Here is a 72,089-nt window from a genome sequence, read left to right as displayed (position 1 = left end):
ACACAGAATTCACCCCAACCCAGAATCAAACTGCAGAACTTCTTGCTGTGAGGCGGCAATGCTAACTGCTGCACCATCACAGCCACCAAGCCAGCAACGTACTATAATAACCGAAAACCAAGATGGTTTTCTGATATGTACTTTAACTGGAAGGTTGTGTCCATTTAATGTTTCGTTAAAGCAATTGCACTTGTAATAAAGATTTGTTTCCATAATTACAATAGTTTTGCGTATAATTTTTTTTTTTAAATTATGGCTTTGTGGGAGTTGCATATTTATTAATTAGAATGTTCTGCAAGGTTAGATTTTAGTTGTGTTCTACTGTATTGTAATGAAGGACATTATGAAATGGTGTTAATTTAAGATACAATTTGAAAGTTTTTCCTCATAGTGTGAGTCGTGTTCCAGTTGTTGGCCATCAAAAACTTTTCGATAAATTCTCTTTCAATGATTAAACACTTCGGTAAATAGTAACTCCGACAAATATGGTTCGATGAATAGTTCTTCGATTAAGAAAGCATTCAGTGAAGTGATACAGACCCTAACAATGTATACTATGTGTATACCACTACTACAATCACGTTAATTGAATGCAATCTCTTTGAAGTGTACTTGTCATGTTTGCAAGAGCCTTACAATCAATTACATTTTTTGTTGTACTTATCATAACAAAATTGAAAGTGATTTTGCAAAAATAAAAATTATAGAGTGCTGTTTGATGCTTTAGTTTACTAATTTTTTCCTCTATAATCGCACCCACAAAATCATGTCAAGATAGGTATTGACTAACAATTTACATACAATTGCAAAGCATTATAAGTAATTCAAAATAGCTTACCTCTATAAATGGAAAAGCACTTAGGTAACACTGCAGGTAAAATCACTGAACCTTTATTATCCAAATATAAGGAACCAGAAAAAAGACATCAATGACTAAGTGCTTTCACCCTCCTGGGCATCTTCAGTCAGTTAACTTCATTAAAGTCAAGCTTTAAATACACTTGTCAATTAATACATAATTAAACAAAAACAGAAAAAATCAGATAATTAATTAGTTAACCCTTTAAGTATTTGTTAAACAAGTACAAGTCTTTATCTTTTGAAAAATCAGTGTTTCTTAATACAGTATACTAAATTCACAGTGTAATTAATCAACCTGCCAAAATGGCTAAATGTGGCAACTGCAAAGCGTGTAAATTTATCAACGATGGTCCCTATGTTTGTGTAGGCAATTTTAAGAGAACTTTGAGGAGTCCGAGCCAGCAACACAAATATGGTTATTTATGTTGCCACTTGTTTATCCTGCCCAGCATTCTATATAGGCATGACCACTAGAAAGCTAAGACAAAGAATTTTAGAACATTACAGAAATATATCATTATATATCCACACGAATAATTGTCTAAATTTCAAAAAGTTTATATTATTTGTTATAGATAGGCTTTACACAAAAGAGTTTGGGGGTGATTACAAAACTATTCTGGAGGTAAGGGAATGCCTATGGCAGATAAGATTGGATGCTAGTAATGCTCTGGGTATTAATGATACTCTTTCCCTAGCGTGCATTTTAAGACATAAGGCAGCATGCATTTGATATACAATAATTCAAATATACATCTATGAAAATAGACACCTGTTTTTGCTTTGTTTCGATTTCAAATAATATATGTTGTTGTTTTCTGGTTTTACCTGCAGTGTTACCTAAGTGCTTTTCTATTTATTAGTATCTTACAACCAAAGGCGCTTCCTCTATAAATGACCTGGTTCATATTCACATTTTGGTTTCACTACTATATCATTATGTGTTAATTTTCAGAGATGTTCTAACTGCAAGTTAGTTGACAGATTGCCTTTCCTAAAAGTAAGAAAATATTGGAGCATTTAACATGAAAACACAGTAGTCTACACATTAATTTAGGTAGTGATGCATTGTGCGTTCACTCTTAAATGATGTCATGGCAGGGATTTTCAGCTCTGAGACAAATATTCAGCTGGCCATCCTTTACAACAACATAAAATGCACAAACAACTTAATTTTTGTATAAAAAACTGTATCATTTTGTATTATATATGGTAAGAAGATTAAATCCAGTTTTAAAGAGGCGTTACTTACACTCATTTAGAACAAGACCAATACATATTAAGTACACTTGGATTAAAGCCTTTGTTGTAATTTACATAGTTTTTTTTAAATATAGGAAATAGAAAAGTATATATTGTTTGTTACTGCTATATATAACTTAGAGCTGATGATATGTGCATATAGACCTGTGTAAATATAGGTCGATCAACATCTCCGGACATATATGCAAAGCATGTAACAAATCATAACAGAACTCATTTATCCAGACATAGGCAACTTAACTGATCAAGACCCCAGTCAGTTTGGTCCTGTGACGAGCAGGTCCTATCTCATGAGCCTTTTCAACTTCTTTGAAAAGGGTACAAAGGCTATGGGCACATGGTCTGTCATGGTAAACTGCTTACCTTAACTTGGCCTATGATGGTATTATTGAAAACAATGAAATAGACAATGTAAACCACTATATTATCTGCTGGACTGCAAACTGGCCAACAGATCTCAAGTTGAGAAAGATGCTAGCATTCTCTTCGAATGTAAAGTTGTACCTAATGCGATACCACAGGGATCAATGCTTGGATCCCCTCCTAACAGGCATTTATCATCCAAACCAGTATTCCAGAAGTATAACAGATGACTGCAAGATGGACAGTGTTATCCATTCATTCACTGATGCTAAACAGCTCCAGCAAGGGCTGAATATACACATACTTGGTGTACTGGGAACTGTCTCAAGCTAAAAATAAAAAAAAATCTGTAGTAGCATTCATCAAAAAAGCTGTTCCCATCTCAAATGTTATAAATGTTACTCCAGTTCAGATATATATGGTCATAAAACATGGGTTTTTAAGTGGACAATTCTTTCTCTCATTTGATCATCATGTTTCCACCATAGTTACAAAATCCTTCTCACAGGCCTTTCAAAAGGAATGTCTTCAAGACTAAAAGAATCATTCTGTCTCTGTATTCTTCCCTTACTAAATGCATGACCAAATACAATGCCCCCTTTGGCTTTCTATAAATCCAAATATAACACTCAACTAAAAAGTCCCTATAGATAGCTAACCAAGAAAGCTAAAGGCCTTAAATCCTTCAGCTATACTGATGGTTTATCATAAATCTATTAACAGCCTACAAGCTGCTCCACATGATCCTGTTACTCACATTATGAGCCATGAAAAACCCTTTCCTATATGACCTCATCTTTCTTTAATAAACCAGTAGATATAGAAATACCCTTAATAGAGAATTAAATCTAGATCAACAAGTAAACAAGGCTCAGTTGGCATACAGGCTTCTGACTCAAAGTTTTCCCAACCTACGGAATAAGTTATCACTAGAGGTTTGACTTCCTTTAGTGCTAGTCTTGATGACTGGATGCACAGACACACATTTACATCAGGGTTCTGATGTACAGCTCTGCTCAATTTGGGAAGAGATCTATTAAGTCTGCTTAAAGGTATATATGGCTAGGCTTCTAGTGGTCCTCATATTCCTGTACCTACTATTGTTTTTATGTTCCATGTACTGGACAAGTCATAGCCTATCCCCCCCACACACACATACAGTGAAATAATTTCCTTGGACATCAAACAGATGTCTCGCTTTATTAAGAAGAAGATACATTTGTGAACAAAGTGGGACAGCCATAAATACTAAGTAAAACATCCACATACACACCCACACACATCCCAGATAAGCAACCACATACCTACACACACACACACACACACACACACACACACACACACACACACACACACACACACACACACACACACACAAACACACACACACACTCAAAAAGGACTCTATGATTGTGGAGCAATCCAAATGAATCTTTTACAAAGATCAAAACTGAATTAAACAAATTAAAGTGAGTTGCTACAAAATATTTATTACTTACAATTATCTGCTGCAATATTCCATACTTATATTTCTAAGAGATGTTGCTGTACATATAAAGGACTGTTTAAATGATTGCCTTCATGGAAGTAACTATACCCATGCTTACTGGACTAATGTCCCTGCAGTGATATGGCAGAATATTATACTAAGCTTGATGAGTACCTCTCACAAGTCATGCGTCTCTTTACTACTGCTTGTGATAGGTTTAAGATTAAGGAAAGAGAGTTCTGATTCTAAAATACCTTTCTGACTTTTGCATTTATGGACTTCAGCAGCTGATTCATCAAGGGTTTGTAAAGTCGCCATGAGTATGTTATGACCTGCCACCCTATGATCCCTCAAGCTTAGTGCACATCCAAATACTCAACAATTTTCTTGCACAAACTTAACACCCCATTTCTCATTAGTATGACATTGATTAAGGCTCATCCTTGCAAATTTGTAGATACAACAACTAGGGTCTTCCTTAAATGAGCTTGGTATACCCCAGTTGCCAGTGCTCAGGACCTGGTACCAGATGACGTAGTAGCAATCTGTATTTTTGGTGTTCCCAGAGTGTGCATCTCCACCAGCCTGGTAACTTGTAAAGCTTCCCCACTAATGAACAGACTCCTTATATGCTACCTACCCCATCAGTGATCAATGCTACGTGATAAACCCATCAAATCTCTTTTCAATAACTAGAGTCCCTGTCTATCAAAGTGCAGTACAACAATGATAAACACCCCTCTCCTTATCTCTCTGTTGTCCCTACTTACAGTGTCACTTATTCTACCAATGGCTGTTGCCCTCTTCTCCTGTCACATTTATTGTGGCAGTGATCTGTGCCTTTGCCACATCACTAAGTCATCTGTTTAATTATCAGATTAGGCAACTTTTCCCCAATGTCAGCAAAGCAATTGTCTTCTCTCTCCACCTCTATCAGATGATTTTATGACTAGTGCCTACTGATTTTATATATGTGATAAGAAATTTTACCATTGTATCTACTGAAATGATAACATGTTTAAACAATATTATTTTTAAAATATGCACTTTGTATATTTTATTCTGTATTTTTCTGTGCCATCAGTAATAGTTTCAAAAGACCAGTTGTTATCAGTCATTCACCTAGATTGTTAGTTGACTAAATAATTATATAAATAAAATCCTTTGACCCCCCCCCCGAAATAGCTTATCTTTCAGATTTGTTAAGACCCTCACAATAACACTCAAGCCTTTTAATCCCCTTGGTCTTGGCATACAACAGCAACCACTAAGCTACATGCAATCAATATGTTAATCAAAGGCAAACTGATTATGCAGGTGAACTAAACAGCAGGATCCCAGTAGTCAACAAAACATACAAGTGCACCAAACAAGTTAGCGAAAACCACCAAGAGTCAGGAAACTATGCTGGAACAGCGTGAATTTATTGGTAAAAACAACAAAGGTTAAGCGCTTTCCACAGTGTAAAACTGTCTTCATCAGAACAACACATACTGAAACTCATCCTCTTATATACAAACCTCCCACAAAGAAAACCCGCCCTTTACATCAATTAATCAATTATATCTTTGCATTCAAGCTCTGTGTGACACAAACTTGAACTACAGCTACCCTTCTGTAAAACATAAAACCTTACATATTACGAAGTTCATGAATCAAAATAATACTAAATGAATAAATAATTATATCTAATGTTATTTACAGCATCTACGAAAAAGTGCATAACATTCATATATAACACAATAAATATAATATAATAAAATATTGTATAAATGTAATATTATAACTAACAAATATTCCTACACTAAAAATATTGTACATAGGTAAAATGAAAAATACGGACATGTGGTGTACTAAAATTGAATATGAATATAAATATATCCTTGATGCAAATACTACATATATTTTAAATATTTTGAATATTTAAATATTTAAACCTTGACAAGGGGTTTAGTAGGGATTACCTCATTGAGGCCCGGGGGAGTGGCTGCATCCAACTTGATCTGCCACCTGATCTCCCTTTCTCCCACTACTGCCTTCACATTACCCCCTCGTGGGTTGGGGGTGATCACATCCAAAATGGCAAATTTAAACACCTTACATTGTGGGTTATTGATAAGATGCCTCGACAAAGCATTGTTGACATCACACTTTCTCATACAATATGTGTGGTCATAAATTCTATTCTTTAAACAACGGTCGGTCTTACCCACATAATAGCTCATACAAGTTTGGCAAACACCCAAATAGACTATATGTTTAGTCAGACAGTTACCATTAGAAAACCAGACCTTACTTCTCAAACAGTTCTTTAGTGTAATATTAGGTACATCCAAAATATATCTGCAAAAATTGCATTGACCACATTTTTTTGTACCTGTTTTCTGTACTTTCATAGTTTGTTGATATTTGGATTTGATTTCAATAATCCTTTTCAAATTATTAACAGTTTTGTAGACGTAATATGTAAGGTTTTATGTTTTACAGAAGGGTAGCTGTAGTTCAAGTTTGTGTCACACAGAGCTTGAATGCAAAGATATAATTGATTAATTGATGTAAAGGGCGGGTTTTCTTTGTGGGAGGTTTGTATATAAGAGGATGAGTTTCAGTATGTGTTGTTCTGATGAAGACAGTTTTACACTGTGGAAAGCGTTTAACCTTTGTTGTTTTTAAGATTATGCAGGTGAGTTATACTTTGGTAGCACTACACTGTCTGCTTGCTTAGTCACCCACCAATGTGCAGCCTTCAGCCTAAACATTATGGCTACCCTTCAAGTAGCCAGTCAGGACACTGCCTCTAGGGTATTTGATCTGTGAAGCTTTGTTCTGCAGAGCTCCAGCTAACTCTTTGAATTTAAACCCTGAAAAAACACCTTGGAGATTTTATTCAAATACGCAAGATGCACAGTCATGTGACACTGATAAATCAGTTATAAAATTAAAATCACTATTGTGTAGGAACTTATGAAATTATTTTCAAAATCTTAGAATGAATATCTGTAGTATAGAACTATAATATAGTTACTACTACTCTATTTTTCCTGTGAGTTCTGGCACAGACTAAAAGCACAGCGACTTAAAATCTGAGATCAGTGCAATACTGTTTTACAGTGGTTATTGTACTTAATTTAGTGCCCATGTCATCTTACACTGTGTTGTTGACATTTATTTTACACTTTTATTTAAGTTAATATTTCTTCCTGTACTTTTCTTAATTAATCTAATTGATAATGATATGCTAGACATTTGATATGCTTACTCTTTTGGCATACTGGGCACAGATATTCCAGGGAATTCAATAAACTCTGTGCAGGCTTCATGTAAAGCCTACACAGAGTTTACATGTTAGTGACATGATCAGCATTCATGCTGCTCATTGAGCTTACATGTATACAAGGATGGTTTTGTGGCCATCAACAATACTGCTGCTAGGAAACCATGCAGAGCAGCATGGGCACAGAAACAGGAAGCAATCAAGTTTGCTGATGAGCAAATCTGCTTGGCGAGATTGCACTGACAGCCACAATGACTGCCAGAGGTGAAAATACTGCAATAACAGCAGTATAGACATAGTAAAGAAAAATGTACTGAGTGCAGTGTACACTGCAGCAATATTTTCAGAATGAGATAATAGAGGGGGGACAACAAAGGCAAACACAATGCAATAATAAATAAAATACACTAGGCAGGGTTAGTGTGCTGAGGAAAATGGGCACAGACTTGAATGACGGGAGTGAAAGAGGAAGAGGGCATGTACAATATGGCAATGTGCCCAAGATAGTATATGCCAATGTATGTACACTTCCAAGACAAGTCAGTAGCATAACACAAAGCAAATATGTAGATAGCACAGTAAGTGCTGCTGTTTATACCTCCTGTATATTACATCATCACACATGATAATATGTATGTGATGGCCAAACGTCACACAAGGCTACATGTCAACAAAGATGCATGGTTGTGATATAAATATCACTGACATGCGTACTGGAGAGGACATTTAGTAAGGATAGTATATCCAACAGGGGTATGTGCATAGTGTGAAGATCTGCAAAACGACTTGCTTCAATATGACTGACATGTCAGTATACCTCACAACTAATTGTGGACACATAGCAACAGACTGCTGAGCAAATATAGAAAAAAACAAGCACAATCAGGGACACTTTTAAAATATTATGACCATTAATCTGCAGCGTTGACAGAATATGTAAGTGTAGCTGATTATACATGTTCTGCAGGAGCAGATGTGTACAACTGTTATGATTGTCAGTATTCTATAAGGGGAATTCACCACTCCTTCCCAAAAATGACCACATTTTGGAGGGGTTAAGATGGAAAGTGTTAAACCTGGAGTTGAAATCAGGGGCAATCCTGGCCATTTGAGAGATTTGCATGACACATAAGCCACAATCTACATTTGCAAGAATCAAACCCATGACATCAATATTGTCAGTGAGCTATGTATTTACTGGGCACAGCACAGAAAAGTGTATCACATAAGCATCTAGCAGAACATTTTGAAGGGAAGCCTGCACTGTCAAATCCTAATGGGTATGCATCCCAAAGAATAGTTCTGTATGACTGACAATATGTGTGAGAGCTCACTGTACCAAAAGTGATACACTTGACTAAAGCAACCCTGGCTGACATAGGTATTGGCCATATGGATAATAATTCTTACAAACAATATGCTATTATGAGTGGATTCTCTACATATGGTTGTGTATTGCATGCATCTGCCACATGTAATCACAATGGATATGTCTGAAGCATCTGCAATTGATGTGTGAATTAAGAAGTGATCTGAGATAATGAATGGCACAGCAGTATGTGAGACTGATGGCAATACATCATTTGTATCCATGTGCACAGAAACTACAGCAGTACAAAGTCAAGTGTCAATGAGTGTGGAAGCTGTCACTGCAATATTATACACATTACAAACAATAAATGGAGCACCCTTTATAAGCACATGTTAAACCTAAACATGTGCCACATGATCACTGTCCCCCTGACATTGTCAGTGAAAATGTTATACTGCCATGAAATCCTGATATGCATCCATATATGTTCATGCAAATTATCAAGTGCTAATACTAATGTGATCTAGTGGTACGCCCATGATGTCGTACAGTCACACTATAGCTGTATGTGCGGTGCAATTAAACATCAAACTGTACATCACCTCCAAATAAAATGTTTTGTCTGAATCACATGCAACACAGTGGAACTATTAACGTAGTCATACAGATCTTCCTATTTCACATCATTACATACATTGTACATCATATATCTATATGTGTCAGTGGTAATGTGTGTGTGATGGCCCTGACACCATATGTGGACACATTACAACTGAGGTGGATGCAGTTCTTGCAAAAGAGTTAATGACACAAATTCTGACAGTCACACAATGCTGCTGGGGAACACCTGTATAATCCTTGCGAACAGCATTACAATAATGCATACAATGAATTCACCAAGGCTGCAAGTGAATCCCAAAGTGTTATATGTTTATCTATATAATGGCATTGCAACATGAAGATGACCCCATTTGTGTGTGCCCATGTAATCAGAATGGTGTAATATTGCTGTATGTCAGACATCTCGTGATGCCAGGTATACACATGCATACCTGTGCCATACTGCATCTGTCACTGTGATGGTTGCATGAAAATGGTGTAGAATGTTGATGTACTGCAGTACAGGAACAGATGCCTTAGTAAGGTAACAATATACATAGCATCATCTGAAGTTAACAGCCCTCAGGAGGCACATTACTACAGCTGTTATGGAAGGAACATGTAATCAAATGTCAGCAGCAGCCATCAATATGGTAGCTCAAATCACAGATTGGAATACAGTGCTGTAGGGACACAGTACATCCACACCTCAACACAACACATGTGGATGAAAACTCCATTGACATGTGCAATGTATAGAGGGTGATAGGACATTACTAGGCTATCAGCCAGGAGCACATGAAATCCTAGCCATTATTATACCATTTAAACACAAATCACTATAGCTATGTGATGGAAAATAGTGGGAATATTTGCATATGTGAATATGTGTTTGATTTAATACAAATTGTCTCCATTTGTGACTTGTGCATGACTCCATGACAGAATTAGCAATCACAAATCCAATGGTATGGAGATGGCTTGCAAAGGGTCATGGAGGGGCTCTGCTTCATGATGTGCGTATGCAGCTTTGAGATGATGACATCCTCAGTGTTCTGTGGAATGAATGTTATGTGGACAAAGGGGAAAAGGGGATATTGGATTTAGGGGGCTATGTAAAAGGCTCTTCTGAGTGGGAGTCAAATGAAAAGAGATTCAGAACATCATACAATGACCATAATATACCACCAACTACACACACACACACACACACACACACACACACACACACACACACACACACACACACACACACACTTGACGGAGGTCATATTTAAACACCATGCATGTGTAGGTATATGAGTAGCATTCCATACAACATAAAACTAGCACCACCACAAATGTCTGACTTTAACAGTGTCAGAGTGTGTTTTATAGGGGATGACATCATCAATGTAAGCTGAGAAGAAGATGTTGGGAGGGCTGTATGATATTGCTGTGGATTTATATAGCAGTATAAAAGCATTTTTTGAATGCTACTTGAGTGAGAGCAGCATGACCTGGACTCACACTCTTCTGATGACACACAGGTTAATTGCTATGAGATTAGACCTCCTTACCTGTCTAATTATACAAGCTAGAAAACACATTACTTAATACACATGCCACTGCACAAGTCTATCTTTAACACTGCATTTCATAGAGGACGACATCATCAGTGCATGCTGAGAAGAAGATGCTGGGAGGGCTATATGATATTACTATGGATTTACATAGCAGTGTAAAAGCATTTTTTGAATGCTACTTGAATGAGAGCAGCAGGACCTGGACTCACACTCTTCTGATGACACGCAAGTTAATTGCTATGAGATTAGACCTTGAACCTATCTAATTACAAGCTAGAAAACACATTACTTAATGCACATGCCACATCACAAGTCTATCTTTAACATTGCATTTTATAGAGGACAACATCATCAGTGCATGCTGAGAAGAGGATTTTGGGATGGCTGTATGAAACTGCAATGGAGTTGTGTAGCAGTGGAAAAGTATTGCTTGAATGGTACTGGAGTGAGGGCAACAGGATCTGGACTCATGTTCTTCTTACTTCTCACACACACAAACACACACACACTTACACACACACACACACACACACACACAAACACACAAGTTGATCCATTGCTGTGGATTTATATAGCAGTGTAAAATCATTTTTGAATGCTACTTGAGTGAGAGCAGCAGGACCTGAACTCATGCTCTTCTGACTACACATAAGTTAATTGCTATGAGATTAGAACCCCTATCAATCCAATATCAAAGATTAGAGAACATATTTAATATACATGCCACTACCAAAGGTTGAGTTTAGTAATGGCAGAGTACGCTTTACAGAGGATGACATCATAAAAGTGTCACAGGTAATATGTATTGTTATGAGACTTGTTTGCAAGGCCTGGGCTTGTGATATGATTGTGTGAGCACAATTTGGAAAGGAAATATAAATACATCCTGGCAAATTAAGTGAAATAAGCTGTCATGAATGCATATTGCGTAAGTGAGACAGACATGTATCTGTTTCTCAGGATATTTTATAGTTCACACACACACACACACACACACACACACACACACACACACACACACACACACACACACACACACACACACACACACACAGACTTTGAAAACAGCAGTAGTGCAATGATGGATTTTTGTGTCTTTGTATTCAGATGAAGGTATGTCCATATCAATACAAGTTACTGACAATATCAATGGAATATAATCATGGCAGTCCAACATCCAGTGTCACTATAAACCCATACCAAATGTAATTATGCAGTTATGCTCTGTAATGCTGCAGTTTGTTTGACAATGATCCAAGTCCTGATATATCATTTGGAAGTGCATTGCTGTAGGGCACACATGAATATTAGAAGGTATGTGTTCAGTGAAGTACACGTTACTGCCCATATCTTGTGTTTATAAATGCATTTCCTTGTATTGGAGGTTTACAGCCAATAAGCAGAGTTAAGCATGCTATACACCTCTTCACAAAGTGCATCCCCAAGAAACTGATTTGGTCAGATGATGGAAAAGTATTAGCATATGCTTGATTTGAATTTCAGGAATTCAACTTGGACTTTTGAAGTAGCAGTGCCCACTGATGTTCATTGACAAAATCTGCACAAATAGGGACATACATTAACTGACCTGATTGGGGTTCACTCCATAACACATTGCAAGATATGTCATCTGAGAAATTGCTGGCAGTTAGTATGATGTGCATGCTGTAGTCTATATTTGAAATGTTGGGGCCAACGTTTATTGCATCAGTAAATGTCAGCCTTGCCTTCCCCATTTGCATAGTGATAAGTGCCAGGCCAATACAGTTCCCTACTTTAAGAAAACAGGGAAGGATTTAATGTAGTACACTTTTCTTCACAAAAACAGGCTCAGCGGCTATGGACAGTACTGAGTGTGAAGAATACATCTGCTGCCTAGGTTTCTCTGTGGCACAGAGTATAAAAGCAATGACCTCTTTGTTAGACTGTAGATGAGCCAGAGTTCAAATCCAGATGTCATTAGCTAGGTAAATGTAATCAGGACTGCAAATCTGACAATCAATGAGTACAGAAAAGTGTGCGTCTTCCCCAGATAGGATCAGGAATGCCTATCTCATTACACTTATAAAACTAGTAGCTGTTTTGCAGATCTCACTGCAAATCGCAAGTTAATTATGTGTACAACTTTCTTCAAATGACAAGGGGTGGTACATTTTTTTGAAATTATTATTATGACTGAGCAGATATGCTAACTATTTGTATAGAGCCAGATATCCCAAAAAGTGTGTGCAGTATGCTTCTTCACAGTAAGGGCAGTTTCCATGTCATATTAGATGAACATTTCACCCATCTTCACTTGAACATGACACAAAGGGAATCCTACAGCAGATTTTGAAACCTTGCACACTACACAAGCAATGATCACATAGTGAATTAAGGTAACATGTTTGTATTATCCATCAGCAGGGTCATGCCAGTATGCAAAAACCCTGAGATGACCTGTACATTCATCAGCCTAATGGTTTCACACCTGTAGGTAGGGGTGGGAGCGGAGGTGCTTACAAGGAAAGATGGACATGCACACACTTATGTGGATTTTAAACTAAAGAAATATATTATTATAGAGGAGCAAATATGTAAAGACTCTTGAGGGTTTTTGCAAGCGGTTAACAATTTGGAGTTTAACCAAGACTACAACTTCTTGACAATTGACGTCAAAGACCTCTATACAGTAATAACACAAATCACAGGACTGGATTGGACAAGGGAATTCCTATTAAGCAAGGGAGCACCAGGAGAAGAGATTGACTTGACATTAAGTCTATTACATCTAATTTTGAGTAATAATTATTTTCTTTTCGATGACGAGCTGTTTCTTCAAATAACAGGGGTAGCGATGGGGTCTCCTTGTGGGGGCACTTTTGCAAATTGTGTTATGGCCCACTGGGAGAATCAAATCCTATTTAAACAAGAATTTTTCAGCTCAAGAGTCCATTGGTTTACAAGGTGCCTGGACAATATGATCTTACTTTTTAAAGGTAATTTATCAGAGGTTGAAATTTTCATGGGCATACTAACTAACTTGACCCCTTTTTTGGATTTTACATACCAATTTGAAACAAAAACTATTGCCTACTTAGACGTTTTGCTGGATAAAGATATTGTGAATAATAGATATATTGCCAAGAGTTTCCATAAGCCAACATATTCTAATGACTTCCTTCATTTCAGTAGTAATCACCCTCTTCACTGGTAGCGAGCTGTTGTGAAAGGACAGGTAGTCAGGGTGGCAAAAATGATTACATTAGATTCAGGTTTTGAGGGGGACTCTATAAATGTGAAAGAAATGTTCTCAAATAGGGAGTACCCAACCCCTCTAGTGGATGAGATCATTATAGAAGTAGGGAGAAAAAGGCAAACAGGTAATTTCCAACCAATTTTACATAAAGGAGTAGAAAGGCCTGAACAATTTTTGGATTTAAATAGAAGCCTTACAGTAAATAAGGCTAAGTCAAATTTTAGTACTAGCTTTATTACAGTATTTTCAAATGATGCTAAATAATTAAGGGCTATTTTGATAAAAAACTGGACCTTTATTAATGAAGATGTGAATCTGAGAGACAAGTTGGGTTTGGAGCCTAAAATTACTTTCAGAAGAGGCCCTAATTTAAAGGATTTACTGAACAGGAACATAAAATCTTATGTTCCAAATAAGGGCATTAGAAAGTGTGGCAGATGCCCTTATTGTAAACACATGGTTCTTCTTTCTCTTTAGGGAAAATAAATTATATTCTGACAGGGAAATATGATTGCAATACCAAGGGAGTTGTCTATTTAGCTAGATGTAAAACATGCCCCATATTCTATATAGGAAAGATGGAAAGGCCATTAAAACAAATAATTTATTAATTCATTCATTCATTATAGCATGATGAGACAATATAAAAATAATGCACTGGCAAAACATACCCTGGAATGTGTAGATCATTTATTCCATTTTATAATTATTGAAAAGTTGGAAGTTGGCACTAGAGGGGGCCATTAGGCTTTAAAACTTGAAGAGAGAGACAGTCACTATGGCAACTGAAAACAAATGCATCTGCCTATCCAGGACTTAATGAATGTTGCTCACTGAAATGTGTCCTGAAATTGAAAGCTTTGCTGCGATGAAAAACATTTTATTCTTACATTTATTTTTATCTTTGTTACATATTATATAAACATGTTGCATATATGTATAGGTTTGCATTTATACATACAGAAAGTTTTATACTTTATATTTTATATTTTATAAATGCAAGTGGGAGGGTTATGATGTCATTGCTTATTCATGACTATTTAAACTGCATAGTGTTTTTACAATGTGTTTGATGAAATTTCTTCATTGCAAGTGGATGAATGTGCTCACATTAAAAAAACTTCAGTAATTTTTCTTTGAAAAGGAGTGGTGTTTCATCTTCTGAATACTTTTGCTTTTTAAGTCTTCAGTTTTTAACAGTTCGATGGCAAAAACTTACCAGATTTTGCCCCAGGACATGAACAGCCATTTACAACATCTTGGCATTGGCGAGCAATGCCAAACTCCACACAAATACAAAGGACAAAAATTTCTTGCCATGATTATGGTGTGTGATTCTATTTTTTGACCAGATTAAAGGTGAAAATGAGGTAGATAGGAAAGTGGTGAAATTGAGGTGGGGCAAGTAGGGAGAAGAACAAAGGGAAAACAATAAAGAAATTTGCAGAACAGAATTAGGAAAGAACCATATAGCTCCACTTCTTCAATGCAGTGATTTGCATGTGTAGAGAAAATGTAATAAACTTGGACTGTCACCACACCACAGACGGGTAATAACAAGGCAATGATGGTGTATAGCCAATTGGAACAAATCAAGTATGCAGAGAAGACACATATGTGAAGTGGAGAGCTATGTATACAACATTTTTTTTTTTTGTGGACACGTGCCCATATTTTTCTTTTGGATTTCAAAATGAGAGGAATGTTGGGGAAGGTGCAATGGATTGTGAAAGTCTGGTAGGTAAGATAGTTAAGGAAGCAGGTGCAGACAAAGAGGGATGATGATGGACACAAAAGGTTGGGGAACATCATGACTGGGGATAGATAGAGGACATCAGAGGCACATCCCCGTTAAGTGTGGGAAAAGTGAGAATCTATTCCTCACCCTCAGAACTGTCATCTCTGTCCCCTTCCTCAGTTTCCTGGGAGACAGCTTAATGTGAGGATCTCTTTTCTGTTTTAATGATCAGCCTCTCCAAGTGACTGATGTGGTCACCAAGGCCACTATCTCTTACCTCACACACCATCTGTGGCAGCTGCTGGTGGGTGACATAATCAAACGCTCCAGCAATATTCCTAGAGGATACCAATGCACCAGCAGCCTAGGCAATGCTACCTGATGTGGATGGGCCAGGTAGCCCAGGGAATGTGTAGGCAGTACTGCCAGGTTGCATCCCAGAGGTGCTGGATGTTGTTGTGGCAGCCGGTGGAGGGTTGGCAGGTCAAGCCAAAGTGGCTGGCCCAGCTCCCTGTGCTGAAAAGCATTTGGTTTGTTGTCAGAAAGGTATGATATCAGAATGGTTTGATTCTAGGTAACCTACAAAAAAAAAACAAAAAAAAAACAAAAGGGGTGGGGTGAGACAAAAAAAAAAAGAGAGAAAATAAAGACCCATGGTATGTCACATTCATGCTTTATTACAATAACTATCCTTTTATTATTATGGTAGCTATATATCTTTCACAATCCAAAAAATGACTGTGAATTGTTACAAGCAGTCCTTGGAATATGTATGTATTCCACATACTGTATACTTTAAAGGATACTGCAGACTAATTTAACAACATGGCATTAAAACCAATATTGCTGCATTTCAAATATAGAAATTACACTTATTGTATGTCGATCTATAGATTACTTGTGGGAAATCACCCCACATAATCTGACTACATTATTACACTTCCTTTATACAGTTACCAAGAGCTAAAGAAGAGGGCATGCATGCTTGCTGCTACAGCAAAGATATGCATGCTGAACTTGATACTGACCTAGGGAATCAGAATATATTTATTCCAGTCAGGGTTTGGTGTGCTGCATTCATAATCCTTGCCTCCCTGAGTCACTCCATCCTCTCAGCATATGCTTCCTTGTTAATCAAAATTTCATCTGCGGCTGTAAAGTAGAAAATGAAAGAAGAGACATGAAAGCATATGCATACCATTCTGGCTATCTACAGCATTCCATAATATTTAAAGTTGCTTGATCTGTATACTTACACGAATGTAGAGTGTCAGCAGTTCTACAATTCAACCAGCCATTGGTTAAGTTGTGCCTGCCTGCCCCTCTTTAGACCACTGTAGTGGTGCCTACACTACTCCCCAGTGCATGGTACGCCAGTTGTACTAGAGACAGCCTTGGCTATGCCTTATACTGAGACATGGTATAGTCCCCCTACAGTAGCAGCCTATGGCTGTAGCACTTTACGAGGAGTGCAACAAATATTTTTGACTCCTCCACACACCCAACTTTGTCCCCTGTGTTTGGCACCATCCTTCCCATCTCCTGCTATGTCAGCAAAGGCCCTCCAACAATAGTTGCAATGTTTTCCCACCAATTTGTGATATCACATTTTATGACTAGTGCACAAACATGCTCATCCACGCCAACCACATTTGTGCAATGATAAGCTAAGAGAAATTTGTCAAGCAGAGAAGAAGGGCATTTATGAAACAGCAATGTTGATCTCAGACTTGGCATTGATTTATGGCATGTGTGCTGCTATACCTGGTCACATTTTGTCCAATGGTCAACACTGAAATTCAATGGAATGACTTGGCACATATTTTGTAGGGACTTAAACACTATTAAACATAATTTGTACAATGTAGAATTCAAACCTATGTAAAAGGGAACCTGTACATTCTCAAAGAGATGATAATTCCTCATTTCCACAGAAGAAGTGCTTTCCTAAACTGGTCATTACAGATATACAGTTTAAAGAGGGACAGGTGCTATACTTTAAGTCTGTATGAGTGTGACATGACTATTCATTCTCATCTGTAATGCAGGACTAATATCTGACAATATATTGGAAACTAATAGACTTGCATGACTTTAGTAATAGAGTTTTGAGTTAAGATACATACCTCACAATACATTCTGTTTTACTGTTATACTTGGGTTATAGGATGGCTGTAGATGATTTTCAGTAAACTATTGTATCTATAATTGATAGGCAACTGTAGTTTTTATTAAATAATAATCATTGTCATGCTAAACCAGTTGCACACATAATACATATTATATGTACAAAAGTATAAGTATGTAAGCAGTGATAATATCCTTCTGTCAATTAACCTGCTATACATAGCTATTGGTAGGTAGTGTTACATTTATAATCAAAGTTTTGTGAAAAATGACAGTGGGACACCCTTACTAAAAATTAATGTGTGCTGGATTTGAACCCTGGTACGTCTGTGTTCTGACCATGAACTCACTGCCCTTAGACATAGTATCACAGGTGAAACTAGGCAGCAAGACTGTTTTCCACAATCAGTACTGTCCAGAGTGCTGATGGTCACACATCACCTCTTAGCCTGTTTGCACTAAGGAAAGCAAATCAAATTAAATTTTTCACTTTTTCTTTTAAGCAATAAACTCAGTGCACAGGCCGACAATACACAAATGTAAAAGGCAATAGTGCACATATATTATTTGTGTAAATAATCATTATGACCCTTCCTCAGTAAAAATAGCTACTGTGGGACTCCAACACTGCTTTATTTTTGTTCTGTCTTTTTTATCTCGATGTATTTGCACCTCGTACCACAGAGACAGTTGAATAATAAGTGACATTTCTGCAGTCATTACCATCCATGTTGCTGACTGCTGCATAATGCTGCTAAGCTTGTTTGTACTCTAGAAGGCAACTGACATTAAATTTTCAGTTTTAAGCATATAATCGTGTTTGTGCTGTGCAATGGGTCGTGCACATGGAAAAACAAAAAAAAAAAGAAAAAAGGATTAAAAAAGGGAAACAAAGGTTAAACAATTATACAGCTCTGAATTGGAACCATCAGAGTACTGCACCTGCACAACACAGTTGTGGTGGGTTATCTCTCTTTGCCATTACACAGTTTTGCAATTGCACTCAAATAATGTGCATGCAACCAATTAAAATTTCAGATGCAGTAATAATTCATACAACTGGACATTCTCAGTTGATTGTAAATGATTATATAACATATTTAATGGAATGACTGATCACGTATTATTTATGAATATGTTTGCAAAACTGCAGTTTGGCCTTCTGTTTGTATTCTGTCAATCATTCTCTTTTCTTTGCTTTACTACCACACATGCAATCTCTAGTGCATATTCTCTCATCTTTCTTTCAAGGTGTGATACAAATACATGGCAGACAACTACAGTTTTCAGCAAAGGCATGAGACTGTGCTATTATGCCAAGGAAATATACATGTGGGTATTTGTTTTTGTTTAAAAGCTCACTGCAGTTAGTTACACACTTTGTAAGTGTATCCTCACTGACACCCCCACTTCCATGAAGGATGGCTGTGCATTTCTATGTTTTGCTTCAGTCAGAGTAATCACTTACAGTTGCAAGCTATTAGCAACTAGCAGTGGTGTGGAAGTTACACTATGTTTACATCTGCTATTCAAAGTCAAAAGTTTGGTATTCAGTAAATTCTAATGATTTCACACCTCATTTGCATCTTCAAAATGCTCAGAGGGCTGAATCTACACTGAAAGGTAACCATGTAGTTAGGGAACTTGGAGGAAATGAGACTGTTTTCAGTCATGCTTATTGCTCCACTTGTGGGAGTATAGGGATGAGTATACAGCCTGCATACCATTGCTGGAGCCTTCCTGTGTCCTGACAGAGTGCTCTTCAAACTATATGGAGATAAACAGAGCTAAGTATATTTGTCTGGCACTTCAGAGTTGTGTACTGTTAATTGTTGCTTGACTAATTTTATATAATTTCTGGCTGACTTCAGAGTTGTGCACTGTTATTTTTGCTTCACTGTATAGTTTTTCATATCTCTGCTGAAAGTGTTTTTTTCCATACCGACCCTCCCTATTCCTGTCTTGTTTAAATTTAGAGGCTTTTGCTTTTGCCAACCCCCACTGTAGATTTGATCTGGGATACTCCCCTCAGTCCCATCTCTTTACCTCATTCTATCTAATAGACTCCTTCTGCACTTGTTTTTAGTCATTTTAATTTAATTGCATTTTTAAACTGTTTGGTCTAACATTGCTACATACTCAAGTGTGTTAGCTTGCACTGCATTTGAATTGTTTTTAGTGCTGCTTTAGCTACTTTTCTGTATAAAAAAATGTAAGCCTGTTTCCTACCTTTCCTGTAACTAGTATAGTCCAGATTCAGATTTGCTGTATCCAGGACTGTATGTAAGCATCTGTGCCCCCAAGCTTTATATGCTGGAAAGAAGCCTTCTAGCTTATCAGTGGGAGTGGTAAGAACTAGATAACCTATCTACCACATAAGGAGTGGTTCTGGCCCAGAAATTGTAGTTATTGGCCATTTGGGCAGTTTTTTCCATCTCTCTATCAACTTTCTGATTTAAAAACCCGCATTTGCACTTGTTTCCTCCTTTCCTGTAACTAGTTTAGTCCAGATACAGATTCTTAGTTTAAGCACTTGCATTTGCTTATTCATGATCAGCACTTGTTCAGAACTTGTTGTAAGCACTAAATAAGCTACTAATTGCTACAGCACTCAACCTTCCTCATTACCTAGAGGAAAACAGTTTTTGTACTTACTTTCCTCACTTGCTTAGAGAAAAACAGCTCTTGTACTCACTTTACTCACTTATCAAGAGGAAAATATTTTTTTTTATTCAGGCATGTTCAAGGGTCAGCTCCCAGTGTTCTCTCCTGTCTATCTGATGAATCTGGGCATCTTGGGGCAATGTAGAAATTACCTCATGTACACAGACAACCCTCTCCTACCACCCAACACTACAACCTGTGAAAGATGCACTTATCTAGCCAAACTGGAGGTAAAGCTCTCTCCAACCAAGACTGAACTTGACAGTCAAGAGGAGAAGGTATAAACTTGCATCACACCACACTCATCACATAGTCTCACTAAAACTACACCATGAAAATTCACACATAGAAACACAAAATCATTCACGGAGGCTCTCAATAATAATCTGCTCAAGCAACAGAGACCTCCAAAGCAGAAATGCAAGCAACCTCCACCCTCCAACACAACCCAAATGACACACAGCCTGCAGACTCAGTGTGCCACTCAATCACAGCCAATAAGGCAAAACAACATACCCAACACACTAGTCATAGGTGACTCTATAGTCAGGCACACTGATGTCCCACTCACCAGACTAAACAAGGAGAAGGTTACTGTCAGCTGCGTTTCAGGTGCCAGGATCCACCACATAACGCACGCACTCAGGTCACTCCACAACAAGTACAAATATGACTCTGTCATTGTCCATGGTGTGAATGACAAGAGATGTACCTCCCTGGATTACATGGAAAGTGTGATGGAAGAGCACTCTGATCTTGTAGCCAAGGCAGGTATGACCCTAGCCCTGAGTAGCATTCTGCCATCATCCAGAATGATACCACAGTACAAGGACAAAATGATTGACTTCAAGAATTGGCTAAGCTTCTGTTGTCATTCTAAAGGGATCCAGCATCTGTCTGCCTAGGATGACATGGTCAACAGACTATGATGCTTTGCCAAAGATGGCCTGCACCTGTCAGCCCTGGGATTCCGGATACTGGCTAAGGTTTTTGCCACCCGTATAGTGCCTTTTTAGGCAAGGTTCAGATGTCAAATTCACCACCATAACAGGAACAGGCAAGCAAAAACTGAGGGTGATACTGCTCAATGCTAGAAGTCTAAATCTCAAAATGCACTCACTCAAGGCACTCCTTAAAATGGAGAACATTGATATCTGTGCAGTGACTGAGACCTGGTTCATGGCTCCAGAGAGCACCCCTGCACTACCAGGCTATAACTCATACCACACTTTTCGGCCATGTAACCTGGACCAGAATACCAAAGGTGGAGCTGTGTCCATATTAATTAAGGATATCCACACCTCCAGGCTAGTTGTTTAGCATAATGCATCCGAGGTTATCCAAGTGCAACTAACTAAAATTGCAATCCAAATTGTAGCTTGCTACAGATCCCCCACCATGCCCCAGGATTCCCACTCCTCTTTTCTTGATGTACTGGAAAATATTAGGGTTCAACCAAACACCCTAATAATGGACGATTTCAACTACCCCACCATTAACTGGGAAAACTACTCACGTACCAACTCATTTGCTCAATGCTTTCTGGAATTCATAAACTCCAATGTCCTGGATCAACTTATCCACACCCCCCACCAGGAGCAACAATATCCTAGCTCTAGTCATTACCAACATGAGTGATCGGTGTTTCACACCTGAAGTCAATGCCTCATTGGTCCGATCCGACCATAAGCTAATCACCCTAGATATCCATATCCTGCCCCCACCCCCATTAAGGAAACCATGGTAAAAAATTTCTCCAAAGTCAACTTCATGCTTCTTAAGACAGAAGTGGTGAACTTCATGACACTCCTGCAGATGGACAATACAGTTACGACTACTGAATTCTACACAATTGCACTTTATAAGCACTTACACGAGTGCATAGGTCATGCTATCCCAAACAGAACCAAGACACTATCCTCCAGAAAAAGGAAGCCAATCTGGTGGTCCCCTGCCATAAACAAACTGTGCAACAGAAGGAAGAAACTGTTGCAAAAGAGAGTAAAATGCTATGAGTGGAGGAGCTCCCTGGTCAGCCTCAAGTAAGAAGCTGCGATCCCTCATAAAATCCTCCAAAGCTAGCTATGAAAACAAAATCGCCACTGATTCTAAAGACAACCACAAAGCATTCTATAGCTATGTCAAGAATCTCAATGGCAGCACTCAGATCTGCTCTGAGTTACAGCACAATGGCACTAAATATACAGACCCAACTGATATTGCCAACATCTTGGCAGACAGGTTCAGTGCTAACTTTACCCCCCTCTAATCCCATAAAGGGCCCATCACTATACCAAAAGAATGCAAAGTTCCTGTAATCACGGCTGCACAGGTAAATCCCACACTCTCCAAAGTAGGGAACAGCATCTGTGAGACCAGACAACATCCCAGGCTGCATTCTACACAAACTACAGAATGAACTGGCACCCAACCTAAGTACCATGTTCAATCATAGTCTCACCTCAGGCTTTCTGCTCACTGAATGGTGCACAGCGACGGTTATCCCAATCCACAAAGTGGGAGCCACCTTGGACCCCGGGAACTACCACCCCATTAGCCTGACAAGCCTGGTCTGCAAGGCCATCATGGAACTTATAAACAAAGACAATTGGTAATCTCCAGACTCTGGACCCCACCCAGTTTGGGTTTGTAAAAGGCAGATCATTTCTCCAAAACCTGATAGACTTCTTTGAAGTAGTCACCATAGCCATAGACGAGGTTAAGGTGGTTCAGACAGCCTATCTAGATCGTGCAAAGGCTTTTGACACCATCCCCCACTCTGGAATTATAGATAAACTCACTAAACTAGGTATAAATCCCTATGTCACAAGATGGGTTGCCAACTGGCTTACTGACAGAACCCACACTGTGAAAGTAGCAGACTACAAATCCGACTTCAGACCAGTGACAAGTGGAGTACCACAGGATTTAGTCCTGGGTCCTCTCCTGTTTGGTATCTATTTCTCTGAAGTACAGGCTAACACAGAAGGCCTTTGGCTAATGAAGTTTACAGATGACTGCAAACTAGGAGCCATAATCAAAACTCCTAACGATGTGAACATCCTACAAAAGAGCCTCACTGAGAGAGATGCCTGGTGTCAAAGCCATGGCCTCAAGCTCAATGCCAAAAAGTAGATTGTCATCCCCTTTGGTAAAACCTCTGTACCCATGATCTACAACATAGGTGGTAACATACTTAACACCGAAAGTGTGATAAAAGACCTTAGGACACAGGTGGACAGTACTCTCTCCTTTGATAATCACATTACCACAGTAGTTAGGAAATCCTTCTATGTAGCACACCTCATCACAAAATGTTTCTCATCCAGAAAAAAAGAGGTTGTTGTTCCCCTCTACTCATCACTCATTAGACCTATTATAGAGCATAACGCCCCTTTTGGTATATACCTCACAGGACATCTACAATTACTGGAAAGGCCACAGAAATACCTCACAAGGAGGATTACCAGCCTCAAACAGATGCCCTACGCAGACCATCTCAAAAAACTTCAGCTTTGCTCTGTCACATATCACCTACTCAGGGGTGATCTCTGTCTAACATACAAAGCTATGTCAAACCCAGAGCTGTTGGACATGCTCCACTTAAAGAAATCCCAATCCCTCCGAGCTACACGCTCTAGGGACCTAAACCTTGTCACCACAATAAGCAGAACATGCCGGAGGGAGAGATTCCTGTCCCAGAGACTTCCCATATTCTGGAATAAACTACTTATTTATGTCAAACAAAGCTCCTCATTAGCACTCTTCAAGAAAAATATTGATGATTGAATGGGAAATAGGAAATTCACCCCGGGGATCACTTCTGTGGCTCTGCTCAACAGTGGCACAGGAAAATGATTTTCTTGGGTGGCAAAAGCCAGGATACCTTTTTGACTGGGCTTGTATAGGCCCTAGGGCTGATAGCCTATAACCCACCTATGAACCTATGAAGATTCGGAATGCATTTTCTGTGGTGGGTATTTCAGTTGCATGGGTTGGTTATTTGGTAAACTGCATAAGTATATATTACAGATGTCAGTCATGCCAGATATTGATGGCATTGCTGAGCAACTTATACACATTCTATGTAGCTACATTTTGAAGTACCAATTAGGCATTTTGTTTCTGCCATTCATTCATGTTCTTTCACATTTATTTTTCTATTAAAGTTTCGATACTTAGCTTGATAGCCTTGCAGTTACAACTGTTATCAGTTGGGGCTGACTCTGGCATTACATGATGAAGTAAAGGTTGTGATCATTGCCTGTCATCAGTTTTACTGTATGTATGTCCATAGCATAAAATGTGTACCCTTTAGGTGTTCAGCATGTGCACTATCCATTATCTCTTAGCAAGAGGGAGGGCATATTGTGCATGCCTACATATAACTTCACCCACAGGGACTGGATTTTTCCCTGCTGACTCCTTACCTATGTGTGAATGTGTTGACCTAGCCAGTGGTGGTGGAACCTTTGCTCCTAACCCTAGATGTTTATGCTGCAGATTTTTTTTTTGCAGGATGACATTTTGTAAAATAACACAGACTGTGATTATTTCAGCATAAGTACAGTAATCATACTGCAGACCCCCACCCTCAATGTATCTAAGCAATGAAACTGTGACTTCAACAGCCCAAACACATTATCCATGATATTTCTGAGTATATGCTTCATTATAGCATTCCTCAGTGGGTGTGAGTGTTTGAGGATGTAAGGTATTGCCATCTGTATCAGGGAGATTAGGGCAGTGCATGTATAACATATGCCGGCATAGTTAAAAATGTATCAACAGTGTTATTATAACTGATTACATGTTTATGTTTATGTTTAAATGAAGAATTCTGGAAGGGAAGAGTAGAGGTTTTTGAAATTGTTCTATAGTTTTTTAAATACTACAACAGATCTTAGAAAAGCTCTGAATGTGTACTGTACTAAAGTCAGATGATCAAATTTCATGTCTGATGTCATTCTATAACTAGCACTGAGAGGATTGAACTCACACAGCAGCTTGTTTTTTGTTTTGTTTTATTTGGAACCTGATATAAAAATCTATGATAGTCATCACAGTTCAGTTAGTTGTTCAATTAGTTAAGTGTAATTTGGAAGCTCATCACCTTGCCTTGTAGAAGTAAACATCTTAGCGCTGTCATGCTGTATTAATTAAATTAGCTAGGGAGCAGTTATTCTTTAGACAGTCAGGAAATACAGTGAGATTAAATAAGTAGTGTTTTTCTGCATCTGATTTAATCTGTCCATCTGTGTTATTTTCATTTCTCCTCTGATTGAAACTTTGATCTTTATTGCACTTAGATGCTAGTAAATATGTGCCACCCTTTCCCAGGAGTATGTTTGTGTGTGTGTGTGTGTGTGTGTGTGCGTGTGTGTGTGTGTGTGTGTGTGTGTGTGTGTGTGTGTGAGAAAATCAAATACCCAGGAGTGGGGGTGTCAGCTACTTGGAACTGGGACACAATGCTCCAATGTGTGTCTTGTTTGGGATCTGGAGAAACAGACAGTCCAGTCCCAGAACTGGAGAGTGTTCCCTGTGTGCTCTTGGGGAAACTGTGCATGATGCAGAGAGCTGCATTTTAAAACACTGTGTAAGTCCATTAATGCTTTTAGTGGTAGTCTTTCATCACTGTTAGTGGTGAGGATTGTGACTCATTGATTACTGGCCTGGGAAAAGACAGGCCACCACAAGGAGTATTTCTGATGGACATCACCACCTATAGTAGAGTCCATACCCTGCATCCCCAGTAAATGGCCTTGTGGCACATTACCGCTAAAAATCCTCTGGTAGGGCTGTGAGGTATGCCAAATATGGGAATTCTGGTAATTGCCAAGATTACCAGCACATACATTCGTAATGATTTCCCTAGCATTACATATGATCTGGAAGTTAATAGAGTGGAACCCCTTTCTGTTTATATACACCCTTCCCTATTCTCCATGTAGTGCTTTGATCTCAATGTACATGCATTTTATGGGACCCAGGATGTCAGGAAAGTGTGCTATGGGGTAGAATTCCTGCATAGTTCTAGCTCTGTCCTTAGGGGATGGGGGAGGGGGAATATATATAGTTACTGGTATGTTGTTGCATAGCATTCAGGAATTGGTGTAGGATCCTGGATGCTGATGCCTGTGACACCACCAACATGTCCCCTGTGGGTCATTGAAAGGTTCCTGTAGCTAATATTCTAAGTGCTGCTACACATACCTTGGTCTTCACAGGTATTGGTTCCCCTTGGTTTGCCCTTGGTCCCAGATGGGGAAGACAGAAGATGCAGAGTTCTTGGATTGTGTCTCTATCCACACTGTAGTGGTCTATTATTTCCACCTTGTGCAGACCATGAAAATTTAAATGGGGTCTAAATGCCCTTCTCCTCTTTGCCTGAGGTCTGTCATCATCAGCAGTAGCATATACTTGAGCCTGTTGCACATACATATGAAGAAGAGCAGCAGCCCCTAACATTCTTTCCCTCCAGTGTATTTTCCTTGGCTGAATTCCAATAGGTTTTGGAATACAAGGCAAAAGGCTACACTAAGTCTACACAATTGCTTTATAGATTGTTGAATAGCTCTACCATCTTGAATATGGTGATTAGAGAAGAATTCAGATGCTTAAGCAGTAATTAGCATGCCATGATGTTTACCATGTTTGCACTGCTCAAACCATCATCCTATCATGTATGCAAGTTATGGTGTGATGTGCATACAGTTTCAGTGAGCAGTGTAGGTTTTTTGACTCCTGCCCATTATCTTATACTAAAGTACTGTGACTCTTCCATATACTTTATATATGTAAGAAAAAAAGCAGAAATGTTCATCCCATTACTGCTGTGTAAATAAATAAAAGATGTTCAATATTTTTCCCCATCATTGAAGATAAGCTGCATTGTAATAAGCTAACTGACTGGCAGGTATAGTTTTGGAGTTGCAGAGTGAGATCCTGTTTCTGCTTTTCCAGTCTTTTATCATATGATTAATTTTAAAAGTGTCCATGCACATAGATAAATACATTTGTATAATTTTAGATAACTGGTGCACTACACCCAATGAAATTACAGCAATAGCACATTTAATTATACAGAGGAATTATGTTTTATTCTGCCTCTGCCTTAGTTGCTGATGCACTAAAGCAAGTTAGAATGATACTTCAACTCTTCTGAAAAATAAGTACAGTTTTAAAAAAGCTGGCAAGATAATAGTTTGATTCCTGAAAATGTACACTGAACATACTAGGTGTTATAGGGTTCATGCTGGTATAAAATGCTACCAAAGCTATAGCTATGGATAACTACATATGTCTAAATGTGAGTTACATTAGAATTATGGTGAAAAATGCTGACACTCCAAAATTATGAAATGTGGTATTCTATAAAGGGATTTTTTGCTGGTAGGGGTTGATACCCCCTTTACCACTAATGTGAAGTGCAAAGGGCTTCATCCCTCATACTTCTCTTACTAATTATAGCCAACTACTACAGGGTACTACCAATTTGGGTAAGGAATTCAAATTATTATTATTATTATTATTATTATTATTATTATTATTATATATTATAAGACCAGCAGAGTGGCGTAGTGGAAGTGTACTGGGCTCATAACCCAAAAGTCAATGGATCAAAACCATCCTCTGCTATGGAAAGGGTAGAAAGTTTGGGTGGCACAGTTTTGCAGCAGTAGCATTGTTGCCTCACAGCAAAAGAATCTGCGGTTCGATTCTGGGCTAGAGTGCCATCTGTGTGGAGTCTACATGTCCTCCCTATGTTCGTGTGGGTTTCCTCTGGGTGCTCCGTTTTTCTCCCATGTTACAAAAACATGTGTCTGGAGCATTTCTCCCTGTGTCTCCACTGAAAATTGGCTTCATTCCAAGTCGGACTTTCCTAGTTAGCAAATTTTAAATAAATAATTTATTATAGAGAAGTATGATCAGGTCACTGATTATAACCCATTTATTATGTGTTCCAGGCATGGATGCCAAGAAATTCAATTTGAGAGTGAAGCCTGAACAGTCAATCTTGGCATTCATGTCGAGAACACATAATCAAATGTTATGATCAGTGACCTGATCATAACTCTTTGTTGAGCATGGAGCTTTATGTGCTCCATGTAGCACTAGTTATAGTAAAAAAAGAAAAAAACACTAAGGTGTGGATTCAATAAAGCCTCCATGGGCCGCTAAAACTGTTTGACTCACACATGCTAGTGTTCTGTTTTCTTTTCAGTAAGCAGATGTACATGGCACATTGTGCCAAGCTAATTACAAAATAAACAGCTGAACAGTATGCAAATTAACCAATCTAAGGTGGAGGAGCTATTCAACAAGCTGTAAAGAAATCATGTAGACTCAGTATAGGTTTTCCCTGTGAATTCCAAAACCTATTGGAATACGGCCATGGAAACGTCTGTACACAGAAACAATGTTAGGGGCTGCAGTTGCACTTATACGTGTGTATGTGCAACAGGCCCAAGTTTATGCTGCTGCTGCTAATAGACCTCAGTCAAGAAGGATAAGGGTGTTTCGACCCAGTTTAACTTTCCATGGTCTGCATGATGTGGAAATTGTAGAGTGCTACAGGGTGGATAGAGACACACTACAGTAACTCTGCAACCACTGTCGTCCCCAACTGAGAACAAGGGCAAATTGAGTGGAACCAATACAAGTGGAGACTAAGTTATGCATAGCACTTAGAATATTAGCTACAGGAACCTTTCAGAGGTTAACAGGGGATATGCTGGAAGCATCACAGGCATCAGCATATAGGATCTTACATCAATTCCTGAATGCTATGCTACAACATGCCAGTGATTATATACAGTTTCCCCATACACCTGGGACACAGCAGCAACTATGCTGGATTTGTACCCTGTGGCCACTTCCCTGAAGTCCTAGGTGTGATAGAATGCATGCACATTGAAATCAAAGCATCATCTGGAGAGCAGGGACGGGTGTACATAAACAGAAAGGGCTTCCACTCCATTAACTGCCAGGTTGTGTGCAATGCAAAGGGAATCATCCTGAATGTGTGTGCTAGAAACCCTGGCACTAACCATGACTTACATGTCTGGCACATCTCATAACTCTGTCACAGGTTTTCTGGGGTGGTATCCCACAGGGTCATTAACTGGGGGATGCAGGGTATGCACTGGAGCTGTGGCTGAGGACACCCATCAGAAATGTACACCCACCCACTGAAGAACACTATAATGAGGCACATGCTCTAACAAGAAATATCATAGAGTGTGTGTCTGGGCTGTTGAAGTCATGGTTCTAGTGTTTAGATATATCAGGGGGAGCCCTTCAGTAAAATCCCTATACATGTGCTGAAAGTTTTACTGTCTGTGCCATCCTTCACAATATTATTCTGAGAAAACAGCTGAAGCAGGAATACCAAGGGGAAGGGGCATACATCCCACCAAAACTGGCTAGGGAACCACTGCAACATACAGGTTGAGGGGGGGGGGGAGACCAGCGGCCACTGTGAGTGTAGGTAGCTATAGGCATGCACACTATGTCCTCTCCCTGGTCAAAAGGCAATGGATAGCTAACATGCTCACCACTAACTGTGTAAAACCTGCATTCTATGCACATATATACATACAGTAACATTGATGCCAGGCAACATTCATAACTGTTACTTACCCATGTAATTGCTGTTTACTGCTAGCATCACATAGACACAGCCAGGAAGTAAAGCACTTGTAACTGCTGGACTATCAAGATAAGTGTTGAACATGGTATATGACAATAAATACCTAACAATGCAAATGAATGGCAGATCCTTGCATACTGTTACCTACTGATGTAACTAAGTATAAGGTGTGTGATATAAGGTTGTTTTGCTTGTAACGGTTTACCTTCATATTTGCATTCTGCACACGGGTGAACAGCAGATGTTCGAAAGGATGTTTGCAAAGCTTGCAAATGTCGAATGCAAAATGTTTCAAATGTGCAATGAGCGAATGCACAGTGACATTCGCTCATTACAGATTCGGCATTTTGGGGTGGATTGCACTATAGTGGGGATCAGAAAATGCACCCTTTCCCCACTGTAGTGCAATCTCGGAGTTAGTATATTAAAGTAGGGGGGTGTGGGGGGTGCAGGGGGCTTGGCCCCCTGAATTACACTTCATTACACTATGTATTCGACTTTTGTGCTCGAAAATCAGCAAATCTGCTTTTTGATTTGCCTATTTTTATACATTGAAAACTGTTGCAGTTTTGAGTTCCATGCTTACGATTCCCTCATGTGAGCAATTGCACGAGTGATTTTCATCCGTGTAAAGGTAAACCATTTGTAACATATCACATTCACAAGCAAACCAAAATAAGGAATACCAATAGAGTAGTGTATTGTTTACCACAGAAATACCAGGAAGACTACACAATTGCAAGAGCAAAACTCTTGAAACACAACTTCAAATGTGAAAACACACAAATAGTAGTTTGCTGTCCCACCCCAAAACAGTGGGAAAATGATACAATCCAAGAAATAACACATAATGCACTTGTAATAAATGCTTTCCATGCAATTGTTACAAAGTCTGTACACATTTACAACACAAAAGTCAATTGTATATGATTGCTAGTCACCTCTCACTGTGCCCAACACTCCCCTGGTTTTGTCTATGGGCCATCTTAGAAGCATAACACTCCTTTGTCATTAACAATATAAGTACTTTGCATTTCCATGCAATAAGACAGAAGACTATAATGAAACCAATTTTAACAATGACAATTGTAATGACAGTTAATAAGGCTGTTTATCTGTGAAAGTCAATGCATGCCAAAAATGCCTATGCCAGGAGTGAACTATAAGAAGTGCATACAGACAGCACTTTTATCTCGTATTGCATATATATAAAAGTTTTCTGTGTAAGATGTTAACACATGTATCATGTACTTTAAAAACACAAGTGCATATATCTTAGCAACATCAGAAGGCTTCTGTGCAGATAAATCAAAATGAATATCAATCCTCTGTGTTCTATAAATACATAACTTCCCCTTACCTTCAAGTTCCCTAGCTACATGTTTATCTTCTTATGGTGTAGATTCAGACATGTGAGCATGGTGAATATGCAAATAAGGTATGATCTCATTACAATTGTTGAATCTCAAACTTTAGGCTTTGTGTAGCAGATGTAAAATAGTGTAGGTAATGGACTGCAAATGTGAATGATTAGTGGGAAGGAGATGGAATACGCAACAACAATTCAGACTCCCTACCTGCAGTGGGAGTCTCAGCCAAGATACACTTACAAAGTGAAGAAGTAATTGTAGCAAGCATTAAAAATGGAAGTAAACAGCACACATTTCTCAGTTTCTGAGCACTAATAGCCAACCTCTCCTTTCTTTAATGAAAACTGTATTTACCTGATACAAAATGCCCTGTAGACTGCATGTGTGAGAGTACAGCACACATAATTGAAGAATGAACAATATAAAAAGAAGATAGGGCTGCACTGGTGCAAACAATACTCATAAATTGTTGTGTGAGCCTTCATTGCACTACATATGTTACCAAAACATGTACAAAAAACTGAGAAGTGTATGATTGTTATATGTCTTTATACTACTGTGGTGGAAATGGGACTTGCTTATATGCAAAATTATTTTCATTCCTGTTGCAAAGCTATGTCTGTGACAAAGAGGGAAGACTTTGTTTTGTAGGTTCAGTTATCTGAGAGTTCAAATCCAGTGTTATGTAAAAATCTGAAATGTGTATTAAAATGTATTTTGTAATGTTTTTTCCCTTTTTTTCTGTTATTTTCTTATAATATTAATATTTACACAGGGTGTGGCTTAGTGAAAACATGTTGAAATTAATAAATACATTCAATTTAATGTGAAGTTACTTGCATGATAAAGACTGCATAAATTACAACTGTGAATTATGTGTGTGTGTGTGTGTGTGTGTGTGTGTGTGTGTGTGTGTGTGTGTGTGTGTGTGTGTGTGTGTAGCACACCTAGTAAACATGATGAAGCATACAGCATATAGTATATTTAGATCATAGTTCATGTCCCACATTTACCTTTTAATGACAAAACCTAATAAAAACATGTTAAAAGAGTAATGCATATTTAGCTTTGCTTGTCACATTTGCATGTTATTTACCTTCACACAAACATGATCTAATGTACCAGACAACAAGCAGACATTGTCAGTTTCAAAATGGATACATTGCTACTGCTTTTGCTTTCCATTGTGCAAACTCACTAAGCAGCATTGCGTGAAGGTCAGTAAGCTTCCACAACACCTACAGGTCCAGAACAACTGCAGAAATAGGCAGACACTTGTCAATTTCAAAAAGGATACAGTGTTGTATATTGTGCTTGCCATCACAAAAGCCTGCTAAGCAGTGTTGCATGATGTTCAATAACACCTGCAGACCCCAAGAGACACTTGTCAATTTCAAAATAGATACATTCTATCATATGTTATTTGCCACTACACAAGCATGCTAAGCAGCATTGCATGACAGTCAACCCTTATATATAATAATGAATGTGAAAATATACAGCTGCTGCCTAGTTGTTCCTGTGGTAGCAGGTGTAAGTTAAGGGATACAATACAAGTAAGCCTGGGTTCTAATACAAAAAAGGCCAAAGTTTTATTACTGCTGTTCCAGTTTACTTTATATAAAAAATAAAATTAGAAAAATAATTACACATTGAAATAACTACCTATAGCAGGTGCATTGAGCATACACAGAATATCATATATATATATATATATATATATATATATATATATATATATATATATATATATATATTAAATGTGTAACTGTGTATCAGTAGAATTATTGTTCTACTATTAAACATTTTTCTGAACATTCATGTCACACACATACATGGTTAAATACTCAGGTCTTTAATGTATATGCATAACTAATGAGCAGGTCCAAGAAACAATGTCTCAGTTGCAATGAGCACTCTGCACAGTGCACAATAATGGATGCAAAAATACACTTGTAGCCCACCCTTACCTGTGGCAAATGGTATAAGTTAATGCTCACAATACAGGTGATCCAGGGTTCTAATCTAGCACCTTCTCAAATTTATTAATGCTTGTCCACTCAATTAAAAATTAAATAAAAAACAATGTAAACATAATTATAAATAACAATAAGTATGTGTAACACTGGAGCTCATATAAATTTTATGTGTGACTGAGAGTATACTGTCAGTTATATTTCTGTAACTATAATGAACTTTTCTGGCCTTGGATGGACTTCATACTTTAATGATAACCACACAAACATGAATGTATAACCCAGGACATTGTCAGGTCACAAACATATGGTTACCTTCTCACTTTGTCCTTTGTATATATAATTAATGAGCATGTCTAACATACACTTCTTCTGTAACAAGGATATAAAAAATATGAAAGAATGTTTTGTCTATTTTACATAGGCTTGAATGCCACATTGTACAAATTACTTTTATCAATGTGTAAAGACACCAAAAAAAGGTGTTGTCATAGCATTTATACCCCCAATACATGTCTGCAGAGTTAAATCAATTAACAGTTACAGCAGCATCCAAACCAAAAGCTAATGCCAGCTGTCACATTACCCTTCCTAGTTCATAACCTGCCTTCCTCTGTGTTTGCTACTGTTGCTCTCTCTTAACACTGCACAACCATGGTTGGCATGGTTGCTTAGGTTTGCACCCTAGCTTTAAAATGTGATATCTTGAATTGGTGGGGAAAATTCTAACTATGGCTGGTGGAGCTGTATGAACATGGCAGGTGCTAGAAGGGAAGGTGCCCAGTTTTAGGATTAAAGATGGGGTGTAGAGGAGTTCAAAATTTTCACTGTATTCCCCGTGAAGCACCACAGCCATAGGTTACTGCAGCAGGACTGTAGTGTGTCTCAGTACACATCTGATGCTTGGAATCGTCTGGCCAAGGCTGTCTCCAATGCAACTGGCATTCCACACACTGGAGAGTAATGCAAGCAGCATTATAATGACCTGAAAAAGTGCAAGCCAGAGCAACTCTACCAGTGGCTTAATGAGTTTAGGACTGCTGATATCCACATGTTGTGTAAGTATACAGATAAAACTTAAGACTAGATGGAAAGACTGGTATGCATAATGATCTTCTCTTTAACTCCCCTTTTTCTCTTACAGCCACATAAGAGATAGCAGCAAACAGAGATGCCCTTGAGCATTTGGAAAGACTAAGAGAAGCAACAGGTATGCAGCACAAAAGAATAAAATTATTTTAGCTAGAGTATTGCTCTTGAATAATTATTAGCAAATTAAGCATGCATATCTTAACCATAAAATGAAGTATTCATGCCTCAGTCTGTAGCTCAAACCAACTGTAAGAGTCAGTTGTAATACTGTATTCAGATATTGTGGGTTCATATCCCACTGGTAACAAATATATAGTACAATAATTAAAAAAATATTAGATAATAATTTCAACAAAATTATTTTATATTGTAGCAATTTGTTGTATATTACATATGATGGTACTATTATCTTCTTTTTTTGTCTCTTACCCCACCTCTTAATGCTCTTTTTTATTTTTACATGTGTGGTCACAGCATTCTGATGTCATAATTTTTTTGTCAAATCACAAAATGATTTACAGCACAGAAAGGTAGGCCAACCAGTGTGGCTCAGCCTGCCCCCTCCAATGGCTCCTGCACCAATACCCAGCACATCTAGGACTCAACCTGGCAGTACTACCTCTGCAGCCCTTGCACTAGCTTGGCCCAACACATCAGGTAGTATTACCCTGGCAGCTGGTGCAGTGGTACCCTCTTGGGGTATTGGCAAATGTGGTGATTTTGTCATCCACCAGGAGATGTCAGGCATGGTGCATGAGGTTGTGGAAAGCACCAGTGATTCATGCTTCAGCTGAATGGAGAAGTTGCTTGCCAGAATGCTGGACAAATGAAAATGTCAAGCACTCCAGCAACGAGCTGAGTAGGGGGACTCTGATGACAGTTCTCAAGGTGAGGACTAGATTCTCACTGTCCCCATGTTTGATGAGCATGTCCATCCAAAGTCATCTCCCTATCCCCAGTCTTGGTTTGCTCCAACCTGCTGTGTTCCTCATCATTCCTGCCTCTTGTCTTGTTTGTCCTGTTTGTCTGCATCTGCTTCCTCGCCTACCCTACTTGCCTGACCCTAAAATACTTACGTCCCTTACTAACATTCCTCTCTTACTGAAATAAAAACTCAAAATGGGCACCTGCCTCCCCCAAAAAAAATTTTTATACATAGCTCTCCACTTTACAAATGTGTCTTCTCAAGACACTTGATTCAGTTCAATTGGCTATACCACATGATTGCATTATCACCCATTTTTGTTGTGGTAACAGTCCAAATTCAGCCAATATTCTATAAATATTCATTTTACAATGTTGAAGAAGTAGATAGCCATGGCGCTTTACTAACTCCCTCATGCACATTCCTATATTGTTTTCCCTTTGTTCTTCCCCCTGCTTGGCTACCAGTTCATCATTTTCCTATCTACCCCATTTTCACACCTTTAATCTAGTTAAAATAAAGAATCACACATCATGCACATAAATACGAAATCCCCAATGAAGCCCTTCATTTTTTATCTTCTGCATTTTGTATCGCACACCAATGCCAAGAGATGGTGAGTGGCTTTTCTCTGGACAATGCTGCTTAAACTCACTGTGTTAAGGAAAGAAAAAGTTAAAGCAGAATAAAGGCACTCATATTAAAACTTTTGCCTAAAATATTTATTTAGACTGATGACTGTATGTAATTCCATATTTGTACTGTTGACATAAATCACCTGAGTACTGTTTGTTTTATACAGTACTTCACTATAGTCATGCCCTCTCACATTTCCAATAATTACCACATGTAATTATTTAATAACATCATTAATACACATATAAATATATTAAATAGATCTGGATTCAAACCCTGTTTCATCTGTGCTCAAAATAAGAGCTCATTGCTCTTACACCTGCTACCACAGAGTCAGGTAGGTAGCAGGTGTGTTTCTTCTACTCATTACTGCCCAAAGTGCTATACTGTCCAATGTGTTGACTGCCTTGCCTCTCTGCTTAGTGTGTTTGCATGGAGAAAAGCAAACCAATACAACTCTTATAATTTTCTTAAAGAAACAGAGGCCCACATTTGCTCATTTTTTACACATACATGGGGAAAGGAGTATACATATTTTTTTAAGATTATACAATGTATGACACAACACATCTGATATGAAGTAGTTATGAACATCATAGTATCTGTTACCTGTGTCTGCCATAGCCAGTATGGATACGTACTTCTCAAGTTTAGCTAGAGTCCTTAAATGTGTATCTCACATGTGCAAACACTTAGTCGTCAATCGCACAAGGCAGCTGCTCAGCAGTGTGCTATGGAAAGTGCTTATTAGCATGCATTACGTATGTTTACTGTCTAGTTAGTCTTCATCCCCTTAAAGTCTATGTAAAAACACAACCAAAGGGAAGATACTTATATACACTCAGTCATGTGTTACCTGCACCCATGCACTTGAAACTTGGTATCGCAGTACTTGTTCCCAAATATAACTACAGTACAAAAATAAATACAAAAAATGCATTGTTACATAACATGTACACCTTTATAATGATATTGCACATTCAGATCATCTTATACTTGTATTAATGTGGACAGCAATTCTTCACAAATATAAGCACACAAATATGATTACAAAAAATGAGTGTGTCTGTATGTGACAATTTAGATGTATAATGTACACAACATCCTGAAAAACAGCTGCATAGTTCTCATTTCTGCTACATGCATCCCCAACAGCTATTTGCATCTAGTCTGACAAGCTACTTCTTAATGTATATCTGCACATTCACATTGGAAACACAACAGGAAGTGTTACATCCACATTTGGCAAATATGCCCTTCAAAAGAGCATAAGTGTGTATCCTTCTGTCAGCAATTCAGTCCCATGGAGTTCAAATACTTTGACATTCGTACATGGCTACCCAACATTTTCTCTCAAACATCCAGTGATGAAGTCATCCACTATAAGTTGTCCAGCAAGACTGTAAAGTCAGATTTGTGCCATTGTGCTTGCATTAAGTACTACATTCTCTAGCTGAGAATGCTTAGGTAGGGGTTCTAATCTCACTATAATCAACTGGTGTGTCTCCTTCTGTATTCACTTGGTTGACATTCAGAGACCATTTTAGACCAGCATGTGAAACACTCCTATTACCATCTTCTTCTTAACAGACACTGCTGATGCCATCAGCTATAAAGTGTTGTCTGACACTACAAAAGCCACACTTGTGCTGTGGCACTGTGCTCTGTCAATAGTTAGATAGGAGCTTTACTCTTACCGAGGTCAACTGGCATGTGTGTGTTTGTGTTCACTTGGTTGACATTGAAGAGATCATTGTCAAGCAGCATGTGAGACACTCCTACTACCATCTTCATCTCAACATACACTGCTGATGTCATCAGCTCTAAAGTGTTGTCTGGCACTGTAGAAGCCAGACTTGTGCTGTGGCACATACATCAAGTACTGTACTCTGTCGATAGTCAATTAGGGGTTCTACTGTCACTGTGGTCAGCTGTCTTGTGTGTGCATTCAACAATCAGTATGGTGACAAGTTTAGAATGACATGTGAGTCCACAGCTATATCAGACCCTCCTCCAAGCATTTTCTTGTAACATATACAGATGATACCATCCTGTATAACATGCAATCTGACAGTATTCAAGACAAACCTGTGCTGTGGCAGTGACATTAACTTCTATATCTTCAAACTACTTTACTTAGATATATAGGCTTTCTAATCAGACAACAGGCAACTTGAGTGTGTATAGTTTCAGATATTACTTTCAGACAATTATTGAGATGTGACTCCACATCCATATCAGACACTCATCCCAACATATTCTTTTCAGCATACAATGATGCTATCATACTCCATAAAGTGCAACATGACAGTGTTGAAGCCAGACATATATGGTGGTGCTAGTGTTACATTGTATGGAAGTCATCTTGATCTTGTGAATTGCTATTCATTTCACTTCCACTTAGGAAAATCTTTAATGTAGCCCTATGCATCCACCATCCTCTTTTTTCAACTGGCCACATGACATACTTCCTGAAGAGGAGTGGCTGATGTCCTCATGTCAAATATGCATACACACTTCATGAAGCAGAGTCATCCCATGAGCCTCTTCAGGCATCGCCAGATCACTGCATGTGTGATTACTAATTCTGTTCTAGTATTGTGTACAAGTCACACATGAACAGTAGTGTTATGTACTGCAATCAAAACAAAACAGACATATACACATACCGTTACTATCTTCAATCATCTAGATAGATGGAGTTTGTTTTAAATGGTAAAATAATGGACAGGAGTTTATGTGATATTGTCTGTTAGCGTACTAATGTCCTATGATCCTATGAACATTTCACATGTCAAAGTCTCTGTTATTGACATGTGCTATGCTGAGTTGTGGATGTACTGTAGGCTTACAAGAGGGCATTACAATCTGTGATTTGAGATACGTTATTGATGGCTGCTGCTGACATTTGATCACATGTTCCTTCCATAACAGCTGTAGTAATATGCCTCCTGAGAACCGTTGGCCTGGGATGATACTATGTATATTGCTGGCTTAGTAAGGCATGTGTTTTCGTACTGGAGCAGATCAACAGTCTCTGCAGTTCTAATTCCACCATCACAGTGACACTTGCAGTATGGCACAGGTGTGCATGTGTCTACCTACCATCATTAAATGCTCTGTGACAGACATCAATATAAATTCATACTGATTACATGGGCACATAAGTCTTGTTTCATCAGCATGTTGTGATATACACAAAAATATCGCATGTTTAGATTCAATTGCAACTTTGTGGAATTCATTGTATGCCCGATTATGTTGATATTCACAAGGATTATTGAGGTGGTCACCAGCACCATTGTGTGAATATCAGCATTTGTGTCAGTAAATGTTCTGCATTAGCAACAACCAACTCATTTGTAAACTGTCCTTATATAGCTCAAATACAGCTTTCGAGTAAAAAACATATGCATATATTGTGCAATTGATGTAATTACATGACATTGCTAAACTTGTATGACTGTGTGAACAGTATCACTGTATGGTATGTGATGCATAATCAAGGGTGTATTTGGTGGTGATGTCACAAATCCTTTATTTAAATAAGTGTGAAATGTTAAGGGGAATATACAACTTAACACAAAACTGTTTGTGGATGCCATCAGCCATACTCAGCTGGAGAAAATAGGCAGTCTGTTAGCTGACAGTTTGTTTCACACTTCACCCCCCCCCCCATCGCCACTAGCCATCAGCCAAAGTATACATGAAAACATTACTCAGATTATCTTCTGAGGAAAGCATCTCATCTGTGTGCTCCTTATGACTAATAACATAGAATCAATGGACCCTGACAGCATCCCATGTTGCCTATACTGTGACAAAACCTGACCCAGAAGACACAGTTTATCCCTACTGAAACACAGCCTCCAGACAGCTAATGTTCTTGTAGAAGGGTGTACAGTAGCACATCACACAATGCATGGACTTATTGACCCATAATCCTGACACTCTTCAATTGTGAGGGAGATCAATGACTCATCACGGACCTAATTAAAAAGGACACAGGTCATCTCCCGATTGTGTACCAAACTCATGTTTGATTTGTTAAAGGCTCCATTATGCCTGTTAAAACTGTTAGATGTCTTCAGGAAGGTCACTAGGGGAATGCATGAGGAAAACACTATCATCCTGCATAATTTGTCCAGCCCAAGGCATTTGACACAAATCCACGTTCAGGTATTACACAGAAGCTGTCTCAAGTGGGCCTAAACAACTATGTCAAGGCAAAAATGCAACCAATAATCCAAGAAAAGCCAGGTAGAAGGCAGACAGGCAGGCAAAATACAACCACAAACACTTCTCCTTAGGGCAAACTAATCCTTTATTGTTAAAACAACAAGATAAGCACTTTTGTCTCATTTTTAGACAATCAAAGAGACTTCATCAGAGAAAGCAAGCTCATTCAGACTTTGAGCTGCTTTAGTTATCTCTCTGCTTCCACCCTGTAGCTGGCCTTGAAGTAATTTACTGAGGTACAGGATGCGTATTATCCTTCTCAGTAAATCACATGCCATCTGAAACCTTGCCAGCTGGGCAGTACAAGATACTATCTTGTTGTGTGGCGCGACAGTCTTTGCATGGATTCTGTCTACTGCACTCTGTAAAGCAGCAATTCGAGTGTGCATCATCTGCAGAACACCTTCCAGAGACTCTATTCCAGTTGCTTGTGCTAACAAATCTTCATGTCTTGCAACTACTTGCAACTGCAGTTCTTTGTCTAACTGGCTGATTCCTTGACCAAGCTTTGCAAGCTGCTCTGCTATAACTGTGTGAAGAATCGCTTGATCAGTGTATGATTTTACATCAAAGTCTTTCACAAAGTCAGTGTAACATTCATCTTCCAATAACTCTATCACTGCAAATTGTGGACAATCACTGAATCAAAGATTTGTATTGGTATAATGCAGACAGTATTAACACACAAAGGATTGTTACCAGAGCCATGGTGACACAGTAGATGAACACAAATTCATGGGGGGGGGATTATTTTCTTTGTGAAAGCAAATGCATAAGGTAATTACAATACAGACAGCACACCCATATGAGCAGACCAAGTGGTATGTGACCTGTGTACTCAGGTAAACGGTATGTGGAAAATCCACCATGTGCCCACAGTGGTGACTAAACCCTTGTATGTAGCACAACTCCTGAAGATGAGTGGGATATCCACATCAAAGGGCATTATAGTCCCATTATTCCCAGCTCTCATCACACTGGTAATTGATTACAATGCACCCATTTGCATGTACCTCCCAAACCATCTTCCAGGGATGAGTTACTCAAATGTATCACTTTTGCCACAGTGAGCTCCCACATGACTTATCAGCCATACCTAATTATTCTTTTTGTTGCATAACCATTAAGAATTGACAATGCAGAACCCCCATCAAGGTGTTATACAAGATGCATGCGTGCTATGTTTTCCTGTGATGCACACAGTAAATACATAGCTGACATCACTGATGGCATGGGTTACATTCGTGAAAGTGTGCATTGTGGCATATATATGCCATGCAAACCTGCCAATTAGCCAGGACTGCTCATGATTTCAACTACGGGTATTACCAGTGTTCATCTTAATACCTCCAAAAGATGTTAATTTTTGAGGAAGGTGTGCTTGATTCCCCTCATAGATTACTGACAAAACACGACAATTGTACAAGTGTGTTCTTGCAGAACCACATATAATAACTCACAATCACTTATGTTATATCAATGAGACAGATTAATTGTGGCATAATTCTGATATTGTCTGCGATTGTGCATGTGACTGTCAACTGTTATCCATGAGTCTGTTGCTATGTGTCCTGCTTGGTTGTGAGCTATGTTGTCATTACATTCATATTCAGGCAACTCATTTTGCACAGCTTCACAATTTGCAACTACCTTGCTATTGTATCCTTGATAAATGTCTGCTACAGTGATCATGTCAGGATGCTTATATCAGAAAAAATCTTCTCCATTGATATGTCACCATGTGTGACAGTCACATAATATACAACAACTGTGTGATGATATGACTATACCCAAACAGGAGGTGTAAACAGCAGTATGTACTGTACCATGTAGATATGTGATTATTGTTCATGCTACAACTGTCTTGTCTTTGTAGTGTATCTACACTGACCTGCCCTCATCTGCTGTACATTACCATGTTTCACCTCTCCTATTCCCCCGTGTTCATTCCTATAATTCATATGTGTGCCCCTTTTCAGTACACACACTACCCATGAACATGTATTTCTAATGCTGTCTATGTATCCTTGCTGACCATTAACAAAACTTTCATTCAGTATGCCTAAAATAGGTTTGCACACTACTCTGCACTGACTACACTTTTATATAATGCATTAGAGCTGAATACATTGCTTTGTATTAAATCTTGGTAGTCATTGTGATTTTCCAAAGAATCCCATAGACCTAATATCCCCGTAAGTACACAGGTTTACATGTCTGCAGGTGTTCATGCTGCTTAACATGGTTTCCTAGCTGCTAACACTGTTGCTGGCTGCAAAACCCTGCTTGTATTCATGTAAGTGTGATTCGCTGTATGCATTTCTAATGCTGTCTATGTATCCTTGCTGACCATTAACAAAACTTTCATTCAGTATGCCTAAAATAGGTTTGCACACTACTCTGCACTGACTACACTTTTATATAATGCATTAGAGCTGAATACATTGCTTTGTATTAAATCTTGGTAGTCATTGTGATTTTCCAAAGAATCCCATAGACCTAATATCCCCGTAAGTACACAGGTTTACATGTCTGCAGGTGTTCATGCTGCTTAACATGGTTTCCTAGCTGCTAACACTGTTGCTGGCTGCAAAACCCTGCTTGTATTCATGTAAGTGTGATTCGCTGTATGCATATGTAATTAGTACCGCTGCTCATAACGCTAACATGTAACCTCCATGTAGGCTTTCTCTCTAAGCCTGCAAGAAGTTTATCGAATCCCCAGGTAAGTGCTTTGCAGGTTTCAAAGCTGTAAAACACTTAGCCACATAGTGAGTGCTGTCCAAAAGGCAATGTAACAAAGTCCATTATGTTTACACTCACCTTGCCATGCATCCGAAACTGTTCAGATTTTTGCAGAATGTCCAGATTGTTAGCTTATTTGTTTGGTCTGTTTCTCATAAAGTTGATAGTTTTCAGAGAAATCATGTATGATTAAGCCACTGAATAGTGATGCACATTTGAGTTTCAGAGTTCATATCCATCAGAGAAAATGCAGGTGAACAAATATCTTGCTATTCTAGCTATTTTCTAAGTTTATAAGAGGGACAGTTTATCAGTACTGACAGAAGGCAGAACAAAATCTTTTATTATGCTGCTGTCATTTGCTGGTCAGTACGGCAGATTTTACTGCCTACTCTGAGACCTGACCTTAACAACTTAAGCAGGGGGTTCTTAACATTTGTTAAGGTCAGGTCTCGCACCACTGTAGCTCTTAACGGTATGTCTTTTTCCAAATATCAGAGTGTAATTACTGCATTCCATGTACATTATTATTATTATTATTATTAATCATTAAGGCATATTGCATGAGATTTTGACTCTGAGAAAGAGATTATATTTTTTACAAGGGATAGAATGACTGTCTTTGATTTGCCAGGGTGTCTTTCTCCATATGAAATTTTCAGTAAACAATTGTATTCATTATTATTTCTTGCTTCTTATTTTATTTCTGTCTTAAGATTTACATTGCATGATTTCTTTTCCATTGCTCTCATTAACAACTATTCATCAAACTTATTTTACAATGATTACCTAAAGCTGATTTAACAAAATCCACTGCTTAAAGCAAAACAAATGCATTAATTATGAAAAATATTTGGTGAAATATCTGAAACCTTAAAATATAAATGTTAGCAAAGTATTACTTTAAAGCAAGTTGAGATGTTAGCGTTCTGCTGTATTATTGGTATGTTTGTTAATTTGCATCCTACCATATTACACAGGGAGTAGATTACTCATAATGATCTTATGTATATACTTACACTGTTAAGTGAACTGTTTAATACTTTTTTTAAAAAGAGTTTCATTTGAAATCCTTCACCTTACCTTTCTGTCTTCAAGTGTTATAAACAGGAAAACAAACGCTGTAACCCACAGATACTAATTCTATTATTTTAAACTAAAGAAATAAAAAAAAAAATCACCTCTCTAAAATACAAATAGGAATACATCAAAATGTTTCGAAACAAGTATAAATATATATTTGCCATTGTCGTCAGTGAAATTCTGATTTACAAAAGCAATTAGATCTAGTCATTGAAAGGAAAGAGCTAAATGAGAATGCAGCCATGTGCCTGTCACTACTCTAACAATTAAAATGAAAAAGCTATTACAACAGACAATAAAGGCATACACAAGAAAAGGACAAACGTTTGCTGACAGTTTAATCTATTTTTAACACATCATTATAAGATATGGAAAACAGACTCCAATTAGTGATGGAAGAACAGTAAGCCCAACAAATCTTGCTGTTGTCTGACAAAAAACTTCTCAAACTTTGTTCAAATGAAACTTGCATTTGACTTCACTGCATTTTTTATGAAACTATGAATGGTTTCCTTGTTTTGCCTATCAACACTCACTTTTGCTCATATGTCTGTCAGCCAAATAGGATATAATTAATTATTTACACTGAAATAACAGAAGCTGCTGCACTGTTAGCAAAATCTGGACATCCAAGCATTTTCCTTTTTCAGCATTGCTGTATATTACTTATGTGATACATTACTGGCTCTTATCAGTTGTAAAATTCAGCCTAATCTGTGTGGACTTCATGATGTTCTTCATTTTCACTGGTGCAGTAGCTTATGGGTAGTATCCTGCATGGGCAAAGCTCCTGGCGAGCTTGCCAAAGGTCCAGATCCCCTCCCTATCATTCAGTATGGTTGCTGATAGGGCTCACACTTTTTTTTGGGGGGTATATATATTAGCAACCTAAGTGAAGCAAATCTTTAGAATTTTCCTGCCACCTCAAGAATAAGTATCTCTCTGGTTCCAAGGAACAGCAGGTGGTCAAAAGCTGTCTACCTAAAAGATAACACCCTGTCTGGGGACCCCTTTCATTCCTCAATATTTTTAATGAATATTTATGGTATTTTTGATACCTTAACCCTTAAAAACAGCTATTTATGCTATTCTACCTTAAGAATAGAAGCTTTTGTCAAGCATGCTTTGTACATGCTTCTGCATGGTTTACTTATTTTACAGTTTTGTGTGGAAAAGTGTAATCTTGTGAAAATGTTAAGTATTTAAATTGTTCTTTTTTTGTTTTATGCCTATTACTGTTTTTAATGGAGTTACAATGTTTTCTCATTTCTGAGGTTATAAATATTCTGTGATATTTCTGACTAAAGGCTTAAGGTCTGCTGATGTGATTTTGAGTATAATGCTTGTGTTTATTAGTGTGGGGATATTTTATTTTTTTTCTTTGGACTTTGGGGAAAGGTGCGTTGTTGTGCTTACTAGACAGTACTTAACTTCTCCCAGTATCACAGAAGTTACTCCAGTGGCAATCAGCTATCTTGTCTGTTTACAGTACGGAGAATACCTCTGGTCCTGCTTCTTCTACTTTGCTTCTACATGAAAAGAAAAAGCAAGCAAAATTATTGTCTCAGTCTACAATTAGTGCCACTATTGCGGCAAAGCATGGGTCCAGAAAACATTTACATAATGCCTTGACTTCCTCTTGTGTAGCTGTAATGGGGCCACTATGGGTGGGGGTTAGACACATACTCAAGAGCTCTTTTGGGAAAGGCTGTCTCCTGACCACACGCCCAGTAGGGATATTCTTAGGGGGAAAAAGAAAGCAAAAGTTAATTACAAGGCAGATGAGCAGGCATTTTTCTGTATATAAATCAGATGTTATGTCTATGGTTAAGAATGTTTTGTACTCAGTCAGTTCTGGGTGCTATTTGCCTTTTCATTGTTCTAGTGCAGATATTGGTAGAGAACAGTATGTGTTTTCAGAAGATGAAGATTCAGACAGTGACAGAGGGTGAATCTCATCAGATATCCATTGCCCAGAACTCTGACAGTTCAGAGATAATGAACCTGAATTTAATCCTAGACATCTTTTTTTTCCTTTCCTGAAACTGTTGCTAGACTCAGGAATGTTTTTGCTTGGAAGCAAATAGGAACTCCCCCAGAACTAGGAACATTTTAAAATCTATTATAGAATAAGGTGGGTCTATATTATATTATTGAAAACTGAATTCAGCAAACTGCATGTACATCATAAATGCAGTTCAGTGAATTCGTTCTTGTGGGGCGGGCTGCACACCCCTCCCGCTAATTATATATATAAACTCTGAGATCGCACTACAGTGAGGAAAGGGCAAATTTTCCAATCTTCACTGTACTGCGATCTCACTATTAACAGTTTGCTGAACTGCATTTCCGATGTACATGCAGTTCGCTGAACTGAATTTTCGATAAGATAATATAGACCCAATGAGATTCCTCATTCTGCACCAATTCCTCCCATTTTTGATGCTGTAAAATACACTTTTAGGGCTGCAGGGAAGGCTTCTGACTCACTGGCTGCAGTTCCAAAGAAACCTGATAAACCATATAGTGTCTATTTCAGATTATAAATGTCTTTATTCTAAACTGACCCCACTGCAATAACTCCAGCAGCAACAGCTAACATGATCTTTGACTTCCTTTAACCCAATACCTTCTGATAAGGAGGGCAAGTAGTTAGACAAACAAGGTATTTCCCGATCACCCCAAAGCACTGCCTGGTCACTTACCCAGACAGTGCTTTGGAGTGATAGGGAATTTGGGCTAGGCTCCTTAATGGTCTTCTGGTCTGCATACATAGTAACTAACTATGAACTTGGGAGAGTTTTGGATTAGGATGCTGGCATAATGATTATGGTGCTTACCTTATAGGTGCAAGGTGCAGGTTTAATTCTCACATGGGCTAATTGGGTAGGCTTAAAAAAAAAACAATTGCAGCTAGCCTAGAACTAATCTATGAAGAGACTATTTGCTTCTGCTATGTTAGCCTTTAGGATTTTGAATTATCAGGGTTATATGTGGAAATTTATGCTAAAGGTGCTTATAGTTTGGAAGAATTAGCTTCTTCATTGTCTCCAGAATGCAGGGCATATGTGAACCAGATTGTGTCTACCTTGACTGAAGTTTTTAAATATGCTCTGAGAAGTATGTATGATTGTGCTGACACTGTGTCTAGAGCTTCTCCTTCATCTGTGGTGTTAAGAAAGTTTTTGTTTGGTTGCATAATCAGAATTTTTCTGATGATTTGATATCTGAAATTCTTAGTTCTCCACTTAGCTTGGATCTGGTATTTGGGCCTGTAGCTACCCAGATCCTTACACAGCCTAGGATGACAGAAGGTACATTGATTCATGGAGTTTCTAGAAATGTTCAGGTTCTCCCCTAATAAGGACACTTCTCAATCCTTAATTAGCAGAACAAATAGAAATCCCAGGCTAATAACGAACAAACCCCCATAACAAACTGGCAGGAGAATAACTCTTCCAAATCAAATTAAAAAAGTAACTTTACAATAAACAGTCCAGCTAATGAATGACAACACCAGGAATCTGATCACCTTACCCACACCTGATGCCCCAATTTCCCTCCCTCTCTTGCACCAATTGACCCTCATCCCTTTAGTCTGGGGTTAGACAATTTCAGGCAGATGGGTGCTGAAAGTGGTTTAGAAAGGTCTGACTTGGCAGTGGGTTGACTGTCATCCTCCTTTCAGAGGAACCCCCCCCCCCCACATCTACCTAACCCAACAGACCTGTTTCCGTCAATGCTACAACAGATGACAGAAGCAGGGGTCATACAACCAAGCAAATCACAATGCAAATGTTTTTATTTCAGGATATATTTGGTACCAAAGCAGGAGCATGCATGGAGATCTTTGTTAGATATGTCGTTTCTCAACCTTTGTGTGAAAGTGCCAAAATTCAAGATGGTGACCCTACAATCAGTGCTTGCATGGCTTCCTGATCATTGTCTTATGGTAACACTGGATCTCAGATTTGCTTACAATCCCATACCCGTTGCTCACAGTTTCAGGAAATTTCTAATGTTTGCTGTATCTGTATCAGATTGTCAGTTCTCTGCATTAAATTTTGCACTCTCCAGTGTACCTCAAATGTTCACAAAGTGCCTAATCCCAGTGGTGGCTCACTGCAGAATGCAGGGCACCCATATTTTTCCTTATTTAGATGACTCAGTTATTTGTGCAGAGTCATATCAGAGATGTTTGGAGTCCCTAACAAAGGTGCCCAACCTCCTGTCACATCTGGGATTTCACTTGAACTTCTAAAAGCCTCCTCTCACACCTTCCCATCAAATTGCCTTTTTCCACAAGACAATGTAATAACTTAACAGCAGATCTTTTTGAGTTTTACTCAACAGCTTCAGGCTCCTGAAAGATAATTTTGCAAGATTCCAGGCCTCATTTTACATATTATCTTCATGATACCACTTGCCAAGTTACACATGAGAAAAATCCAACTGTACCTAAAACATTCTTGGACCCAGTACCTACACCCCTTAGACTTTCAGATTCCCATGCTGGGGTTTATAAGGTGAGAATTGCAGTGATAGAGGGATCACATGTCTCTCAGTCCAAGACTCCGTTTCTGTATTCCATCTCCAGTTTAATCTGTCCAGATGGACTCTTCAGAGTATGCTTAGGGTGCAGTTTCCATAGGAGTAAGAGTTCAAGGTCCATGGAAATCTTAAGACAGGCCAAAGCACATAAATATCAAGGAATTGCTAACAGTGATTCATGCTTTGAAAACTCTACACCATCCATGGTCTTCGGTCCCTTTACAGGTGGTTGCAGACAACATCACAGTGATGCAGTATCTCAACAAACAATGAGGTACAAGGTCATGCCGTCATTGCTGGCTGACATGATGACTTGGGAGTTGGCAATTCAGCATTCACTGACTCTTCAGGCCTCCTACATTCTGCTAGATCAAAAAATTGTGTCAGACAGACTCAGCAGATCCTGGACAGACCCTCACAAGGGGAGACTCAGTACAGACATGCTCCAGGACTTGACCTAGAATTGGAAAACATATTGAGTAGATCTGTTCACCTTCTTACAAAACAGACAACTAGAAAAATTATGTTAGAGAAATCCTTGCACTCAAGCATGGAGAACAGATATGCCATCATTCCCTTGGCTGGGAATGTTGCTGTATGCTTTTTATCCTTTTCAATGATTTCAAAGTTGCTTCTAAAGATTCAGAAAGAATTACCAAAAATAATTGCGGTGACTCCCTTTTGACCAAGGCAAAACTGCTTCTCCCTTCTTATGGAATTGAGAAAACAAAACAGGAACCCCTATTGGATCATCACAAATGCAACCACTCAAGCACTGCCAGATGTAAATATTTAGAAATAAATCCAAAATTCAAACATCTTTATTTTCAGCAAAAAATTACGACAAAAAGGCATTTAGTCCATACCCACAAGCCTTGGTGAAGAAAATTAGTCAAGAAAAATATGAAGGATGGCGGGGTTAAATATATGGCACTTCTATGATATGGTTTAACTGCTAGAACTGCAACACAGGAGGACAGGAAGCACCTTGGGCAAAATAATTCAGATCAAACAGAGGGAATTAATACATTGAAAATAATTTTTGTTATTCCCTATAGTTTGAGTATGGATAGGATAAAAACTTAATTGGAAAAAAATGTTTTAGAGGTAATGATACTTTTTTAAGTTATTAGGTGATTTACCTAATTTTGTATTTAAAAATACTGTTAATTTTAAACAATTTTTAGAGATACACAGTAGTCAAGGGCACCCCCTTCCTTTTTTGAATTCAAGTTACATATCTTTTAACAAATAGTTGCCAATAATACTTTTTATTTATAAAAGTTTTATCACACATTGTATTTATTGTCTACCATTTATTATTGATTTTTATATATGGTAAAAGATAATTAATGTCTGAGTAATCTAGAATATTATTATTATATGACTGTTTCAGTTTTGTATTTTCAAGTTGTTATTTTGCAATGGGGAATTGTAGAGTTAGAAGTTTTAGGTTATATACTTTCTAACACTCAAATTTTCAGATTTTTATAATACTGTTCTTCTAACTTGCTTGTTTTAACAACTTTAGAAGTGTAAACAAATTATACTTTGGATAGAGTATTATCACGCGACTTGGAACAGTGGTATAAACATTTTCTGAATAACATGATTTTATTGCTCTGATGAAGTCTTGAAGGTAGTTTTGGGATGAAAGCCCATAACAAAGGAGTGTTTTAAATCCATATATGCTAAACACCTTTTTTGTGGTCATTTTCCACTGAAAATAAAGTGCATGTCAAATTGCATTTGGATTTTGGATTTATTTCTGGCATTTACTTCTGGCAGTGCTTGAGTGGAAGTATTTGTGTTGATCCAAAAGGGGTTCTTGCTTTGTATTCTTGGTTCATCAGGTCCTCAGGACCTGTTTTCATGGTTCTTTTGGAATTGGATAAAGGTAATTATCACAAGCTTTCTTACTCACAAGGTACAAGGGGAGTTTGATACAGCCTGGCATCAATGGACTATAATTGATGCTCTGGATGCTTCAGTGTGAATAACTTTTAGACATCTTTTTTCATGAGAACATCAAACAGGTACTAAAGGAGACAAGAAATCCTACTACTACAAAATCCTATGTTGGCAAATGGAAGAGATTTTCTAGTTTGACTGGTAGTGCCTTACCAATCAAAGGGGTCCTGATAGGGAAGTAGCTTCTCTTGTTCTCAAGAATCTGTGTGAGCTACTTAAAGATGGTTTGTTGTATGCTTCCATCAAGGTACATATTGCAGCCATCTCAGCTTGTCTGCATTGGATCCCCCCCCATTCTTTATTGTTTTTGCTCAAATATTTTCTAAAAGGAATGTTGCCAAAGGTCCTTGAAATTAGCCTTTACTTCTGAGCAGTATATGCCAAATAAGAATGGTCACAGCACTGAGCTCTGAGGCACTTCACTGGTGACAGATCTCATAGTGGAGATAGCCTCACCAATCCTGAATTTGTGGGTTCTGTCTGTCAGCCAGCCGGCAATCCAGCAAGTTTTTTAAGGGTTTATGTTCAATTTACTGACTTTGTCAAATATACCTGAGTGGGATATTGCATCAAAAACCTTATGCAGCATTTCCCCTCATTCATTGCCATGGTGATCTTCTCAAAGAAGTCCACCAGGTTTAGTTGGAATGACCTTCTCTTGACAAAGCCAAACTGGGTTGGGTCCAGTGTATGAAGGTTGCCTATGTTTTTTTATAATTTCCTTGATAATTCATTCCATGGCTTTACATATTAGACTAGTCAGGATAATGGGTCTATCGTTTCTGAGGTCAATTGATGCCCACTCTTGCAAAATGGGATAACCATTGCAGTCCTCCATTATTGTGATGCAAAGTCTGTTTTGAGGCTATAGTTGGAAAGTGTCTCAGGTGGTCATGCTTAAAACTTCATCCCACACTCTCTTGACCCATGAAATACCAACTGGTGTAAATCCCCAACTATTAGCAGGGCGCAGGTCCTGGCAGCACTAACTGAAGCCAAAAACACAGGGTCAGTGGCTCCCTACAATATACTGTGATGCATCTTAAATAGCCTAAAACTTTTATTTATTTATTTGACATTTGTTAACTGGGTTGGTCCAACTGAGCCAAAGGCCCATTTTCAGTGGAGACCCAAGGAGAAAAGCTCCGATCAACATACAAACATACAATAAAAATACAATAGACATAATGATATAGAGTACAATTCCCAAACCTGAGGAGACAAGTTCCAGTATACAAACAAAAGCACAATACCTTAAATGTTACCTGGAAAAATTCCCATTAAAATAATATACAATGTAATAAAAGGTACTAGAAGATATAAAGCAAAAGTATCACCAGGAAAAAGACATAACAGTAGTATAACAATAGCGCAGGTACAATTTAGACATTAAAGGTTCCATCTGTATAATGCTAGAAATGTAAAAACACTGTATTACATGTCAGTAAAGGAGAGAAATGAGGAGTGAGAGTAAGTGAAATAGGAGGAAATAATGCTAATAGATTTGAAGAGAAATGAGACAGAGGGGAGGTAGAGACTACAGAGATGTCAAGTGGGAGCTTGGCATGGGCAGGACCAAGTATTTAGGAGGTGGTGTTTTGACTCTCTTTTAAACTGGTGCTGTTGAGAGATATTTCTTATGTTACAGGGAAGTGTGTTCTAAATGTTCTATAGGGTACTTGTAAAAGGAATTGCCAATGTTCTTTTTGGGTTTATAGATGTGAAGAAGATGTCTGTCAGTTGAGCAGAGACATTGGAGGAGATCTCGTAAGACGCAAAGTTGGAGAGGGAAGGGCAGGAAGAGGGATTGTAAAGAACAGAATGTGTGATTTGTAGTTGAGGATGTAGTTGATGAGAGAATATAGGCCACTGAAGCTTTTAATTTAAGAGCAAGACAGTGGTGAGAGTTGTAAGGAAGATTTGCAGTGAATCTGGTTATTTTGTTGTATGTTTGGTCAAGTTTGGACAAAAGAGTAGATTGAATGTTAGTGAGGATAGGGGCCACATAGAGTAAGCAGGGTAAGAGGAATGACTAAGCCAGAGAAATTTTGGAGGTAGGAGTGAGGAATTTCCAATTTCTATAAAGTAGGCCAAGTTTCTGGCATTTTTTTATGCAACTGTTAGATGTGTAGGTCAACTTTTAATTCATTTTCAATTATGGTGCTAAGTAGTTTGGTATGAGGTTCAGCTTTAATGATAGTGTTGTTGAGGGAAGTGATGACAAAAGAGGATTTGTGTTGTGCTAGTGTTTTAGGGAGGAATAGAAGGAGTTTTGTTTTTTAGGATTTAGTACCAGCTGATTATTGCAGAGACATGTTTCTACAGCTGAGAAGGAGGCTTGAGTGAGTGTTAAAAGGTCTGGGATACTATAGGCACTGGAGATGAGTGTGGAGCCATTGACATATTGTAACAGAGTAGATAGTTTGGAAGCAGAATGTAGTTTATTCATGAAGATTGGGTGGGAGGTTGGCATATAGGGGTGGGAGGTTGGCATGATGGTTAAAGTGTTTACCTTACAAACATAAGGTGCAGGGTTTGATTCACATGGGGTAATTGGCTAGGCTGAAAATGGCCCACAAGGGCAGTTAGCCTAGTACTAACCTATGGACCTTTGAACCTAATCTAAGATATTGAATAGGAGGGGGCCCAGTGTTGATCCTTGAGGAATTCCTGTGTTGACTGAATGAAAGATGGAAAGGACAGTTTGCCTACAAACAGATTGTTGCCTATTGGAGAGGTAGCTGGAGAACCAGCTAACTGAGAAGTGGGAGAGGTAGATGTCTGAGAGGTTATTTAGAAGTTTTGAGTGAGAAACAGTGTTAACATATTTTGAGAGATCGAGGAATAAGCAAGAAATTAGCATGTTATTATCATGGGCCTCGGCTACTGTATGGGTGAAAGAGAATAGTGCAGTTGAAGTACTGTGGTGGAGCCTGAAACCATGGTGGGTGGAGGTAAGCAGATTGTTGTCTAGCAGATGTTTGAGTAACTGGATGTATATGCATTTCTCAAGAATTTTACAGATAGGGAACAGAATGGCAATGGATCTGAAGTTATAAGGGTTAGTGGAGTTACTGCCCTTATGTAGTGGGATTGTAAAGAAGGACTTCCATATATCAGGGACACAGACTTCATTAATGGATCTATTTATGAGTATACAGACAGGATAGGGAATAGACTGTGCAGCAATTTTGAGAAAGTAAGAGGGTAGTTTATCAGCAGAGGGAGAGCAAGGTTTGAGTTTGTGCAAGACAGATTTGATGTAAGTGGTGGGAACTGGTTTAAATGAGAAGCCATTGGAAGATTTTTTTGGGGAGATGAAGGAGGGGAAGAGGAAGTGTTGCTATTATGAGTTAGCTTTTGGATAGCATCTATGAAGTAGTTGTTTAGGACAGTGGCAGTTTCAGTTGTGTTATCATAGTATCAGTATCATAGGAAGTTACTAGGCTATTGGCCCTGAGGCCCTTACAAGCCTAGCCAAGAATTTAGCCCATGTTGCAATGAGTCAGCACCTTATGCTACTGTCCAGCAGGGACACAAGTGAAATCCCAGGGGGGTATTTTCTGTTCCCCATCCAGTTATCCAGGTTGCGCTTAAAAAGGGTTAATGAGGTACTCTGCTTTACATGGAGAGGGACCCTATTCCACAAAAGAGGGAGTCTCTGGGGTGCACACCTGTCTCACCAACAAGACTTATTGATGTCAAAAACCAGGTTGAGGTCATGCATGCGGGTTACACGAATGGAGCTTGAATTGCAGATGTGCAACAGTCCCATCAGGGCAGGGTCTGAGTTTGCTTTATATGCCAGACAGAGGTCACGTCTGAGGAGTCTGTAGGAGACTGAGTAGAGGGACAGGGCTTTTAGCCTATCTGTGTAGGATAGATGTTTGAAGCTCTGGATTCTCCGGGTGAGGAACCTCTGTGGTCACTCCAGCTGCTGCATGTGCTTTGTGAGGTACATGCTGAAAGGGGCATTGTACTCAATAATGGGTCTTAAAAGGAAAGAATACAGGGATGTTATGACGACTTTGTCCCTGGATGAGATACCCTTACTAATGAGGTGGGCCATGTAGAAAGCTTCCCATACAACAGTGGCAATATGGTGGTCAAACATCAGTTTGCTATCACCTGAGTGCCCAAGTCCCTCACGATTGATTGTGTGCTCAAATGTGACTCTCTCCAAAAGGGATGATGATGCATTTTTTGGCATTCAGTTTGAGGCCATGTTTATGGCACCAGTCATGACTTTAGGTGAGATCCTCTTGGAGGATGTCCACATCACTAGGGGAATTGATGACAGCACCCAGCTTACAGTCATCTGCAAACATGGTCAGACATAGCCCACTAGATTTAGCCTGCACCTCCAAGAAGTATATCCCTAAAAGCAGAGGCCCCAACACCGATCCCTGGGGTACATCATTTGTTAGGAGTCTACTACTTGAGGTGGCTTCCCCTATTTTGATTAGGTGGGTTCTGTCAGTGAGCCAGTTTGCCACCCATTTGGTAGCATATGGATTAATGCCTAGTTGAGAGAGTTTATCTATTGTACCTGAGTGGGGAAATAAACAGCCCTTGCAAGTATTGAACACAGGACCCTGTACACTATAGTCAGAGCAGTTAACCACTAAGCCGTTGTAACTATATGTGGGGATGGGGAAGCTTATGGGGGAAGGGGTTGGGTGTGGTAGGGTTTCCAGGATAAAGAAGTTTATTAATGGCTGTCCAGAAGCTTTTTAGATTATTCTGCAGGTTTGACTGGTGGAAGCAGAAACAAATATTCTTATCATTGTTAACTAGTTTTTTTACAAGGTTTCTGAGCTCTTTGTTCTTTTGAAGTAGAGAAGGGGATCTGTTTTGACACAGGCTTTGCAGATACTATCTCTTTTGTGCATAATGGTGTCGGTGTATTTGATGAGCCAAGGCACAAAGTTAGATTTTACTTTGATTTTTCTGGTAGGTGCTAGTGAATTTAGTATGTCTAGGAAGATCTGCTTGAATGAATTAACAGCTTCATTGATAGGAAGTTCATGAAGGAAGGACCAATTTATGCTGGGCAGTTTAGAGTTAAAAGGATCTGGATTGAAGTTGGTAAGTTTATGACAATCTCTATAAAGGTGGTCTTTGGGTGGATGCAGGGAGTATATTTGGATATAGGTAGGAAAATAATCATTTAAAGACTTTAGAAGTGTCCCAGGGTTGTGCTAAAGGTTGGGATCTGAGGTGAGGATCCAGTCTAGGGAAGGGCCAGTAGTAGAGTTTTTGTTGATGCGAGTAGGGGTCGTGATGAGTTTGGTGGACACCATGAAGTTTGATATTAAGATTAGGAGCTATAATTGTAAGTTTAGTCCAGTCAATGTTTATGTCACCAATGATGACAGTTTCATGGGTAACATTTTGAGAGATCCATGATAGGAATAACGTTCCCTGGGGGGATATAGATAGAAGCTATGGCAATTTTTTGTGTGAGTTTAAATGACAGTTTAAAATAAGAAGTTCAGTGGAGTCAAAGCTGGGTATAGAAATGGAAAGTGGGGAGAGATTTAATTGATTAGAGTGGAGGATAGCAACACCTCCACCCCTTTTCTAAATTATGTCAGAGTGAAAGATGTAACTGGGGAGTAAGATTTCGGTGTTTGCAATGTGTGGTTTTAACCTGGTTTCTGACAAGTTTAGGATATGCGGGGAGGTGTTAACTATCCAGGAGTGTAGGTCTGTGATCTTATTTGCAAGGCTTTCAATATTTAAGGAGTAGATATTTAATGTTTTAGAAGAAGGAGATGGGGTGGGGTTGAGTAATAGGGGGGTGAGGTGTGAGGTAAGTGGTTGTGAGGAATAGTGACATATGGGCCTGGGTTAGACTAGATGTCCCCATCCTGGAGAGGTGTATCTATGAAAGTAATCAGGTGTGTGAAGAAGTCAGTAATAGTAGATGCATTTAGCTTTAGAGTAGATGAGAGAGAGAGATATTAGGAAAAGTGTAGATCTTGAAGAGATGTGAGGGTGAAAAATTATATAGAGCTGGAGAAATAAAATGTATGTGGAGGGTGGTGCTGTTAATGTGAGTGTTAGAGAGAGTGGGTGGTGGTTTTTGATAAGAAAGTGCAGTGTGGTAAGAGGCTGATAAATAGAGAAGAAAGAGAAGAGAGGTGAAAAAATATGTGAAGCATGATGAGAAAATATTTGTGAGTTAGGGATAAGGATGGAAAGTTTAAAGATGGGGAAGAGTAAGTACTGATTAAGATAGGGAGGAACAGGGGAGATGCCTATGTGTAGTAAGGTTACTGGAGATAGAAGTGAAGTAGGATCATTAAAGGGAGATGAGAGAATATATAGACTGGAACTAGGCGGGAGGAGTTTAAGATAAAAGTGGGAAAGCAGTGGGAGTTGTTATTGATGAAAAAACTGACTGGTGTGCTGTAACAGAAAGAGGTTTGGTATAGAGAGTATAAATGCAAGGGAAGTGGGGGTGGGCAAAATTGTGGGTAGGGTAAGGGAGCGGAGTGAGCTCAAGTGTAGGAAGGACGAATGGAGCAGGTCGACCCACAGCTGAGAAGAGACTGGAGAGAAAAAAACAATCAGTAGACTCACAAAACAGTAAGTAAAGACCAGTGAAGGGGTTTACAAAAGTCAGAGCTCTCTGAAAGCAAAGAGATAAAGGGAAGCAGTTACAGAATCATTAAAGTATTACTGCAAAAGATAAGCGGCAACCAAGCCTATGTAATAGTGAAGAAATGAAAAATATAAAAGGAGTCAGAGACAAGCCAAGGGGAGGAGACCGGGCAGGCTGTGCAGCTCGGTAATGTGGAGAAACTGTTAAATTACAGGTAATATGTTGGTACAATATATTACAATAAAACATACAATAGTGGATGATAAATGTCACAGGCAATACTGAAGTGACCAAGTGGGAGCTGAAGGTTGCATTTCTGGAGGGCTAGTGCTGTACTTTTGCTGCAGGTTGTTTGCTTCACTGGATTTTCAACAATAGTGGATGGTAAAATTCACAGGCAATACTGAAGTGACCAAGTGGGAACTGATGGTTGTGTTTCTGGAAGGCCAGTATTGTACTTTTGCTGTAGGACATTTGTTTTCCTGAGTTTTCAACTTTGTCAACCAAGCTGTGATGGGGAAAACCAAATTGAGCTTTCCCCTAACTCCATTCTTGTGGGGCAATGCCTGCTTTGAGGCTGTAGTTGAAATGTGACTCAGGTGGTCTTGATAAGTCATGTTTCAAACTTCATCCCACACACTCCCCGCCCATGAAATACCGCTCTGAGGCACTCTACTGGTGACAGGTCTCTTAGGGGAGGTGGCTTTAAAAATCCTGCCTTTCTGGGTTCTGTCTATGAGCCAGCTAGCAGTCCAGCAAGTTATCTAAGGGTTTATGTTCAAATATACCCAAGTGGGATATTATATCAAAAACCTTATGCACCATTTTCTCCTCATCCATTGCCATCCTGACCTTTTCAAAGAAGTCCACCAGGTTTAGTTGGGATGACCTTCCCCTAAAAAAGACAAACTGGGTTAGGTCCAGTGTATGAAGGTTGCCTATGTTTTTTTTATAATTTCCTCGATAATTCATTCCATGGCTTTACATATTAGACTAGTCAGGATAATGGGTCTATCGTTTCTGAGGTCAGCTGATGTCCACACTTGCAAAATGAGATAACCATTGGAGTCCTCCAGTCTTGTGATGCAAAGCCTGTTTTGAGGCTATAGGTGAAAAGTGACTCAAGTGGTCTTGATAAGTCATTTTTCAAGCTTCATCCCACACTCTCCCTCCCATGAAATACCAACTACTATAAATCCCCAACTATTAGCAGGGAACAGGTCCTGGCAGCAGTCAATAAAGCCAAGTTGGGGAGTTGAGTTGGTCAGACAGCAGACTTGCTATATCACTCTGCTCAGGGATGGTGGCACCATTGACCAACAGTTCAGCACACTGTTGTGTGCTGCCATTGAAGTTATAAACAGAGCTGTAGAAGGCCTTGTGGTCATTTTTGGCCTATGAGGCTATCCTGATGTCATAATTGGCCTAGTTACACTTATTTAGGTCTCTTAGTTTCCTGCTTACTTTAATTAGAGAGCTCTTATCATTATGGGAGTCATTCTTCCTGGTTTAAGCCATGACTTTTTTCCTTTTGTTGTAGCCTGTTAAGGTTAAGATTCCACCAGTGTAGTTTGTTTTAAGAGTTTGTTTTTGGCTTACTTCTTTTAGGTACAGCAGCCTGTATACAGCCATTTACATGGCTGTACAGGGTCTCTGTGAACAATTCTGCATAGGTTGCTGTGAACTCAGGGTTAGGAGGCACATTGAATTTTGATAAACTATCTGATAAACTTGATAAGATGCAGTTTGCCTTGGAATAGTACCTAACCTAGGATTTGCTGGAGTTACACAGTTTTGTGGTCCAACCTCACCAGTAAGAACATTACACTGGGGATGGGTGGGGTTTTAGTGCTCTTCCATATTGGTGAATACCTGGTGCAGTATCTGCAATCTGCTTGATTTTAAATAGCTGTCAGTCTATAACATTTTAATTTCCTTATTAATGCCCAGCTGGTCAGGACTTCTTTCTTGCCCTTTGTACCATAAGCAGGATTTAAAGTTCTTTAGTGTCCACCTCAGACCACCTGGATTGTAAACTGTTCACTTATAGGTCACTCCAGCCAAATGGAAATGAGATACTCCATTAACAATTTGTTTTCTAAACCAACTTATAGCATACTTATAGCTTTACTTTCATTTTATACAGTGTGTAGATGTTTTCTTCAGAATCTCCTATGGAAAAGCACATGCTTCTTTTCAACAGCTTGCTAGTTTCAGTGCTTATTGTTGACCATGAATGCAAATTACATTTCAATGGAGTACAGATGTGTTAGAGCAGAGTAGGTAATATGAGCATTTTCAGACTCTTAAATCACTGTATTGATGAAACCAAATATTGAGCAGCTTTTCACAATAAGATGGCAGAAAGGGAGGGAGGAGGATCTAGCTGTAACTCATCTCAGTTGTTTTGTGACAGAACTACAAAGTCAACACCTGCAATAATATTATTTCATCAGTCTAACAATGCATAAACATTTCTAAAACTTCAGCAGTATTCACACATGCCCATGTGGGCGCACACATGCACACACACACACACACACACACACACACACACACACACACACACACACACACACACACACACACACACACACACACTGAGATGTCAATTCTCAAAATGCTGAGTCCTGTCTTACCAAAAAAAGACTGAAAATTTAAGAGAAGAGTGAATATCAAACATTGTTCTTGTCCTTAAAACTTCTTATATGTGAGGGGTCAAGCCCCCATACATTTTCAAATGTAAAGAGCTTGCCCCCACATCCCTGAAATTTATATATACCACCTCAGAGATCACCATACATTGGAGAAATGGGAATATTTCATGAAATTGTAATTTTGGTCTTAATATATGTAAGTCTGGATTTTCAGCCATTCATCCTCCACATTATGAGAGTCACCCATGCGGGTCCTGACTTTTCAAATGGTTGCCATTTGTGAAAAGCACTACAAACATAAGGCACACTCCCTGTACAAATAAATGCAGAGAATGTTTTTGTAACACCTAAAGTCAAATGAGATGATTCCAAAGACCTTGTATGTTTCAAAAGACAGCTGTTGGTGATACATATGAGTGACACTATGATATGCCCTTCACAGGGCAAAGGGCTGCTATGTCAAAAGGAATAATATGCATCTGACATGTACAGCAAATTGTGCTGTGTCACTGGATACCACTTAAGATCTGCCTAGGGCACGCAGTAAAGGAACTAACAGAGAAAGCACAACTGCCATATGGAGTAATGTGCAAAATATGTGCCATGACAATAACAACCTGAAACTATGGCGAAGGTTGCAGGTCCCATTACACACTAGGAACACATAGACTATACCTATAGTCCTGAGGTTGCAATGAAACTCAAGGATTTGCTCTTTTGTTAACTCCCAGAACAATGTGTACATGACCATTGCTATATCCTGAAAGATGTTACCCATCAACATCTGCTTCTAAGTTCTGAAGACATCCATGATGACATACTCTATGTAGCTGGTCCCTTATATTATCAGCTGGTTGTGGATGTTGACATCACTGGGCTACCAGAACAGCACTATGCCATGGTCCTGGCTTCTTATCATTAGGTGCTGCTCTCTAATCCTTGAAATCTGAGACTTCTGGCAGAGGTTAGGCTCATCCTCTCTGCTGTCTTCCATCTATTGGTGGGTTGTCACACACTCCAGCCTCTGTAACATACAATGATCATAAACAATGGTCAAATCTGTGGTAAACCACATGACATTATCACACTGATATGCTGTACAACAGTGTAATGCAACTCTGCCTCAGTGTTATCAATCATACGTGCACATCACAGACAACATTAAGTTTGTACACTGATTTATAAAGATATAAAAATATATGTGAAAGATGAATATCTGTACCCAGCAAATGATGAAAATTAATGACAGTTAACAGGAGTTACACTCAGATGATGTATGTGTAAGGCAACAGTACATCGCATAAGTCATATGATGTGTTTTGCCTCAAGAGATTACTATGACATACTAAATGCACTATGAACTCATGTCCCCTACAATTAAATGATAGGGTTCCAATAAAATAATTAAGTCAAACGTTGTGTTATAAAAAGATGACAAGGGATTGGGGAAGAAGATGCCACAAGGATGAGAAAGTAATCTAGAAAATGGCAATTATTCTAATAAGAGCATAGAGATGGAAAGATACTATACCAAACAGTTTTATTTTGAGGGTGTTAAGTAAAAATATGTATGTGGGAGAGCAGAAAGTTTATGAATCTATTCCTTTCTCTTAAAACTAAAGTAATCATTGATAAGCTTCAAAATAAAAAAAACATCAAGTTTGAATGGACTCCCAAATGAGAAGTGAGAAGAGAGATGCAGACCATCTATAGCAATCTCCTCCCAGGATGAATGACACCAATAGCTATAGTTAAAGTCAATTATTATTTTATTGTATTGTGGAATCTCTCTTGATGAGGGTAGGTTACTGCTTAAGCCAAGTTTCATGCCTCTTTTAGATGCATATCCTTAGAGTAGTATCATGTTACCTTCATATGATCTAAGAATATGTGTTTCAATTCATTCACACCCACATGTGCAATGACCAGGTCTTATGTGTGCCTGTGGTGAACGGACTTGATGGTCCCAGTGACCTTACGGATCCTGACAAGTGAGAGGCAGCTAATGTCAATGGTGCAGCAAGTAGTGCACTTATACTCAATACACAAGGATCTGGGTTCTACTCCCACACCAAGTAGGTTTATTGCTACCACTATGGTGTGGTATGAGAGGGTGCTGTGCTCTGGATGAGACATTAAATTAAGGCCTTATCTCTTTGAGGACTTTCTCCTCACTTTATGCCACTTTTACCATAAATATTTTCTCTGCAATGCACTACTGATGAGGTTGCCTTGTTAAAAGTGCACTTTCTACCCTTTGAAGTTTGAAGTGTCTGTTGCATAGAGCTTCATTGACAGAAGTGCTGTATCTACTACCATTCAGGGAAACATTTGCAGTGGATGAGGACTCCCTCCTTCATTTAATGCCACTTTTACCAAAAATGTCACTGCATCAGACTTAAGAGGTCACCCTGTCGGAAATGCGTTTTCTACTCTTAGAAGTCAGACTTCTCCTGTGGTGTTTGATTTGATATATTTTAACTTGCCTAACTAGATATGTATGTGGTTCGAATCCTGAACTATATAAATACTGAGTGCATTTATGTGTCTGCACTGTCATGTCGAATTTACTACATCAGGAACATCCATTGTGTAGGCTTCTACTTATAAGACACAATTACACTGTGAGACTACCTCCCTATCAATCTGCTGCATTTTTATCCAGAACACATTCCATACAATACAATGTCATCCTCTCAAATGTACACTTTATGATTCTTGAAATCAGACTTCTCCTGTGGTGCTGTGTTATCTAGATTGTGTAAGCAGATAGATAGGTGGCAAAATCTGGTAATGAATGATCACTGTGAGTGACTGTCTCTCTGTCATGATGTGTAAGAATGGTTTCAACTACAGATATGATGTGTGGCTGTACAGTATAATGACTGTAGGTGAATGGTTAATTGTTTGAGTGAGACTGATGGATGCTTGTTTGTTGAAGAATGGATGTGGGCATACATGAGAGGGAATGTGTACATGTGCATGTGTTTGTGTGTGTCTGGGTTGTCTGAATGTTCATGTGTGTGTGTGTGTGTGTGTGTGTGTGTGTGTGTGTGTGTGTGTGTGTGTGTGTGTGTGTGTGTGTGTGTGTGTGTGTGTGTGTGTGTGTGTGTGTTTTGTGTGTGTGTATGTGTGTGTGTGTGTGTGTGTGTGTTTGTCTGTGTCTGGGGTGTCTGGATGCGTGTGCATGTGTGTCTCCATGTCTTTCTGTGTCTGTGTGTCTATTTGCATGTAAGAGGATGCCTTTGTTAGTGTGATGCATGGACAGCTAGGAAGAACAGTAGCCCAGTCAGGTCTGATAATACTAGTGTGCAGTTCAGGGGCAGACTAATGAGCTGATTAGGTCTTTCCTGTTACAGCCTTACCTGCCTTTGAATCATATTTGGCTAATCATTGTTGAGCAGTTTGCTTTTGTGTTGAGCAGTTTTATGAATCCTAAGAAAAAAAAACTATGACTACACAAGAAATAAAATACTATATATTATGGAGATTTCTTTCATTGTAAACTGAAAATGTAAGGATAATTCATTCAATGGATTCTTTGGCATTATCTAAGTTAGAAGCATGATGAATCGTATATAGAGATAATATGAAGTCAACTAGATGGATGAAGAAACACTTCTTCCGTATATGTATCCAGAATACTGGATCTTATCTCCATGTACAAGAATATAATGCAACACCAAAGAAAACCGCTGAACTGTAGGTTCTGTTTAATTAAGCAATGATGTAACAGTACACATAGCAACACATTGCTTCCCACCGGAAAATCTGTCAGTTATTAAAGCTGTGGTTCTAAAAAAATTTATTTGACATTTTATATTCTTCCGTGAAATAACCGTATCGATTTAGTACTATAAAAAGAAGAGTATTTCTTTCTTATACCGTTCTTAGAAATGCAACAACCCCATTTTACTGTACATGCCAAAGCTGTTGCAAGGAGTTTGGTATCCTAAGCAACACAATTATTTGCCTCATTTTACCACCCCAATCGTAAACAAAGTGATACTGTTTTTAGGCAAAATTGTAGGCTAAATTGAAGAAACTATAACAGAGAGGAAATAGCATAAGATAGACTGAGGATTAAGTGAATGTGTGCATAAACAATTCAGTTAGAAATGCTAGTATACCTTTCATCTTTTATTTTATAGCGTGAAATATAATTTACTCACTACAATATTTTCCAAAATATATAAATAAAGTGAGGGATGTTTTGAATGCTTATAAATAAGTATAATATATACCCATATTCTAATGCCTTTTTAAATTTTTTATTGTCCATTGCCCAACAACAGTCAGCCAGTTAGTGATCTATGCTCATCTTTCACCTACATGGGAATCACTTTTTACAAGAGTCTGTACTCATCAGTGATTTGGAGTGTGTAGTTAACCCCAACTATGTGGTGGCTGCAGATGGGAGGTCCTGCGGTGCCTTTCCATTGAGAACATGCACATTTATATACATGACCAGTGAATGCTACTGTATGTGTGACTTAGTATGGACCAAGTACAGACACAGAGTATTGCAGCATGCTTAGCACCTTTGTACTGCTAACATTGCACTGAGTCAAATGACTTTCTCCTTCCAGAATGGGTGAGTCTGCATTAGCCTCTCACTTTCTCCTTTCTCTGTCTGGCTCCTTCAAAGCCCAAGTATTAACTGAACTCTAGCCACCTGGGTCAAAGACAGGATTCCATCTCCCTAGAGCCCAGAGCCAGCCACCACGATCTTCAATTTTGTATTCATAAATGTTGTTGTCTTTCAGCTTTTCCCAGTTAGCCTCAGCGGAACTCCAGTCTGCTAATGATTGGCAGTAGATTTTCACGAACACCGAGGTGCCAGCTCGACGTTCAACCTTCAATGAAAGCACGCCCATTTACGCATGTCTTTCATAAATAAATATATAAAATAAGTGTTAAAAATAAATTAAAGGTAATACTGAAAAATTGTAGATAACCTATTTCTGTCTTGCAGAAATGTTCTGCCAGAAAATAATGAATCAAATCACAGAGAAAACAACATAAGCTAAAAGTACAGGAATCACAGTAACACAGGAATCATTTGATTAAAACATTTATTTTCAAAGTGCTAAATAATCCACTGTATGATTGCCAAAGAGTAAGGAATTTATAATATACAAATCACATCAAGGAGCTGCTACTGCTGAAAATTAATAATCTGAGATGTGGACTGCAGGAACTGTTTCACATTAGTTAAAGTAGTAATATTATTCCACAAGCACTGTTAAGTTAGCAAACTGGGGGAGAGCAAAGTAAAGAATCAAAAGGCTCTATTATGAATCACCAACTTCCACAAAGTCGATGATCCAAAATACTGAAAAGTAATGCCTGAAACACAGAAGCGCAAAAAAGTTTAACTTCAGGTGTTTCTTGTAGGGAGCAAGTGCTTGTGCTTTTCCAGCGAGCATTAGCCTTTACCACAGACACATGTGAAAGCATTGCAAGCATTCTAAAATGTTCTCTTACATTTGTTTTTTTTTTTTGTTTTGCTTTGTTTTATTTTTTTGAACCGGTGCAACAACTAAACAGTACAATTGCATAGGGTGTGGATGTAGCAATTCCAGCTTTGAACCTGATTAGTCTCTTCTGTGACATTTTTTCAGTGTTAAAAGATCATTAGCAAAATACACACAGTAAAGCATGTACAAAAAGACAGATTCAGGGGCACACTGGCAAGACAAACTGGCTTGACAATTGCAGTCACAAATTGTAATTTTGCAACAACCCCATTTTACTGTACATGCCAAAGCTGTTGCAAGGAGTTTGGTATCCTAAGCAACACAATTATTTGCCTCATTTTACTACCCCACCCCCCAAGCTGCTGCGCATAAGTGATTATAATTACTTTGTGGCATCTTTTAAACTGTCGGATATTTTAAGGTAGCAATGAGCTAGCAGGATGGTTCATTAACAGAAATGACTTTTAATAAGCTTTGTGTGTTGTCATTTACAATGACAGCACAAGCAGTTAATTAAAGTTATGTTTATTAAGGTAGCAGTCTAATAACGCACTTCTAACTTTAATAAAGAACAGCTTGACAGTTTACAAACTGTCATTAAGCAATCATAATCACTATCACATATAGAGAGTTTGTGAAGTACCCTTAAAAAAGAATAGCTGAGGTTAAAAGCTGTCTATAAAAATTGTGACAACTTAAAGACAGCTTCTGAAGTGCCAAACTGTTATTTTTTAAAGGCAGCACACACAGACTGTTCCCCTCCGCTCTACAGCTGGAGCCATCTTGACAATCCTACAGTTCTGGTAAATGCATGCATATAGGACAAAATTCCAGTAGTTGAGTCAATGTGGAGAAATATGTTATTAACAGAGCAAGAACACCGTGACGTCACATTGAGTAATTTTCATACAATGTTAGAATACGGTCAAGAAAACATGTATATTTCAATGCTTGCTAATGTTCAATACATGCTTTCATACAAAATATGTATCAAATATTCATTTTTTAATAAGATAAACTATATGTATACAGGGATTCACTTCAGAATCTCTAAAGCCCAAAATCTCGAATTTCAAAAGACTGAGACCAGAATCTCGAAAGCTCAAAACATTGAAAACTCAAAACACTGAATTTCATAACATTGAAAAAACACAGGACACCAACACTTACTATATTCCAGCACAACTACATACAGAAACAAATAAAAGACAAACCATAAAACAACTTCTCCAACTATAAGCAGGGGGCAAGCCCCCCTGTACATGCAATGTGGGGGGCTATGCCCCCCACATCCCCTGCTACTTAAATATATCAACTCTGAGATCGCACTCCACAGAACAAAATGGCAAACATACCATTACGTGTTTCAAGACTGCCTGTTGTAACCTTAGTCATGTTCCTTTCTAAATTGCCATACTACAACATAACTCATCTCAGTGTAGTGAAGTACGATCTCGGAGTTGATATATTTTAAGTAGCAGGGGGTGTGGGGGGTGAAGAGGGGTTTGCCCCCCTGCTTATATTTGGAGAAGTGTAATACAATTTGTCTTTTATTTGTTTTTGTAGTTGTACTGAAATATAGTAAGTGTTGGTGTCCTGTGTTTTTTCAATGTTATGAAACTCAGTGTTTTGAGTTTTCAATGATTTGAGCTTTCGAGAGTTTGGTCTCAGTCTTTTAAAATTTGAGAATTTGCACTTTAGAGATTATGAAGTGAATCCATATGCAGCCATCCTCCATCTATCTATCTATCTATCTATCTATCTATCTATCTATCTATCTATCTATCTATCTATCTATCTATCTATGTGTCTAGCAATCTATCTGTCTAATCTTTATTGCACACATCTCCAAAAGTACAGCTCTGTATATATGGTTAATGTACTTTACTGTAATTTTAAACAGTGTTCCGTTACCAAAAACGACCTCATTTCCTATATACTTCTCTTCCTCTTTATCCCTTCATTAACTACTGCTAAAACCTTACCTCATCCCTGTTCCTCCCACAACTTTTCTTCACTACTTCAAACCACCAGTAGCTGTGATCGTTATGCTAATATCACTGTCAATTCTTGATCCTCCATATTTAATTCTCCTTTTTTCTTGCTATCACCTACATCTCAGCATCATCTTCTTCAGATTATTTATCTTTCCAGTGCCCTACCATTCTTTAGTATCCAAATTTTTTTCTCCCATTTCCCCTGCGATTCAACTGTACCTCCCATAAACCCTTGTATTACTTCTTCTTTATACCTGCCCATGCCAATAAAATCTATACACTTTCATCTAATATCCATAGCCTTTCTTTCATCTCTGTGAAATAATAAACAAAAAGGCCAAGTGTTTTCCTCCAGTTTTCCATAAACATCTTTTCAGATTCCTGGGGCTTTTTCCGAAATCTTGTTCACCTCACTATGCTCTTGCTATCTTCACTCTTAACATATGTTTTGTGTCTGCTTCACCCTTTCTACATCTTTAACAGTAACCATAAGGTCACCTTCCTTCCCTTCACAATCTAAAAGGTGTTCTATATATTCTATGCAATTACCTCCAGTACACATCCCCATTCTGGGCTCATACCTTCACTTTCCTAGACAGTGTCTACATATCCTCCTAAAACACATTATATTCTCATTCCTTACTCTCTTTCAACCTATTTAATCTTGAAGCAAGATACAAAACCAAACGTAGAAAACAAAAACAAGCCGTGAACGACCCAAGGCAGTCAAAGAAATTTATTTTAAGCGCTTTTCGTCAGCACAATGAGCTGACTTCTTCAGAAACAAAAACCACTGGCAGCATAAGCATTATAAAGGCTAACATCCATTTACGTCATAACCAATAATTCAATTAGTACAATTTAAAATAGTATAGATTTTAAAAAACTGTTTAAAGGCACAATGACCATTAGTGGTAGCAAACATCACATCCCTATGAACATGCAAACAGCACAAGTACATAAGTCAAGTCAACTTGTTGATATAAAAAAATATAAAAAATATAATAATGTATAGTGTATTAAATGTTGCAACAATTAAATAAGCATACAATACTGTTAAAATTTCAACAATTTTTAACCCTAGTTGTATTATACTGTTGGTTCATGGTCTGAAGCCTACATATGTCGTTGTGTATAAGGTTGAAGCATCAGAGACCCCAAAATTGTTCTAAGTTACATAAAACATGTTCATAATTGAACACAGTTTATGAAAAATAGTTAAGAAAAATAATAATGTATATAAATATTTATGTTTAATATCTTTTTATAATTATATAACAGTAAATAGATGTAGTAGTGCATATAATAATAATAATATATTAAAAAAGAAAACTAATGTTTTCACAACAAATTTCCTTAGGGACATAAGATAATTGTATGTGTGGTGCTACTATAATGTAAAATACTTAAAAAGTATATGTAGTTTCCCAAATAACACATATACTTGATAAAGTTTTTAGTAGTTTGAGTTGTTTATGGTGAGTTAGACATATCTAGTGTCATAGATGTCATAATTAATAGTCTTAATAAGTTTATGATCACATTAGTTAAAACTAGCTAATCCACAAAGTTATACACAAAAACAAGTACCATAAAAATAAGTACCATAAAAAATGTGTGTATCAAATAACAAGACCTTCATCTCTTTAAGCTATTCAATTTTAATAGACTTCCTATTGAACAAGACTCATTCAGTCCTGGGAAGCTATATGCATTCAGTTTCACCTGCCATTTCAGTTACAATTCCTCCAGTTTCAAATTTCTAGGACCCCCTCTCGGGTCAATTTTTACATGGTCAATTACCATAAATCTAAAACTGTGGTCTGGGTAAGCCGCCGTGTGTTTAGCAAGTGCGTTCTCTAATTTCCCCTTTCTAATGGCATACAGGTATTCGTACACCCTTTCACGTAGTCTTCTTTTGGTTTTTACCAATATAAAATGCTAAACAGGATGTACACCTGGATAAGTAGGTAATGTGGTTAGTGCTACAATCAAATTTGTTCCTTAACCTAAATTTTTGTCCATTCAGGCTAAAAGAATTGCCCTCCTGGACGTATTTACAATAGTTACAGTTCTGACATTTATACATTCCAGGGCATCTCACTGTAGGTGCATCGTGCTTTTCAACAATGTTTTGATGTTAAGCCCTTTCCTGTAAACTATCGTAGGATGGTCACCCAATTTTTCAAATAAATCAGGTTGTGTTTTTAAACAAGTCCCAGTTTTTCTTCAATATAGATGAACACAAGGTACTTGTACTGAAGGTGGTAATAAATTTAACAGTACATAGCTCGTTTTTAAGTCAGCCACTGTTTAGTACATTACTCACTCTCCGATCACACTGGTTCTTATCAACCAAATTGACAACATTGTCGTCAATCAGGTTTTTAATGTTAGTCTTCAGAAGTGGTAAGTACACATTATTGTGTCTTTTGTCTATTACCTCCTGAACTATCGGGTCAAGAAAAGTTACAGGGTAACCTCTATGTATAAACATTTCCCGTATATAGGCACATTCCTTTATAAAATCCTCGTCCAGGCTGACCATTCTGGAAGCTCTTACCAGCTGCCCCTTCACAACAGATTTCTTCTGATAGTGAGGGTGACAGCTGGTGTAGTGGAGGAAAGTATTAGAATATGTAGATTTTCTAAAGATGTTTGCAGTAAACATATTTAAGTTGTAGTTTTTACTTAGGTGGATATCGAGATAGTCAATACAATCACAATGGTACATGTAAGTAAATTGCAAAAACTTAGTAGTGTGGTTGAAGTATTCAATAATTTGATGACTGACACTTTCACTGCCTTTAAGTAAGATGAAAATGTCATCCAGAAACCTTGTGTAGAATAGAAAGGACTCGAAAAACACATTGCCTTTAAAGACAAATTCCGATTCCCAATAAGCCATTATCAAGTTAGCTACACTTCCCCCACAGGGTGATCCCATGGCAACACCTATTTTTTGCAAAAAGAATTTGTCGCAATGACAAAAATAATTATTTGTTAGTACTACGTCCAAAAGAACAGATACTAAATCTATTTCCCTGGTAGAAGCTTTATGTTTCTTAAGCATAAGTCCTACCCATTCTAATGCTACCTCATGGGGAATACTAGTGTAAAGGTCTTTTACATCAATTGTGAGGAAGTTCTAGCTCTTGTCAAAAGACAAGGTATCAATGTTTTTCAAAAAAGTCCAAGAATCTTTACAAATTTGAGTCTCCTTGGCCAGATATTTTTGTAAAATGGCATCCAACACCTTAGCACAAGAGTAAGTTGGGGATCCCCTACTATCCACCAAGGGTCTTAATGGTGGGTTCTCAATACTCTTGTGTATTTTAGGGATGCCAAAGATACTCGGGTATCTAGGAAATGACATTACTAGGTAGTTGTATGTCTTTTGGTCTATTAGGCCATCAATGAACAAGTCCTCAATACAGTTTCTGATGATACTATAGGGTCTATTTACCTCACTACGAGAACTGTGTAAGTATGCTTCAGTACTGAGTGATTCATTCATCCTGTCATGGTAGTCACTCATACTGAAAACAACTAATCCACCACCCTTGTCAGGTTTACAAAACCTAAGTCCTTGGGTAGTCAGATAATACATTATTTCCCTTTCATTGTTATTCAAGTTAGTAAATGTAGTCCTATTGTTCTTGTAGGTATTCATGTGTCTAATATCCAGTTCACAACATTTCTCGAGCAAGTCGAGAGCAGGATGTAATGGGGGATTGTAAGTGCTAGGAACGTAGAGACTATCAGACGAACCAAACACATCACCCATCAAAACCTGAAGGTTTAATTTCCTAACAAACAATTTTATGTCCAAAATTGTGTCAGTCAAGTCCCATTGTTTCGATGGGATGAAAGTAAGCCCCTTAGACAAAAGATCAACCATTTCAGACCCAATTTCTATGTCACTAAAGTTATACACTTTAAAGTCACCCTTAGTGTTTAAAATAATAGAAGGTACTCTTTTACTACTCCCTAAGGGGACAGATTCATGAGGACCGCAACTTAACTCATTCAAAATAATATCAGAATAAGGTAATTCTGTATTACCCCTGTTAGACTCAGGTACAGACTCAGTCATGTCTAAAATAGAGTCAGACAAATCATAATCACCAGATAAATTCAACAGTGAACCCATAACAGGTCGGGGATTTATTTCCTGTGAGTGTTGTAGACCCGTTTGTCCTTTACTAGATTTTGTTGGTAGTTCTTCTGCTTCGGTTTGGCCCCAGTGAAGGGGCCCTGCTGAAAATTTGAGTCTCGTGTCTGTTGCCTGTCAGGTTGAGCACTTCGGAGCCTATTACGCCATGGGGTACCCCTACCCCCTTGTCCTTGATGATTAGGTGGCCCTAAGTCAAAACTGGTATTGTTGGACTCAAAATCATCAACAAGGTCACAAGGTCCTTGTTGTACGACATTCAGGTCCTTATTGTATAGGTAAGATTTTTTAGGGTTTACAATTCTCTTTCCTCAAACTTGGGCTACAGATGGAGTGGGGTAAGCAGTTCCCAAACCGTATGCTTTGATGTCCCTATCAAGTTTTTTGATTTTATTAGACTCCAGTTTGGACATATATTGGTCAATACTGTTAAATAT

The sequence above is a fragment of the Protopterus annectens genome, chromosome 2.part0 (assembly GCF_019279795.1).
Source record: "Protopterus annectens isolate FY-2018-M chromosome 2.part0, PAN1.0, whole genome shotgun sequence".
Lineage (NCBI taxonomy): Eukaryota > Metazoa > Chordata > Ceratodontiformes > Protopteridae > Protopterus > Protopterus annectens.
The sequence above is the reverse complement of the archived record's forward strand: the minus strand, read 5'-3'. Positions refer to the sequence as shown.